The following is a 72,089-nucleotide window of genomic DNA, read 5'->3' on the forward strand; positions in this document are numbered from 1 at the left end:
TAACCAGTTCCATGATAGAGAGAACTGATTATTAATCCTGGAGCTAGATACAATTCAGGAGCTAGATACAATTCAGTTTGAAGGAAATTACTAAGAAAAGACTTCCAGTATACCGAGTTATTCATGCAGAAACTTCATGCCATAGGATAAATGGGAGAAGGATGAAAAGGTAAAGTGGGGGCATCTAATGCATCTTGATGACAGTCTGGAAGGTTCTTGCTGTGGACAAGTGTCTTTCTATTCATCCGCCTTCTAACTGGAGGGATGGAAGGAAGAACTGGGAGACTAAATATGAGTGAGAGAGCTGGTGAGTCACGAGAAGCAGCAGATATTCAGTAGAGTGAGAGAGTGGAAAGAGCAAAAGTTTACAGCTTGATATTTATTGGAATGTTCAGAACAGTCCAGGACGTAGTCATCAGGAGAATGATGTTTTAGGTCCCAAACAAAGTGATGCCTGCAGATCGATAACAAGTTCATAGCTTTGAATGGGAGGAAGAACATGGTGGAGATAGGCACAGGTACAGAGCAACGTAATCTGAACTGTTGAGCCAGCTGGATAACCTCCTGAAAACGCTAAGACAATTCCAGAAACCATGGGGAGCATGAGGGGCAGGGAGTGATTTGGTAAACAAAATTGATTAAGCTATAAAGTAAGGGTCTGGATGGCATAAGAGAGACTTAAAATAGGTCATGAATGAACTGTGCGTCTGTCTTCTCTGCAGGTGGTGGTCCTACAGTACAAGTCCTCCCAGCATGGGAGGTGTCCTCTACAACAGCTCAGAGTTACCAACTTTCACCCTGACAGGGCTCCCAGGGCTGGAGAACTCCCAACACTGGATGTTCTTGCTCCTCGGTCCCCTCTACATTGTCTCCATTGTGGGCAATGGCCTTATCCTTTTCATTGTCAAGGAGGAGCAGAGTTTGCATCAGCCGATGTACTACTTCCTGTCCCTGCTCTCAGTTAATGATCTAGGTGTGTCTTTCTCCACACTGCCCACTGTGCTAGCCACATTTTGCTTCCACTTAAGGAAGATTAGCTTTGATTCCTGCATGGCTCAGATGTTCTTTATCCACTTCTTCTCTTCGATGGAGTCTGGGGTCCTGCTGGTTATGAGTTTTGACCGCTATGTGGCCATCTGTAACCCTCTGCGCTACACCACCATGCTCACAGATTCCCGTGTTATACACATGAGCTTGTGCATAATCACCCGCGGTTTTTGCATAGTTTTCCCACTGCCTTTCCTTCTGAAGAAATTGCCCTTCTGCAAGGCCAATGTACTGTCCCATGCCTACTGCCTTCATCCAGATCTCATCCACCTTCCCTGTGGTGACACCACCATCAACAGTATTTTCGGTCTCTTCACTGTCATTTCTACCTTCGGCCTGGACTCTGCACTCATTCTCTTCTCGTATGTGCTCATCCTGAGATCTGTACTTGCCATTGCATCTCGGGAGGAATGGTTAAAGACACTCAACACGTGTGTGTCACATCTGTGTGCTGTGCTCATCTTCTATGTTCCTCTGGTTGGTGTGTCCATGACTGCCCGCTATGGTAGGCACACCCCCCGATTGGTGCACACAGTCATGTCCCTGGTTTATCTCTTTGTGCCTCCCATGCTCAACCCTGTCATCTATTCCATCAAAACCAAAGAGATTAGAAGGCAGCTTGCTCGAATGCTAGTGGGAACCAAGTTTTAAGCCAGAAATAAATGAAAAGTCCCAACCTCAAAGTATATTTACTATTGCCCCATTAATTGGAGTTTTCATAACCTTTCATAGAAGTTTGAGAACTTTTTAAACATCCTTTTAGAATGTCTGCCACCAAATGTATGATGACCTTGTGCTAATTAAGATCTGCCAATGGTTTTGGTGAGGTACACTGGGTTGCAATTTAGAAAAGCAATTGTTCAGTTTTCTTTTTTAATCACAAAATGCACATCCTGAAAATTAGTCCTTCATTTTATCACAATGTGTTTCTATTATCCATGGTTAAAGTGAATGATCCAGAAAAAATTACTAATTACAATGGGACCACTGTTATAATGGTTAGTGAGTCTTTTTCCCCAAGTCTATGTCAAAGATAGTTCCATTTTTAATTCCTTATAGACTCTTCATACTGCTTTTCATAGCAGTTGTATTATTTTGATTTCCTACAACACTGTGCAAGTGTCTGACATCCTCATCACCACCTCTGATCTTCTGTTGTTGTTTTTAGTAGCCCTTGTGCTTTCATAGCGGCTTCCCTGGTGTTTCTGCAGTAAGAATCCACATGTAATGCAGGAACAGCAAGAGATGTTGGTTCAGTTCCTGAGTGGGGAAAATCCCCTAGAGGCAGAAATGGCAACCCCCTTCAGTATACTTGCCTGGAGAATCCATTGGACCAAAGAGCCTGGTGGGCTACATTCATAGGGCCGCAAAGAGTCAGATACTACTGAAGTGACTGAGCACAGATGCAGACATGCAGGCACATGCTTTAAACACACATTTTCCTGATGAGTAGTGACACTGAGCATTTTGTTTCCTATACTTGTTTCCCTTTGTATGTTTTCTTTGGAGAAATTTCCATTCAACTTCTCAGTGCATAGTAAAATGTGATTACCAGGTGTGTTTCTGTTTTTGTTTTTGCTATGTAGGAGTTCATTACATGTTTGGGAGGTGAACCCCTTATCAGATTCTTACTTAGAAGTAAAACTGAATGAATGGACACAAAAGCATGTGCCATGGTGGAAAGAATGAAAGTGCAATTTTTCCCCCAGTAAATGTGACGTAATTCTGAATAATCTGGGTACTACAACATGATTTAAACGTTAATTTAGAACTCTTGTAAAATAGAGATCACACAACCCACCATTTCTTAAAAATAAAAAGAAGAAGAAATGAGACAGAATTAGAGTAGATTTCCCAAATGGGCTTTCCTTGTGGCTCAGCTGGTAAAGAATCTGCCTGCAATGCAAGAGAGGTTGGGAGGATGCCCTGGAGAAGAGAAAGGCTACACACTCCAGTATTCTGTCCTGGAGAATTCATACAGACTATACAGTCCATGGGTTCACAAAGAGTCAGACACGACTGAAGCGACTTTCATTTTCACCTCCCAAATGTTAAAACATGAAGAAAAAAAACATTACTAATTAAAAAGGGAGATTTGGCTGCAACAACAGTTTCTAGGATAGCATAGTTTAGAAGAATGTATAATCCACTGTAAATTAATATTTTAAAATATTTCATGAAAAGTTTTTATATCATACTGTCAAGATATTTTGTTTGTAAAAATTATAAGATATAATATTATTGTTAAACATTCATATATTTCATGGAAAAAGCATTTGGAACATGTAAAAAATTTTTAATAGTTGTTTCTGGTTAGTGAGCATTGAGAAGATTTATTATTTATTTATCTGTGTTTTCTACTTTGCCAAAGAATTTACATAAATTTTGGGAAAATCAGAGCGAGAGTGAGGGGGTAGGGAGAGAGAGAAAGAGGGAAGGAGGCGAATAAAAATACCCTGAGATGATAGAAGGTGAACCTCATGAGGGGGAAGCATGAGTGTTGGTGCCCCTGCTGACATCCTACCAAGGTGCTTTCCACATGGTCCTCTCAAGTGATAAATGGTTCTATCCTGGGAGAGCTACTCCCTTTAAGATGTGACGATGGGCTGTGACGGGCCCATGTCTCCATCTATGGGGCCTGATTCTGGGCCCCAACAGACTCAACCCTTGGTGCATAGTGGAAACACCTCAAACTTTGGGTCCATTTATCCCAATTCACCAGAAACCTCCTCTGCAGTCAAAGGATAACATAGGATAATTAGTTTAAAACAAAATGACAGTATATCTATCTGTTGCAGGCCTAATTGTCAGGCCTAATGGCCCAGGGTCTCTTTACTCAACTGGACTAACTCCACCAGTCATTTAAAGTAGCCCAAGCACAGCACAGAACACGCCCATTTTAAAAGTATAAAAAGTATAAAAGGATAACATTTCTTGATAGTTTATTATGTGACAGTCAAGGTTCAAAGGTTATTTTATTATATATTTTACTATTATCACTCATTATGCCTTATCCTCAAGCCTACCAAGTAGCTAAATTATTATTCTTGCTTTCAAGGTGAAGATGCTGAGATGCTCAGTATAGATTAATCAACCAGGATCACATAGAAATAAAGAAAGAAAGTTAAGTTGCTTAGTCGTGTCTGACTCTTTGTGACCCCATGGACTGTAGCCTACCAGGCTCCTTGTACATGGGATTTTCCAGGCAAGATTACCGGAGTGGGTTGCCATTTCCTTCTCCAGGGGATCTTTCTGACCCAGGGATCGAACCCGGGTCTCCCGCATTGTAGGCAGACGGTTTACCTTCTGAGCTGCTAGGAAAGCCCAAGCTGGTCAGTGAAGGACAGGAGGTGAACTCAGACATACTGATTCCCAAATCCAAGATGATGTGATTTCAATCAGTGGTGCAATTTGAAAAATGTTGCAATTCTTGTCCTTTATGTGTATTGACTTCTCTGGGTAAACATATGTAAACTCTACGGTCTTAGCTTGACTGGAGATCTGGGAGATACCAAGTGACAGAGAAGTCAGTCTGCTCATTCAGTGACTATTTACGGAGGACCCCTGGTGTGCCAGTCCTGTGTTAAGCTAAGAAAGAATCCATGGTGAAGGAAGCAGAGGCACGTACCGTCTGAACTCACAGTATGGCCATACAATATAGTGGTTCAGAGCACCTGTGTTCAAATGCTGTCCTGCCCCTTACATATTCTGTGACTTTGCAAAGGTTACTTAATTCACTGTGCCTCAGTTTCCTTATGTGCAAAATACAGATAATAATAATATCTGCCTTGGACACAGAGAGGACACAGCATTTCTTGTGGTATTGTCTTAGTTATAGAGCGGAAAGGCCATAAACTAACTTACAAGATATAGGTTTAAATATTCTGTCACTAACAAGCTGTATAAATTTGCAATAACTCTTTTTCTTTCTAAGTTTTAATAACCTCTTCTGTAAAATGAGGGACTAGATACAATATTCTTGCATGTCATTTCTAGTTCTGATCATTCTGTTCCTAAATATCCCTTTGAGCAAGGAACTACCAAGTCAGAGAGGGAGGAGCACTGCAGATGCTCCATATTCCCAGCAGTCCTGGGCTGCTGAGCTGATAAATGCTCAAGGGACTTCCTGGATACAGCCTTATACTGCTCAGGCCAGGGAGTTGGCAGAGGAGGCAGAGGGTATGGGCAGGGGCCCCACAACTGCCCTTCCTTCCTCTGCACCCTCCATGCACAGAGATCTTTCAGGTAGATAAAGTGAAGTGTCAGACACTCCAGACTCAGGCTCTGAGGCACTCTGACTAGCTTAGAAATTCTGAGTGTTATAATATGACAATATGAAGACAGAAAGTCTGTCCCTAGAGGAGTAAGGTTTTTAAATTTTTTTCCCGCATATTTCTGCTTTAAAGAATCACTTTATGGTTCTCTATTTTCCATTTGTTACACTTGTTCTCTGAAATCTTGCCATGGTTTCCATTTCATTTTTTCCTTTCTCTGCAGGGATTCTCCCTTATTTGGCTGTAGTTTGGATGTAGATGTTTGTAACAATAAGCATCCCCTGACTCCCCCACTGTTTTCTCAGAATAAATGAGTATGGGTGGAGGGTTATAAAAAGATATCGATCGCTTTGGAAGACACTTGGCAAGACCCTAAGTAGTGCTAAAAAAAACCTTCCAAATCAAGGGTGTCTGCATATTGAAAATAGGGGCAAACAGAATTATTTAGGAAGAGCTTGCAGATCGGAAAATCAAAAAGATTTTATGAATGTGGAATGGAGGAAAAAGAATGAATCCTGAGAAGAAAGGATAGAGGAGTCCTAATGCAGGTGGAGGAACAAAAGCAAAATAAAGGCAGGGTGAGCGGATTTAGAGCAGGCTTAGAACTCAGAGTTGCAAAGTATTTGGTCCTAAGGTTTTCACAGATTACTTTTGGATCCTCACTACCCCATTAGCAAAGTTTCTTAGCGCCCCCTCCCCTGATTTATAAACAAAGAGAATGAAAATCCTGTGGAATCAATGACTTACTGAGTGCATCCTGTACTGGGGCTTGCAGTGAGCACAGCAGGGACTGAAACAGTGTAAACTGTCAGTGCTGGTCTCTCGGAACTGGTGAGTCAGAAGGGGAGACAAATTTCATAATGCAACAGGAACAATCATAGCTCCATAATAGGAAGCGCTAATGCAGACCAGGCAGAGAAACAGGCACAAAAGGAGATGCAAATCTCCTGCTTATGAGAGTGGTGAGGAGAGGAGAGCAGTTACCTCCACTGCAGTGACCGGTCAGATTTTCATGGAGGAGGAGGGCATCAATGATCCTGGGACCTGGAAGAGGGATTGAATGGGTATGTTGACACATTCTGGGAAACTCTGGGAGCTGAGGAGCTGTAGTTAATGTTTGAATAACAGCAAATAGACCAATCTGGGTATTTGAGGTACAATAAGGAAAATATCTCTGCTTTTTAATATACTATCAAGGTTGGTCACAACTTTCCTTCCAAGGAGTAAAAGTCTTTTAATTTCATGGCTTCAATCGGCATTTGCAGTGATTTTGGAGCCCCAAAAAGTAAAGTCTGACACTGTTTCCACTGTTTTTCCATCTATTTCCCATGAAGTGATGGGACCAGATGCCATGATCTTTGTTTTCTGAATGCTGAGCTTCAAGCCAACCTTTTCACTCTCCTCTTTCACTTTCATCAAGAGGCTTTTGAGTTCCTCTTCACTTTCTGCCATAAGGGTGGTGTCATCTGCATATCTGAGGTTATTGATATTTCTCACAGCAATCTTGATTCCAGTTTGTGCTTCTTCCAGCCCAGCGTTCTTCATGATGTACTCTGCATGTAAGTTAAATAAGCAAGGTGACAATATATAGCCTTGACGTACTCCTTTTCCTATTTGGAACCAGTCTGTTGTTCCATGTCCAGTTCTGACTGTTGTTTTATTAAAAAGCAGAGACATTACTTTGCCAACAAAGGTCCGTCTAGTCAAGGCTATAGTTTTTCTTGTGGTCATGTATGGATGTGAGAGTTGGACTGTGAAGAAAGCTGATCGCTGAAGAATTGATGCTTTTGAACTGTGGTGTTGGAGAAGATTCTTGAGAGTCCCTTGTACTGCAAGGATATCCAACCAGTCCATTCTAAAGGAGATCAATCCTGGGTGTTCATTGGAAGGACTGATGCTAAAACTGAAACTCCAATACTTTGGCCATCTCATGCGACGAGTTGACTCACTGGAAGAGTCTGATGCTGGGAAAGGTTGGGGGCGGGAGGAGAAGGGGACAACAGAGAAAGAGATGGCTGGATGGCATCACCGACTCTGTGGACATGAGTTTGAGTGAACTCCGGGAGTTGGTGATGGACAGGGAGGCCTGGCGTGCTGTGATTCATGGGGTTGTGGAGAGTCAGACACGACTGAGCGACTGAACTGAACTGAAGGCAAATGTTGAGAACCAAGAACAGAAATATTGATTTAGTCCTGATCACAGGGGACCTTTATTTCTAGGCTTGTGAGTTTGGATTGAACTGTTTGGTAATGAGGGTCCATTCAAGGTTTCTAATCAAAAAAGTGCCATTTTCACATCTGCTCTCTGGACATACTATCCTAACCAGAATAGAGAATGAAATAGAGCCATGGGATTCACTAGAATAAGATTGTTATGGGATAAAAATGTGATTTCTTGGATCTGAAGTGTGAGACTACACGTAGAAACAAATGGTCAAAAGTGTTGGCAGAGGCAGTTGAGTCACTGTTTTCATTATCTTGTCCCATTTAATATAGTTGCTGTAGGAACTAAAGACCCTCTTGATAAGGGTGAAAGAGGACAATGAAAAAGCTGGTTTAAAACTAAACATTAAGAAACAAGGATCGTGGCATCTGATCCCATCACTTCATGGCAAATAGATGGGGAAAAGTGAAAACAGTGACAGATTTTATTTTCCTTGGCTCTAAAATCACTATGGATGGTGACTGCAGCCATGAAATTAAAAGATGCTTGCTCCTCAGAAGGAAAGCTATGACAAACCTAGACAAGATCTTAAAAAGCAGAGACATCAGTTTGCTAACAAAAGTCTGTCAGTCAAAGCTAAGATTTTTCCAGTAGTTACGTATGGATGTGAGAGTTGGACCGTCAAGAAGGCTGAGTGCTGAAGAACTGATGCTTTCAGATTGTGGAGAGGACTGTTGAGAGTCCCTTGGAGAGCAAGGAAATCAAACCTGTCCATCCGAAAGGAGATCAGTCCTGAATATTCATTGGACAGACTGATGCTGAAACTGAATCTCCAATACTTTGGCCACTTAATGTGAAGAGCCAACTCATTGTAAAAGAACCTGATGCTGGGAAAGACTGAAGGCAAAAGGAGAAGAGGGCGACAGAGGATGAGGTGGTTGGATGGCGTCGCCAACTCATTAGACATGAATTTCAGCAAACTCCAAGAGAATGTGAAGAACATGGGAGTCTGGCTTGCTGCATTCCACTGGGTCTCAAAGAATGGGACACGACTTAGTGACTGAACAACAGCAATAACAACAGAAAAAGAAAGAACATGGCAGTGTGATCTTTGAATTTTGCATCTCAAACTTAGTCATAATAATAACATTATTCAAAGAGATGAAAAACAAAGATAAGAGCCAATTATCTCTATAGACATGGGTAAGAGAACTGATTATTAGTCATGTGGCTTTCAGGTTCTATTTAGATCTGAAGGAAATTATTAAGACAATTCTTTAGTATATTAAGTTGTCACAGTGAAAATGAATGCCATAAAGTAGACTGAAGAATGAGTAGATGAGTGGATATAAGGGGGTCCTAGTACATTTTGATGTATGTCTGGAAGATTGTCTCTGTGGACTTACATCTTCCTGTCCATCTATCCTCTGTGTGGATAAATGCAAGAAAGAACTGGGGGACTGTGTAGAAGTAAGAAAGCTGGAGAGTCATGACAATGAGCAGATGTTACTGATCAGTAGAGGCAGTAGAGTGAGAGAGTGGAAAGAGGAAAAGTTTACAGCCTGATGAATAATTGGAATGCTCAGAATAGTCCAGGACATAGTCATCAGGAGAATGATGTCTTAGGTTTCGAACAAAGTGATGCTTGTAGACTGATAACAAGTTCATGGCTTTGAATATGAGGAAGAGCACGGTGGAGATAGGCACAGGTACAGAGCAAGGCAATGTGACCTGTTGAGCCAGCTGGATAACCTGAAAACACTGAGACAATTCCAGAAACCATGGGGAGCATGAGGGGCAAGGAGTGATTTGGTAAACAAAATTGATTAAGCTATAAAGTAAGGGTCTGGATGGCATAAGGGAGACTTAAAATAGGTCATGAATGAACTGTGTGTCTGTCTTCTCTGCAGGTGGTGGTCCTACAGTACAAGTCCTCCCAGCATGGGAGGTGTCCTCTACAATAGCTCAGAGTTGCCAACTTTCACCCTGACAGGGCTCCCAGGGCTGGAGAACTCCCAACACTGGATGTTCTTGCTCCTCGGTCCCCTCTACATTGTCTCCATTGTGGGCAATGGCCTTATCCTTTTCATTGTCAAGGGGGAGCAGAGTTTGCATCAGCCGATGTACTACTTCCTGTCCCTGCTCTCAGTTAATGATCTAGGTGTGTCTTTCTCCACACTGCCCACTGTACTAGCCACATTTTGCTTCCATTTAAGGAAGATCAGCTTTCATTCCTGCATGGCTCAAATGTTCTTTATCCACTTCTTCTCTTTCATGGAGTCTGGGGTCCTGCTGGTTATGAGTTTTGACCGTTATGTGGCCATCTGTAACCCTCTGCACTACACTACCATGCTCACAGATTCCCGTGTTGTACGCATGGGCTTGTGGGCCATCATCCGCAGTTTCTGTTTGATTTTTCCACTACCTCTCCTTCTGAAGAGGTTGCCCTTCTGCAAGGCCAATGGACTATCCCATGCCTACTGCCTTCATCCAGATCTCATCCACCTTCCCTGTGGTGACATCACCATCAACAATATTTTCGGTCTCTTCATTGTCATGTCTACCTTCGGCCTGGACTCTGCACTCATCCTCTTCTCGTATGTGCTCATCCTGAGATCTGTACTTGCCATTGCATCTCGGGAGGAACGGTTAAAGACACTCAACACGTGTGTGTCACATCTGTGTGCTGTGCTCATTTTCTATGTGCCCAAGATTGGTGTGTCCATGACTTCCCGCTATGGGAGGCACGCCCCCCGATATGTGCACACAGTCATGTCCCTTGTTTATCTCTTTGTGCCTCCCATGCTCAACCCTGTCATCTATTCTGTCAAAACCAAAGAGATTAGAAGAAGGCTTGGCAGAATGCTAGTGGGAACCAAGTTTTAAACCAGAGGCACATCGAAAGGAACTATTCATTGGTTATTTCCTGCTGCTGCTGCTAAGTCACTTCAGTCGTGTCCGACTCTGTGTGACCCCATAGACGGCAGCCCACCAGGCTCCCCCGTCCCTGGGCTTTTCCAGGCAAGAACACTGGAGTGGTTTGCCATTTCCTTCTCCAATGTGTGAAAGTGAAAAATAAAAGTGAAGTCGCTTAGTCGTGTCCGACCCTAGCAACCCCACGGACTGCAGCCTACCAGGCTCCTCCATCCATGGGATTTTCTAGGCAAGAGTACTGGAGTGGCTTGCCAGGTTATTTCCTATTACTCCACAAATTGGGGTTTTTAAGATCTGCTTTGACAACTTTTTAAACTTCCTTTTGCTTCTAAATCTACTCTTAGGATTTCTTCCACCAAATATTTGATGACACCCTGGCACTAGTTAAGACCGAAGCCAACAGGTTTTGGCAAGTTACACTGAGCTGTAATTTATCCAAAAAAAAAAAAAAAATGTAAAAAAAGTTCAATTTATTTTTTATTTTTTTTATTTTTTATTTTTTCCATCTGAAGATCTTAATATATTTATTTGAAAACTATGTTGTGTGAAAGAGAACACTAGTCATGCAGGCAGAGAAAAAGAAAGAAAAAGAAGAAAAAAGAACCTGAGCCAAACTTCCAGTTGTTGGATAACCCAGCCCGAGTTATGCCTGCTCAATTTTTCTTTTTAAATCCACAAATATGTCTCCTTAAAATAAATCCCTCATTTTGTTCTATGTTTTTCTTTTATCCATTTTTAAATTTAATTATCATAGAAAAAGTTACTTATTACAATGGGAACACTGTCACAATGGTCAAATAATTCTTTTCCCAAAGATTATATGAAATGTAGTCCTACTTTTAATTTTGTAGAATTTTTTTAATTGCAAAATTTCTATAAAATTTTAATTTTGTAGCAACTCAATACTGCTTTCTATCGCAATTGCACTGTTTTACATTCCAAAAAACTGTGTGCAAGTGACTGACATCCTTACCAACATTTGCTTTCTTTTGTTCTTATTGTTATTTTTATTATTGTTTAGTAGCCATCTTGACAGATGTGTGGTAGCATCTCATTGTGGTTTCGATATGGATTTTCGTGATGATTAATGACATTGATCATTTTATTTCATATAGCTGTTGGCCATTTGTATATCCTCTCTAGAGAAACTTCCATTTAACTCCTTAGCACATAGTCAAATGAGATTATCAGACATGATTTTGTCTTTGTTTTTAGCTACTGTAGGACCTCTATATGATTTGGGGATGAACCCCTTATCAGATACTTACTTAGAAGTAAGCTTGAATGAATGGACACAAAATTCACTACCTTGGTGAAAGATTAAACAAATATTGAATATGTTGCTTTTCCCTCCAGTTCACTTGACTTAATTCTGAATCATATGAGGAGTGCAACAACATGATTTAAAAATTAATTTAGAATCTTTGTACAATTGAGGTTCCTCTCCCTCAAAATTACTTTAAAAAAAAAGAAAAAAAATGGACAGGCATAGAGTAAACCTCCCAAATGTTAATATATGAAGAAAAAGACAAAAAAAATCTATGCTAGGCAAAAGATATATGGTTGCAACAATAGATTTCTAGTATAAGATAGCTTAGCAGAATGTAGAAACCACTGTAAAATAGTATTTCAATTTTTACAAAAATTATTTATAGCACGGTTGTGGTGTGTGTGCTCAGTCATGTCCAAGTCTTTGTGACTCCATGGACTGCATAGCCTGCCAGGCTCCTCTGTTCACGGGATTCCCCAGGCAAGGATACTGGAGTGAGTTCCCATTTCCTCCTCCAGGGAATCTTCTCGACCTAGTGATTGAGCCTGCATCTCCCATGTCTCCTGCATTAGCAAGTAGATTCTTTACCACTGAGCCGTCTGAGAAGCCCCCTATTTATAAGATACAATGAAGTATACTGTGGGTAAAGCCATAATATATACTATTACTGTTAAACATTCATACATTTGCATACAAAAAGTATTTGGAGGAAGTAATAAAAATTTGGGCTTCCGTGGTAGCTCCTGATTAGATTTCTGGGTCAGGAAGATGCTGTGGAGAAGGTATAGGCTACCCCTTCCAGTATTCTTGGGCTTTCCTGGGGGCTTAGATGGTATAGAATCTGCCTACAACGCAGGAGACCTGGATTCGATCTCTGGGTTGGGAAGATCCCCTGGAGAAGGGAACAGCTACCCAGTCCAGTATTCTGGTCTGGAGAATTCCATGGACAGAGGAGCCTGGCTCGCCACAGTCCATGGGGTTGAAAAGAGTTGGACACGACTGAGCGACTTTCACATAACAAAAATCTATTAGTAGTTGTTTCTGGCTATGAGAATTGAGAAGATTTATTATTTATCGGTGTTTTCTACTTTTCTATAAAATGTACACATTATGTTTCAGTAAAATGAGAGTGCTTGAGAGAGAGGGGAGAGACAGGAAGGCAAATAACAATAATGAGAGTTGGAGAAAGAGAGCCTCATAAGAGAGAAACCTGAGTGTTGATGCCTCTGCTCTACCAAGGTGCTTTCCAAATGCTCCTCTCTGCTCCTCTCAAGGGATAAGGAGTACTTTTCCTGGGAGACTTATTCCCTTCTAGATGTGACTATGGGCTGTGGCAGGTCCATGGTAGTATCCGTGGGAGCCTGATTCTAGGCCCCAGGAGACTTAATTCCCCTGGTACATATTGGAAACACATCATACTTTTGCTCTCTTAATCCTAATTCAGAAGTCTGTGCTATCCAGAATGTTCATGCTGCAGTCAAAGGCTAATATAACATAAGTAGTCTAAAATGAAATGACAGAATATTTATTTATCACAGGCCTAGTTGTCAGGACTAACTGCACAGGATCTCTTTCTTCACTGGACTAATTACACCAGTCACTGAAAATCACCGATACTCATTCAACCAGCTGTAAAATAATACTGAGGATAACATTTCTTCATAGCTTATTACATGACAGTCAAGGTTCAAAGTTTATTTTAGTATATATTTTACTATTAAAGCAATCATTAGGCCCTATCAGCAAGACTAGGATACAGATCAAATTATTATTCTGGTTTTAATGGTGCAGACACTGAGGTGCATAGAATAGAGTCATCATTTAGGATCACAAAGTTAGCCAGTGGAAAGGCAGGAGGTGAGTGCAGGTAATCTGACTTCTGAGTCCAAGTTCGTATGATTTTGAATCAGTGATGCTGCTTTGAAAAATGTTGCAGTTCTTGTCCTTTATGTGTATTGCCTTCTATGGTTAAACATATTCAACACCGATAGTTTGGGCTGGAGACCTACAAGATATCAAATGACAAAGAAGCCTCATATGATGATTCAGTGACTGTTTACTGAGCACCCATTAGACGCCAGGCCTCATATCAGCCATAGAAGCAATCTGTGAAGAATAAAGCAGAGTGGCACTTACCTTGTGAACTCACAGTGGGGCCTTACAGCTTAATGGTTCATAGCACCTAGATTTAAATGCTAGTTCTGCCACATATACTTTTTGTGACTTTGAAAAAGTTATTTAATTCACTGTGCCTCAGTTTCCTTATGTGGAAAATATAGATAATAGTAATATCTGTTTGATAAAGCTGTGGTGAGGTTTAGCTGAATTAAATTTGATCATCACGTAAAATGCTCAGTAAGTAAACATAAATGTTAGCACTGAGTGAGAATAGCTCAGACGGTAGAGAATCTGCCTGAAATTTAGGAGACCAGGGTTTGATCCCTGGGTTGGGAAGATCCCTTGGAGAAGGGAATGGCAACCCACTCCAGTATTCTTGCCTGGAGAATTCCATGGACAGAGGAGCCTGGAGGGAGACAGTCTATGGAATCGTGCATAGTCAGACATGACCGAGTGACTAACACACACAAAGGGAGATAAGATGCAGTGATTGCTGTTTGTGGGAGCCCAGATAAGGGGCATGTAACACAGACTTTAGATTTCTCTAGTCACTTTGGTTTAAGTTAATTAATGTAGAAAATAATGTAGAAAAATAATAATGTAGAAAATCAGATACTTTACTAAGATTCTACCTAGGGATGGAAAGAGGGTTTAGATTGGGAACAGTTTGTTTAAAAAAAATGAAGTAGTGACTCAAGTTTGATGCATTCTCTAGGACGGCACTTCGGGGCTGATAGGTAACTAGGTAAATTAACAAAAAAGCAGAGTTAAATAGATATGTGTATGTCATATGTTCTTGAACAGGTGTTTTACTAAGCAGCATGGTAATCCATTTTTCAGAAACATGGAAAGATGACTCATGGTGTTATGCTGATAGTGTAATTATGGTAAAGACATTAGGTTACTATTTGCTAATCATTAGGCTACCAGGTGGCACAGTAATAAAGAATCTCCCCACCAATGCAGAAGACTCCAATGTGATCTCTGGGTTGGGAAGATTCCGTGGAGAAGGAAATGGCAACCCACTCCAGTATTCTTGCCTGGGAAATTCCATGGACAGAGGAGCCTGATAGGCTACAGTCCATGGGGTCACAAAAGAGTTGGAAATGATTTAGCGACTAAACAGCAACAGCAAACATTGTACTGGGCATTTTGAATATATTAAAAAATAAGAAGGCAGAGACATCTTTCATGGAACATACATGTTGATGTAGGAAAGAAGCATGTAATAAATAATTTACTGTTTATTTTAAATCTATTAATCACAACCCTGCAAGGTACTAGAAAAGATCAACAGAGAATGTAATATAACCGTTATTAGGTTAGGAGGCTAGGGGGATCTTCCACACGACAATTTAAGCTAGGAGATGGTGGTAGGGATCCAGTCAAATGAATGGAAGGTGAGTAGGAAAAAGCTTCTAAGATTTTGGAAAGAGCACTTGTGAAGGCCGCAGGAAAGGAGTAGCTTTGCCCATGTGAGAAACTGGAAGATCACTTTAGTTGTAATAGAACATAAGAAAAATGTCTCAAAATAAAATTTGGAAGGAAAGTATTTATCATATCACACAGGGTCGTTTAAAGGTTGGACTTGATAGTAATGTGATGGAATTTTACTTTAATATGTTTCTGCAATTTAGAAGTGAATTGGAAGAGGGCTGAATAATGTAGGGGAATACATTAAGACAATTGTAATTATCTAGGATTGACATGTTGATCTCCTGACTAGAGAGTGGGAATGGAAATAAGTCAATTAAATAGTTATTTAGGAGGTAGAACTGAAAGAACATAATATTTCTGCAAGTAAAGTTCATAAGTCCAACACATTTATTGAGCTCACCTCTCTCTTCCCCTGAACATCTCTTATTTATCCTTCAGGATCCAATCTAACTGACCTTTTTAATAATTCCTCTCCATAGCACTCTCTCTAAACTTTTTTTCTGAAGATGATTAACACATGAAATTTGTTTAGTCTATTGTCCTAATCACTGTGAGGGCAGAGAGAAGGCTCCGCCTCTTCACTGTTATACTAAGACTTCCTTCAGTGTGGTTCTCTCTCTTAGGGATGAACTCATACTGACCAAGACAATGACACAGATTCATAATGTTATCAATTAACAATGAGAAATAGAATTACTACACAGGCAGAAATTATCTTCTTAACTTGACTAGCATACCCTACCTGGTGAGAGTCACCATAAGCATATTTGAGGTGAGCAAAGAATAAGGGGCATAACCATAAAATTCAAGGGGCACAATCATAAAACTTCCTGTTTTAATTTCAGATGGACAAGTATCCTTCTCCAACATCCCCAACCTTAACCTCTTAGTCCCTGGCAGTTAGTAGGCCAGTCTAGTCTTATAACTGCTTGATTGAAGCTGTCTTTCAAGTCCCCTTTTCCTTTGTTTTAATCTCTTCTTCCAATTTATGATTGTGCTTGTGTGAATGACTGTATGTGAGTATATTTGTTTATAATTGTGGTTTTGCATCCAGATTGGTATCTTGGCTACTCCAATAACTTTATGACTTTGGCAAGTACTGTAAAATCCCTAATTTCATTTGTAAAAAGAAAGACAAAAAATATGACTGGTAAGGATCCTGTGAATATTGAATATTAACTATATGTTAATAATAAATAAGCAATGCATACAAAAATTCTAGCAAGTTTATAGCATATAGTAGATGGACAATTAATGATAACTATTTTTCACAGTATATGTTTTCATTTAGGTCAAGTCCGTCAAATCTTAAATGTCTGGTAATCATTATTGTTTATAAGGGTATCATCTTTTTATGTCTCTTTTTGACTTCTTGTGACTGATTTATTGATTAATTATAAAAGATCTGTTTTTCTCTTTTTAAAAAATTCGAGGTATATTTCTTTGCCCGATCTTTCTCTATTCTCATACACACATTTGCATACACTGTCATACATGCATACACAAACACAGACTTTACAGACAGACACTAACAATGACCTTTAGAGATACTAAATCCTAAAGAACTTTGGTGTTCTGTATACATTGATTTTTTTTTTATGAGACCCTAAGATAAGTGTACTAAAATCCAACACATTTCCAGTTTTTTTGTGGGGAAGACATTGATGCTTTGATATTTTAAAAATTATCTAAATATAAAATACATAGCTTTTTAGCATTTTATTCCTCCATAGCTCTAATTCTGTTTGGTCTGTCTACTGAAAAATCTGCAGTATTTAGGCATAATAGAAGGTATCCTTCAGGTCTCTCTGTTGATTAAATGAGTTAATCTAAAGCAAACAAAAAACTAGTATGGCCCCCAAAACTTTGCAGGTGCTAAAGAAATATCAGTATTTCTCTTCTCCTTTCCTCAGTCCTGGTAATTGAGATTGCATGGGCAATGGGGACAGACTTTGGGGACTAAATCTGGGTAATTATTTTCAAGTCCTGACTTTATGAATGATTTCACAGTGGATGGCAACAGGCCTCTTGCCCCTGAAAGTCTTCATTTCTTCATTATGACAGTTTGGGTGTGATACAAGATCATCCAAAAGCTCTCATAATTTTAAGATCTTTTAATAAGTGTCCTGGGAATCAACTTGCCTTCACAGCGCTCAGAGCTCTCAGAGCTAATTGCTTACCCCATCTTTTCAAATTATTTTCTGGCCAATAGAAAATTGGCAAGTCATTGCAATAGTTCTTGTTTTATAATAATTTACCATGGTGATATGAAGTTTCATAGTCAATTGGATTTATACACATTTGTGTTCCAAGTTTCCAAATGAGGAATTTGGAATTTGAGCAAGCTAAATAAATTTATTAAAGATAGTCACTCAGACAGGGAAGTGGTTGTTTCTTTACCCAACTCTGGACAGACTGACAAATTGTCTGAGTTTGCAGCTACAGAGAGGTTGTCCCCAGTGCAGTATCTTCATTGTTAAACCCAGTACAGTTCCAGGCAAACCAGGATTGTCACTGTGTTTTTTGACTATGATTACTGAAGCTCTTGATGGTTATATTTATTGTTTCTTGAAATCTACTTGGGTTGTGACACAATTGGTAGGAAGATCACTAACTTGGTGACAGTCAAAGGGTCTGAGATTCAGTCTAAGTGTTTTTGACGAACTGAATGGATTCTTTCATGAAGGACAACAGAGTTATAACTCATTTTTTTTTTTTTTATGTCTGTAAGAGGGAGAAACACCAGGGCACAGAGGAGCCATCATTCAAGATCTTTCATATCCCTGCTGCTCCAGCCATCTCTTTAAGCCCCAGGACTTACTAAGCCCAGGGGACACTGAAGAGGCAGTTTCATTGCTCAGGGCAGGGAGGGTGGCTGGGAGGTCGTGTACGGAGTCCTCAGAGTTCCTCCTTAGGAGACACTTCACCTGTCCTGGTCTCACTGGAGCTGCCCTGAGGAGGTAAGCTGGGACTTCAGCCTTTCCCTCACAGAGGTCTGTAGGAACCTCGTTCATAGCATCAAAACCCTAAAGTGATTATAATACACATATCTGAAGAAAAGTTTATTTGTGATCTAATTTTAGAGATTTTCTCTGTACTCCACTTCTGCCCTATACCAATAATCCTCAACAATACCCCCTGATGCCTGAAATCCCAAAGTTTTTGTTTGGTGTGAGTGCTTCAGTGTTACTAACTTACACTTTGGTATTCTCACTGGGAAGTGGATCATGGCCAACACAAAAGGAGAGAGCCTTTGTTTGGGAAACTGGAAGAGGAAGGCAGTATGGAAAGAGGACCTGGGAACCTTGGCTCCAGATGTCCCTCTTCATCCCCTCTTTCTTGGTTGCCATTTATTCAGCACGTATCTTGCACAACAGTGCTGAATATCAAGTTTATGTGTTTTACTCTGTATTTTTTCTATAGTACAGCTGTAAACATAAGGTGTAATTAAGTAAACTAAATCCATAGCTGCTGCTGCTGCTAAGTCGCTTCAGTCGTGTGTGTGCTAAAACTGAGATTAAAAGTTTGCTGTTTTAGGTGTTAGCAGAGTTATTTAACTTTTCTAAATTTATGTTACACTTCAAAACTGGGTCATAATACACTCTTCCTGAGATAGTTTATCTATTTAATCAATATTTACTGGTTAGTATTAGAACTGGTAATCTGAATCCTTATCCAGGACTCTATGCCCAGCAACATGGATAAACATTGAGACAACTATAGGACCTTACAATTCTTTGGGGAACAAAGATACTGATCAAATGACCAAACAGATACATAATAATTCACTATAGTTCTAAAGTGTGAAAGAGTCATGAAGAAAATATGCGTGAGGATACATAATAGGGACATACAGTGATTTGTAGAGAAGTAATGAACGGTTAGAATAATAGGAAGACTGATGCTAAAGCTGAAACTGCAATACTTTGGCCACCTCATGCGACGAGTTGACTCACTGGAAAAGACTCTGATGCTGGGAAAGGTTGGGGGCGGGAGGAGAAGGGGACGACCGAGAATGAGATGGCTGGATGGCATCACCGACTCTGTGGACATGAGTTTGAGTGTACTCCAGGAGTTGGTGATGGACAGGGAGGCCTGGCGTGCTGTGATTCATGGCGTCGCAGAGAGTCGGACACGACTGAGCGACTGAAATGAACTGAACTGAACTGAACAAGTTCTCAGTTCATATACTGCTTCATGCCTAGGTAAGACTGCTTGAATTCTTACTCTAATCCTTACTTTAAGAGTGAAGGGAAGCCACTGAGAGATTTTCCGTAGAAGTGTAACATCATTTTGTTTATAGTATCAACAGATAATTTGGCTTCTTTGTAAAAATGGATTAGAGAGGATCATGACACTGAGCTGGGTGATCAGCAAGAAAGGGCTTGTAGACACCCTGGTTAAAAATGCTGAGGGATAGATCAGTGTGATTGACTGGATAGTGGATTAGCTGGAAGTGAGAGAGACAGGAGTGTCAGTATTAGTATATTTTGGAAAAGTAGTAATAGATTAATTAGATCTGGAAATGGGAGAGGGTGAAAAATTCTTCCTAGGTTTTTCTGGCTTTAGTGCATGGAAAACTGCTGATGGACTTTTATAAGAGGACCAAGTACAATGATTAACAAAAGTTCACATTGGCATATATTTATGTTGTGCTGATGAGCCATTACAGTTGATACTCCAATAGGCAATCGGATGCTTGACTCTATAGCTAAAAGAGACATCTGAGCTAGAGACATGAATTTGGGATAATCGACATACAGAGAAGAGGTAAGAAGGACATTATGAGTAGAAAATAATTTTGAACATAGTGTTAAAGAAAGCAGAGAAGTGAGTGATTACTGGAAGAATATGTGGGGGCAATAAAGTGATTTTTGTTGTTGCTGTTATTTATTTTCTTTGACTGTAAATCCTGAAACTGATCCTCAATAAGAAAGAAGTTGGTTTTGGATGGGACATAATCTAAACCTCTGATTCTCAAACTTGACTTTGCATTGGAATTTCCTGGGTAGTTTATTATTATTTTTTTTTAATGTATTGATTCTTGAATCCAACTGCTAGAGATTTGGATTGAATTGGTATTACTGGGGTCCAGACAAAGGAGTTTTTGTGAAGCTCCTCGGGTGAAACTAGCATACACACAGTTTGGGAATCCTTAATCTAAACAGAGAAAAACACATAAATATGCAAGATAGAAAAACCCAGAGCAATCAGGAATGGAGGAGCATGAGACTCTGGATCCTTGGTGAATAAGAGAGGAGCTCAAGTGACAAAGATAGGATAGGGGACTGGAGTGAGATCCTCCAGTGTAAGCAGGAGAAAAGACACAGCTCAGAGTACAGATGAAAATGTTATCCCTGCATACATGGAGATTCATGAGTAAGTGGAGAGCACTAAGATAATGCATACTGTACTTCACTTGTTGAAGAAGGTAGTGGCTAGAACTGGTAGAGAGAAAGGGCTAAATCATTCTCTGCTACTGGAGAAAGATTTTAATGTTTCTGAGAAGAATACAGAAACATGAAGAATAAGATATAGTGTTCCAAAGAGACTCAAATGATTTTTGTGGGGAAGGAACTGAAGCCCATGACCCAACTGTAGAAATGATCGGATGGCAGAAGGCCTGAGATGTGAGCAATGATCCCTAGCTTGCTTCCTCCTAATTTTTCAAGATCTGTGGTGTGCAATCTAAGTAGCTTTGTCCCTTCCATCCTGGACAGTGACCATTCTTTCCATTGTCTGACCTCACTTTACTTTGAATGTGTTTCTCCAAAAGATACTCAGTAACCCCATGGGAAGTTTTGAAACTAACATCTCGAGCGTGACCAGCTTCACCCTAACAGGCTTCCCAGAGATGGAGGGACTGGAGCATTGGTTAGCGGCCCTCCTCTTGCTGCTGTATGCTGTCTCCATCCTGGGCAACAGCCTCATTCCCTTCATCATAAAGGAGGAGCAGAGCTTGCACCAGCCAATGTACTACTTCCTGTCTCTGCTGTCTGTCAATGACCTGGGTGTGTCTTTTTCTACCTTGCCCACTATAATGGCTACCTTGTGCTTTCACACACCAGAGATTGCCTTCGATGCTTGCCTGATTCAGATGTTCTTCATCCACTTTTTCTCCTGGACAGAGTCTGGAATCTTGCTGGCCATGAGTTTTGACCGATATGTGGCCATCTGTAACCCCTTGCGTTATTCTACAGTGCTCACTGATACCCGTGTGGCTCACATGGGCATATCTATCATCATCCGCAGCTTCTGCATGGTCTTCCCACTGCCTTTCCTTCTGAAGAGGTTGCCTTTCTGTAAAGACAACATACTGACCCACTCCTACTGCTTACATCCAGACCTGATCCGCCTGCCCTGTGGAGATACCACCATCAACAGCATGTACGGCTTGCTCATTGTCATCTCTGCCTTTGGTGTAGACTCAGTGCTCATCCTCCTTTCCTATCTGCTCATTTTACACTCTGTGCTGGCCATTGCCTCCCTGGAAGAGAGACTTAAGACACTCAACACATGTGTGTCACACATCTGTGCTGTGCTTATTTTCTACGTGCCCATGGTTAGTGTGTCCATGGTTCATCGATTTGGGAAGCATGCCCCTGAGTATGTGCACAAGTTCATGTCCCTAGTATATCTCTTTGTGCCTCCAATGCTCAATCCAATTATCTATTCCATTAAGACTAAGGAGATTCGTAAGAGGCTACATAAGATACTGAAATCTAAGCACTGATTATAGAGGGACCTCCTAAAAACACAGGTACCCTAAGAGTTTGTTGTTATTGCTGATGTTTGGGTTTACAGGCTAGTCAATTGAACTGTGTCATCTCTTTCTATACATGGACCTCTGGTTGGGTACCTGTTACTAGCTGTAGGGTATTAGTTCAGTTCAGTTCATTTCAGTCGCTCAGTAGTGTCTGACCCTTTGCGACCCCATGAATCACAGCACACCAGGCCTCCCTATTCATCACCAACTCCCGGAGTTCACTCAAACTCATGTCCACTGAATCAGTGATGCCATCCAGCCATCTCATTCTCTGTCGTCCCCTTCTCCTCCTGCCCCCAATCCCTCCCAACATCAGAGTTTTTTCCAGTGAGTCAACTCTTTGCATGAGGTGGCCAAAGTATTGGAGCTTCAGCTTTAGCGTCAGTCTTTCCAATGAACACCCAGGACTGATCTCCTTTACAATAGACTGGTTGGATCTCCTTGCAGTCCAAGGGACTCTCAAGAGTCTTCTCCAACACCACAGTTTAAAAGCATCAATTCTTTGGCGCTCAACTTTCTTCACAGTCCAACTCTCACATCCATACATGACCACTGGAAAAACCATAGCCTTGACTAGACGGACCTTTGCTGACAAAGTAATGTCTCTGCTTTTTAATATGATATCTAGGTTGGTCAAAACTTTCCTTCCAAGGAATAAGCATCTTTTAATTTCATGGCTGCAATCAGCATCTGCAGTGATTTTGGAGCCCAAAAAAATAAAGTCTGACACTGTTTCCCCTGTTTCCTCATCTATTTACCATGAAGTGATGGGACCAGATGCCATGATCTTAGTTTTCTGAATGTTGACCTTCAAGCCAACTTTTTCACTCTCCTCTTTCACTTTCATCAAGAGGCTTTTGAGTTCCTCTTCACTTTCTGCCATAAGGGTGGTGTCATCTGCATATCTGAGGTTTTTGATATTTCTCCCAGCAATCTTGATTCCAGCTTGTGCTTCTTCCAGCCCAGCTGTAGGGTATAGCCTGGCTATAATTCATAACTAAAAACATTATGCTACTTTGTAATTAACCAAATTACAGGTTGCCAAAATGACTTCTCTCACACTCAGTAAGGAAGAGGGTCTTAAACTAGACACTTCCATTTATCCAAGTATACTAATATCAACTAAATTTTTAAGTAAATCTCAAAAACCCAAAGCTTAATGCATTCATACGAAACATTATAACTGGGGGTTATTTTACTCAAGATCATAAGTATCATTCAATGCTTTTTATAGAAATAATAGTTTTGAGCATCTTTTAGCTTTAAAAATAAAAGATACACATTCAGTTCAGTTCAGTTCAGTCGCTCAGTCGTGTCCAACTCTCCGCGACCCCATGAATGACAGCACACCAGGCCTCCCTGTCCATCACCAACTCCCGGAGTTCACTCAAAATCATGTCCACAGAGTCGGTGATGCCATCCAGCCATCTCATTCTCTGTCGTCCCCTTCTCCTCCCACCTCCAAACTTTCCCAGCATCAGAGTCTTTTCCAGTGAGTCAACTTGTAGCATGAGGTGGCCAAAGTATTGCAGTTTCAGCTTTAGCATCAGTCCTTCCAATGAACACCCAGGATTGATCTCCTTTAGAATGGACTGGTTGGATCTCCTTGCAGTCCAACGGACTCTCAAGAGTCTTCTCCAGCACCACAGTTCAAAAGCATCGATTCTTCGGCAATCAGCTTTCTTCACAGTCCAACTCTCACATCCATACATGACTACAGGAAAACCCATAGCCTTGACTAGACGGACCTTTGTTGGCAAAGATACACAATAACTGTGACTAATTTTACACTTCTGAAATAAGAGTATTCATGAGACTGATAAAATGGAACATACATGATTGTCACTGTGACACTGCAATATAAACCATGTAAGACCAGAAATTCCAAAGTTTAAAAGCAGGAGAAAAGTTTCGTGGAAAAAAAATCATATGCTGCCATCTGTTGGGCATTGCTGAGGGAAGGATCAACTCTCTTCTAGGGAGCTAGTTAGCACTCTGAATGGAAGGGAAATAGATACTAGTGATTGATGGTAGGATGAATCTACTTCAACAGCATAGATAGTTGCGCTTACCATCTGCTGCAATATGGATTTTCATGGCCTATACTCGTCACCCAAGCTCAGAGACATCTGTACATCTAGAACAACAGGGAGATTTCCTGGTGGCTCAGAGATAAAGAATCTATGTGCCAAGGCCTGCCAATGCAGGAGATGCAGGTTTGCTCCCTGGGTCAGGAAGTTCCCCTGGAGAAGGAAATGGCAAACTACTCCAGTATTCTTGCCTGGGAAATCCCATGGACAGAGGAGCCTGGCAGGCTACAGTCCATGGGATTGCAGAGTTGGACATGACTTAGCAACCAAAAACAAGAGCAGAGGAGAGCTAGCTGAAGAATATTAAGAAATTCAGAGCATAATTCCTGGAGAGTAACAATCATGAAGGCAGAGAAATCCTGTGCAAATTTATGCAAAGCATGTACAAAGTCACAGCAGCTTGCAGACACTTGGCAGAGGTAAGTAAATTAGTGTGAGGATTCCTCCACTAGGCGGTGGACAGACTACAGCATAATTCAATCTTTCTAGATGATTTGAGATTCAGATAGTAGTGAAAAATGTTATATATTCACACATACACACATATATGTATATATATGTATACATGTATATATGTGTGTTTGTGTGTTAAGTTGCTTTCAGTCAGTTCAGTCACTCAGTTGTGTCTGACTCTTTGCGACTCCATGAATCACAGCACGCCAGGCCTCCCTGTCTATCACCAACTCCTGGAGTCTACCCAAACCTATGTCCATTGAGTCGGTGATGCCATCCAACCATCTCATCCTCTGTCGTCCCCTTCTCCTCCCACCCTCAATCTTTCCCAGCATCAGGGTCTTTTCCAATGAGTCACCTCTTCGCATCAGGTGGCCAAAGTATTGGAGTTTCAGCTTCAACATCAGTGAGTTTCAGCTTCAACATCAGTCCTTCCAATGAACACCCAGGACTGATCTCCTTTAGGATGGACTGGTTGGATCTCCATGTCCAACTCTTTGCATTCCCGTGGACTGTAGTCCACCAGGCTCCTTTGTCCATGGGATTCTCCAGGCAAGAATACTGAAGCGCTTGTCATTTCCTCCTCCAGGAGATCTTCCCAGCCCAGGGATCAAGCCAATGTCTCTTACACATCCTGCATTGGCAACTTCTTTACCTCTAGCACCACCTGGTGCTAGTATATATATATACTAGCTAGTATATATATATACGTATTTAAACAAGGAATATTTTCCATGTTTTTTTCTCATAGGGTCATGAAATACTTTTTCTAAAATAAAACCAGAGAGGATGGGTGACATGATAATGCCATAAACATAGAAGCAATATAGAATTTAATCTCTCCCAAACACTTCCTGGCTGTCAAATCAAACAGACATTAGAAAAAAACAAAGCAGAGTAAAATGTGAATTAATATCTTCAACAATGTTAGGTGTCAGGGAAATCTCAAGTATCCTTGAATAAGGTCAGTGTAGCCAAACCACAAGATTAGAAAATGTGTGGTGGGGGTCAGTGCAGTGAAGGTGACTAACAAACCCTACTCCAGTATGGAATGAAAACCCCTATAAAACCACAAACACACCACAATAAGCTAGGACAACACTGAAACCTTGGCAGATGGCTTTGACATTGACTAGTAAAACTGGGGATAGTCCTGCCAAGGTCCACGAACTTGTGCACTTGACAGAATCAAGCAATACCGCAGTGCATGCTATGTCACTCTAGTCACATTTGACCCTTTTCAACCCCATGGACTCTAGCCCACCAGGCTTCTATGTCTGTGGAATTCTCCAGGCAAGAATACTGGAGTGGGTTGCCATTTCCTCCTTCAGGAGATCTTCTTGACCCAGGGATTGAATCTGTATTTCATCATGTCTCCTGTACTGACAGGCTGGTACTTAACCACTAGCACTACCTGGGAAGCCAAAATAAACCAAAACCTAACCAGCCCGAAAGTCACACTAACATGACTTCCCGGTTCCAGTGACCTCTCTCTGAAGTGCCTTATAAACAGTTTCCCTTCACAGGGAGAATACCCCAAATTGGAGCCAAAACCCCCTAGATGGGAGTCAAAGCTCCCCAGATTGGACAAGGTCAAAAAAGGCCCCAGTGGACCTGATGCCAACCTGTTCTGGAGAAAAGTTTATTTGAGCATTTGATTTACAAAGGAGAGTAGTATCTATTAAAGAGCCAATCAACTGTTCCCCACTGTCAAAGTTACTGGAGCTCCTGTAGCATAGTGGTTGATAGCATTTAAGAATCTCAGAAATGTTCAGCAAATAAAGTCTTTCCAAAATGATATTACCTTAGCATGAAGGGAACCACATACCCACAGAAAGATCATTGAGTAAGGAACAAAGAAGGTTGTGATAACAGGTGGAAAGGCTATAAAGAAAGCATATATAAGAAAGTGCTGCTACAGCTACACAAACCTTCAAAGCTGAGTTCCCCTGGGAAGGAAGGTCTGTTGAATTCTGAGGCTGGAACAGAGGGAAGGAGTCAAATGTCTTCTGGAAACAGACTTAGCTCTGAGTCACAGAAGTGCTACTTCAAAAAGAGAGATGCTACTCTGAGCTGTTCCCATAAGAGAAGTGTTAGAGACATGAAGCTGGAAAAGCTACCCTGTGCTCCCCTCTCAATCCAGAGAATCCTTTTCCCAGTCGTCCTGGAGAATCATCTTTCTTTGTATAAGCTAACTCTATACACAGTTCAGTTCAGTTGCTCAGTCGTGTCCGACTCTTTGCTGCTCCATGGACTATAGCATGCCAGGCTTCCCTGCCCATTGCCAATTCCTGAAGCTTGCTCAAACTAGTGTCCATCGAGTCGGTGATGCCATCTAGCCATCTCATCCTCTGTCATCCCCTTCTCCTTCCTTCAATCTTTCCCAGCATCAGGGTCTTTTCCAATGAGTCAGCTCTTCTCATCAGGTGGCCAAAGTACTGGAGTTTCAGCTTCAGCCTCAGTCCTTCCAGTGAACATTCCAGACTGATTTCCTTTAGGATGGACTTGTGGGATCTCCTTGCTGTCCAAGGGACTCTCAAGAATTTTATCCAACAACACAGTTCAAAAGCATCAATTCTTCAGCACTCAGCTTTCTTTACAGCCCAACTCTCACATCCATATATGACTACTGGAAAAACCATAGCTTTGACTATACAGACCTTTTTGGATAACTCCATACACAGTTCTGAGCAAAATGAAAGGAAAAACAAAACAAGGACGAAGATTAACCCATGGCCCCTGAGATTCCCATACTTACAATGGAGATCTTCCTTCTTTAAAGAAAAATATTTATATCGGAGTGTTTTTTTTTTTTTTTTTGACAACATTCAGAAAACTTAAGATCGTGGCAAATGATCCCTTCACTTCATGGCAAATAGATAGGGAGACAATGAAATCAGTGACAGATTTTATTTTCTTGGAAGCCAAAAATACTGCAGATGGTGACTGCAGCCATGAAATTAAAAGATGCTTGCTCTTTGGAAGAAAAGCTATGATAAACCTAGACAGCATATTAAAAAGCAGAAACATTACTTTGGCAAAAAACGTCTGCATAGTTAAAGTTCTGGTTTTTCCAGTAGTCGTATATGGATATGAGAGTTGGACCGTAAAGAAGGCTGAGGGCTGAAGAATTGATGTTTTTTAACTGTGGTGTTGGAGAAGACTCTTGAGAGTCCCTTGGACTGCAAGGAAATCCAACCAGTCAGCCCTAAAGGGGAGAAGGCAATGGCACCCCACTCCAGTACTCTTGCCTGGAAAAACCCATGGACGGAGGAGCCTGGTAGGCTGCAGTCCATGGGGTCTCACTTTCATGCATTGGAGAAGGAAATGGCAACCCGCTCCAGTGTTCTTGCCTGGAGAATCCCAGGGACGGGGGAGCCTGGTGGGCTTCCGTCTATGGGGTCGTACAGAGTTGGACACGACTGAAGCGAATTGGCAGCAGCAGCAGCAGCCCTAAAGGAAATCAGTCCTGAATATTCATTGGAAGCACTTATGCTGAAGCTGAAGCTCCAATACTTTGGACACCTGATGGGAAGAATTGTCTCATCGGAAAAGGCCCTGATGCTGGGAAAGATTGAAGGCAAGAGGAGAAGGAGCTGACAGGGGATGAAATGGTTGGATGGCATCACCAATTCGATGGACATGAGTTTGAGCAAGCTCCAGGAGATGGCGAAGGATAGGGAAGCCTGGCATGCTGCAGTCCATGGGGTTGCAAAGAGTAGGACACGACTGAGTGATTAAACAGCAACAACATCCTAATGCTTTATATCTATTAATTCACCTGACTATTAGAAACTGCATTGATTTCAGTATTTTTTGTTTCTTTTTAAAATACACTTCCCAATCTCAACTAAAAAATTGAACAATCAGAGAATAAGGCATGAGAATAGGAAGAGTGGGTACTATGTAACTATGAACGTTTGTCTCATCTTTTGTACGGTGATTTCTTCTTTATTCATTGAACACACCCACATGGAGTGACTTCTCTGGGTCTCGCTCTGGGCTAAGCACCAGGGATGTGGGGCTGGATTGTGCTTGATAACAAAAAAAACTTGAGACACTGGGAGATGTGTCCTTGCCTGTGTCTCATCAGTTGCATACTAATGGGCTAAGTTCTGAACAAATAAAGGATCAGTGAGTAAAATGGAGATAGAAATTTCTTTCTGTGTTACAGAAGCACTCAATTTCCAGTCTTGGTTGGATAAGAACCATTGGGACACGTACACACACACACACACATACACATAACCTGCTTATAGTGACTATAGATTATAGAGGCATTTGTTTATGAGACATAAGATTAAAAGGTCTTGTTTTCTTAATAAAGAAAAAAAATCCATTATATATATGTATTTATGTAAGTATGTATATGTGTTTATGTTTTACTGCTGTATAATAAATATTGACCAATTCCCTAAACAGCAGACTTGTAGGTAAAGGTTTTTTCTCTGAGATAAATTGTATTTGTTCAAACTGTTAAAATAAGTGTTCAGTTCGGTTCAGTCACTCAGTCATGTATGACTCTTTGTGACGCCATGGACTGTAGCACACCAGGCTTCCCTGTCCATTACCAACTCCCAGAGCTTGCTCAAACTAGTGTCCATCGAGTTGGTGATGCCATCCAACCATCTCATCCTCTGTCATCCTCTTCTCCTCCTGCCTTCCATCTTTCCCAGCATCAGGGTCTTTTCCAAGGAGTCAGTTCTTTGCATCAGGTGCCAAAGTATTGGAGTTTCGGCCTCAGCATCAGTCTTTCCAATGAATATTCAGGACTGGTTTCCTTTAGGATTGACTGGTTTGATCTCCTTTCAGTTGAAGGGACTCTCAAGAGTTTTCTCAAACACTCATAGTTAAAAAGCATCAATTCTTTGGCACTCAGCTTTCTTCATAGTCCAACTCTCACATCCATGCATGACTACTGGAAAAACCGTGGCTTTGACTAGATGGACCTTTGTTGGCAAAGTAATATTTCTGCTTTTTAATATGCAGTCTAGGTTGATTATAGCTTTTCTTCTGAGGAGCACACGTCTTTTAATTTCATGGCTGCAGTCACCATCTGCAGTGATTTTGGAGACCTCCAAAATAAAGTCTGCCACTGTTACCATCATTTTCCCATCTGTTTGCCATGAAGTGATGGGACCAGATGCCATGATCTTAGTTTCCTGAATGTTAAGTTTTATGCCAACTTTTTCATTCTCCTCTTTCACTTTCAACATGAGGCTCTACAGTTCTTCTTCGTTTCCTGCCATAAGGGTCATGTCATCTGCATATCTGAGGTTATTGTTATTTCTTCTGGCAATCTTGATTCCAGCTTGTGTTTCCTCCAGCCCAGCATACTCTGCATATAAGTTAAATAAGCAGGGTGACAATATACAAACTTGTACTCTTTCCCGATTTGGAACCAGTCTGTTGTTCCATGTCCAGTTCTAACTGTTGCTTCTTGACCTGCATACAGATTTCTCAGGAGGCAGGTCAGGTTGTCTGATATTCCCATCTCTTTGCTATCTAAACAAATTATAAATCCTGAACCTGTTTATAATATTTTTGTATAAACTAAATGTTGAAAGGGTTCTTTAAGAAATTATAATGAAAGCTTGTTAGAATGAGTTTAAAAATAATAACCAATTGTCCAGTTTATACCTGAGTTCTGTTTTATAAATCTGTTTTCCACTAATAAACAAAATCTGTCTTTTCCTACAAAACTTGTAAAAACATTCTTGCAGTTACTGAGTTTCTACATGTTGAATGGTATTTCCTATTAAATGTAGCCGTTAATCTATATATCTACCTGAGTATTTGACATGAGCAATATTTCCAATCTACTGTCTATAACCAAGTTATAAAAAGGTTTGGAGATAATTGTTTAACAGGAATGTCTTTGAGTTTCAGGTTTATTTATTTGTCTCTTCCACATTTAGTCAAATTTTGCTTATAAAATTGCTGACTTAAATTTTTGTGTAAGTATATACAATAGATTTTGTTTTCACACAATTTCATATCAAATACAGAAGTCACTTAGCACTCTATCAATTCTAATCTGTAATATTTACAGAAGAATTTAACTCAGTCAGAGACATTGGACAGGTTTGACTGTAGAGACTAATAATTAAACTTGACTCTATTCCGTTGCTGCCTAGAATATGTCTTTCATGTAAACACACAGACTGTCACCCTGGAAGTTTGCCTCTCCCGGTTAATAATATGGGATATTTGCCTTAGTCATCATAAACATCGCCTTGGCACAGTTCACATGAACACTGACCACATTTCCACCAGTAACACTTCTCCTTCACACTGCAACCATTCAAACATGGTGAAGCTTTGTAAGAGGGTATTTAAAAAGGGTTATGTAGTTATATCCCAGGAGACTTTGACATCACCCTTCCCTCTCTTTCTGGGTAGGTTTCTCACACAGACTGTTATGAGTAAATCATGTAATCCCTGAGCCCTCAAAACTAACACCATGCTCACCACATTGTAGGTTTCAATAATTATTGTAGATTGGATGAATAAATGAATGAACTATTATGTTTGGTATGAGCAAAAAGGCAAAGCTTGTAAGAAAAAATCTTGCCGCAGAATTATTTTCATTTTCCCCCAAATCACCACAATTTTATTAGACTTCACATTGAGCAAAGGACAGTGACTAAATATCTCTGCTAGGGGGAATGGAAGTTGAGAATCACTTTAGGGAGACATTCTCCTGAGCAATGTGACTGGCAATAAATGCTGAAAGATCAAATTTTTTAATAAACACTTCTGGATTTTTTGGCATTTCTATTAGCTGAGATTTGTTTGTCATCTAAATTTTTAATAGAGTCTGCTACACATCAGTGATTTGGGTGGTAGATACATGACTCCAGAAATTTATAGAAAGTTTTGGCTGGCAGTCATACTTTCCACTTGAAGATATTGGAGCCTTTTAAAACTCAGTGAAATATGAAATGTTTAGATAATTCACTTGATTCATGAGTTATTTATGTTCAAAACAAACATATTAATTAAATTAATCATTTAATGGATAATTTACTTCCATTTTACTACCTATATTTGATAAACATGTTTTCCATGGGAAATGGAACAGAAAAAGGAAAATATTTTATATTATAAATATGAACACAAACCACATACACCCAATTCTAGTATGAGAAATCCATGGAATCAAATCTTATTTTCTGACATTCATGTAGAGTTACTACCTGTTTAGCACTCCTCCACTTTTCCAGCAGAGGGCAATCCCTTGACAGTGACTTCTGATTAACTGCTTGAGGTCAGGGAGATGATAATTCACAAAATAATGGCTGACTCTATAAGCTGTTTGCTGTTTCTATGAAACCCAAAAGGTTTTAGAAGCACATAGTTGACACAGCTGTCTGGAGGACATCTGAATGCCTGTGTTTAAGTGGACAACCACCTCCAAATAGATCCTTCCTTACTGGAAAATTAAACACAACAATAATGAATCCTGAGCCCACATTGCATCAGCATAATTAGAAAATATATCCAGTTTATAATGAAATATTAGATAGTCTCCTGTTGAGGAAATGTCCTTGTAGAAACTTCTAACTATTATGAGGAAGACAGACCCTCTGAACCTTTGATCTTGTTTATTTGTAAAACAGCTTCTGGGAGGAGAGCATGTCTCATCTAACTGAAGTGAAATTGTGCTACACAGCAGTCTCTTCCTAGCAGAGCATGGGTGGAGATGGCATTGATGAGATTAGGCAGGACCTCTCTGCGGTACCCAGGAGGTGAGTTTAATGGTGAGTCATGCCCAGGGCCCAATCCATGGCTCTCTTTTCACCACACTATGCTTTCTGAATGTTCTCCTGTTCCTAGGAGAAAAGGCAAGTTCTCCTGTTCCTAGACTCATAAAGAAATTAATTCCGTACAAGCTCACGCAATGTAGATTTTTTTTTTCAGTTCTGTATGCAGATTTCTGTACATGGAACAACAGACTGGTTCCAAATAGGAAAAGGAGTACATCAAGGTTGTATATTGTCACCCTGCTTATTTAACTTATATGCAGAGTACATCATGAGGAACATTGGGCTGGAAGAAGCACAGGCTGGAATCAAGATTGCTGGGAGAAATATCAATAACCTCAGATATGCAGATGACACCACCCTTATGGCAGAAAGTGAAGAGGAACTCAAAAGCCTCTTGATGAAAGTGAAAGAGGAGAGTGAAAAGGTTGGCTTGAAGCTCAACATTCAGAAAACAAAGATCATGGCATCTGGTCCCATCACTTCATGGGAAATAGATGGGGAAACAGTGGAAACAGTGTCAGACTTTATTTTTTTGGGCTCCAAAATCACTGCTGATGCTGACTGCAGCCATGAAAGTAAAAGACGCTTACTCCTTGGAAGGAAAGTTATGACCAACCTAGATAGTATATTACAAAGCAGAGACATTACCTTGCCAACAAAGGTCCGTCTAGTCAAGGCTATGGTTTTTCCCGTGGTCGTGTATGGATGTGAGAGTTGGACTGTGAAGAAAGCTGATCGCCAAAGAATTGATGCTTTTGAACTGTGGTGTTGGAGAAGACTCTTGAGAGTCCCTTGGACTGCAAGGAGATCCAACCAGTCCATCCTAAAGGAGATCAATCCTGGGTGTTCATTAGAAGGACTGATGCTAAAGCTGAAACTGCAATACTTTGGCCACCTCATGCGATGAGTTGACTCACTGGAAAAGACTCTGATGCTGGGAAGGATTGGGGGTGGGAGGAGACGGGGACGACAGAGAATGAGATGGCTGAATGGCATCACCGACTCTGTGGTCATGAGTTTGAGTGAACTCTGGGAGTTGGTGAAGGACAGGGAGGCCTGGCGTGCTGTGATCCATGGAGTCGCAAAGAGTCGGACACGACTGAGCGACTGAACTGAACTGATGCAGTTTTAGTCAAGCTAACTTTATATCTATGAGACTATATGAGGCACAGAGATCAAGGATCTTATCCTACTATAACTCTTATTCTTGTCTCTTCTCTCTTTTTGTGTTTATGTAAACCACCCAGCCCTGGCCCTGGAGGATAAGTATCCATGACAAGGCAATACAAAAATATGACCTTTATCACTCAGAAAATTTTTCCACAAACTTCAAAATAACACCTCACCAGTTTTGCTGCCTCATATTCAGTATATAATTTTCTTAGAGGAAGACTTAACAGGGCCCAAATAAAAAGAGTATAAGAATTCATTTTCTCTTTTCTATTTGGCTGGAATCCAAGTAATTTCAATAGGAAAAAAAAAGCTGAATTAAGAGAAAATCTTGTTTAAGAAAAAGAGATGAAAGGGAATTTCTACATAAGGCAAACAGCAGGGCTTATTGTAGGTCTTCTCAGGATGGAAGTTGAGGTTGTGGTCATATGCTATTCTTATGGTGGCACCATCCTCATAAGAGGAGATGAAGCCTAAAAATGTAATTTTCCTTATACCCTGCAAACAAGATTCTAGCTGAGCTATTTCAAACCCTAAAAGATGATGCTGGTAAAGTGCTACACTCAATATGCCAGCAAAGTTAGAAAACTCAGCAGTGGCCTCAGGACTGGAAAAGGTCAGTTTGCATTCCAGTCCCAAAGAAGGGCAATGCCAAAGAATGTTCAAACTACTATACAGTTGTGCTTATTTCACATGCTAGCAAGGTAACACTCAAAATCCTTCAAGCTATGCTTCAGCAGTCCGTAAACCAAGAAATTCCAGATGTACAAGCTATAGTTAAAAAACGCAGAGGAACTAGAGATCAAATTGCCAACATCCATTGGATCATAGAAAAAGCAAGAGAATTCCAGAAAAAAACATCTACTTCTGCTTCATTGACTATGCTAAGCCTTTGATTGTGTGGATCACAACAAAATGTGGAACATTCTTAAAGAGATGGGAATACCAGACCACCTTATATGCCTTCTGAGAAACCTGTATGCAGGTCAAGAAGCAACAGTTAGAACAATGGACTGATTTAAAATTGGGAAAGGAATATATCAAGGCTGTATATTGTTACCATGCTTATTTAACTTATTTGCAGAGTACATCACGTGAAGTGCCAGGCTGGATGAAACACAAGCTGGAATCAAGATTTCCTGGAGAAATATCAACAATCTCAGATACATGGATGATACCACCCTAATGGCAGAAAGCGAAGAGGAACTAAAGAGCTTCTTGTTGAGGGTGAAAGAGGAGAGTGCAAAAGCTGGCTTAAAACTCAGCATTCAAAAAGCTAAGATCATGGCAAATAGAAGGGAAAAATGGAAGCAATGGCAGACTTTATTTTCTTGGACTCCAAAATCACTGAGAACAATGACTGCAGCCATGAAAATAAAAGATAGATGCTTGCTCCTTGGAAGAAAAGCTATAACAAAGCTAGACAGCATGTTAAAAACCAGAGACACGTGATGCTTTCAAACTGTGGTGTTGGAGAAGACTCTTGAGAGTCCCTTTGACTGCAAGGAGATCAAACCAGTCAATCCTAAAGGAAATCAACCTTGAATATTCATTTAAAAGACTGATGCTGAAGCTGAAGCCCCAGTACTGTGGCCACCTGATGAAAAGAACCAACTCACTGGAAAAGATCCTGATGCTGGGAAAGACTGAGGGCAGGAGGAGAAGGAGACGACAGAGAATGAGATGGTTGGATGGCATCATTGACTCAAGGGACATGAGTCTGAGCAAATTCCAGTATATGGTTAAGGACAGGGAAGCCTGGCGTGCTGCAGTCCATGGGGTAGCATAGAGTCAGACACAACTTTGTGAACACAGCTGTGTTCACACAGCTGTTGTGAACAACAGCTGAAGAAAAGAACATTTCTCATTGCTGATGAAGGACAGAGGAGCAAATAAAGTGGAGAGGAACCCCAGGCTCTTTCAGGAGGTTGCATTCCCTGTTACTTGTCATTTCCCTTAGTCCACCAGTGGGTTTCAAATTTAGGCGTGTGGTCAAAGGATGTCTTCATCTCTCTGCCTGGAGTGAGACTAAGGGAATGTTTGCTGCATTTTCATGTTTAGTGATTTCTCTAAACCCTGTCTTTGGATCTATATATAGTTACTTAAAGGGCTTCCCTGGCAGCTCAGCTGGTCAAGAATCTGCCTGCAATGCAGGAGACTCTGGGTTCGATCCCTGGTTTGGGAAGATTCCCTGGAGTAAGGCATGGCAACCCACTCCAGTATTCATGCCTGGAGAATCCCATGGACAGAGGTGCTTGATGGGCTACAGTCCATGGGGTCACAAAGAGTCAGACATGACTAAGCACAGCACAGCACAGCTATTTAAAACTAAACTCTCAAGGCATTGTGGATTACCATTATCATTATTATTTGATGTTGAAATAAAGAACTTCCTTTACAAATCAGAAAGGTCATAATTTAAGTTGAATGATGACCATAATCTGACTCTGAACCACTCAATACCATTTTATTTTCCAAAAAATTATTTTCCATTTTAAATCATACTGCTGCTGCTGCTAAGTCACTTCAGTCGTGTCCGACTCTGTGTGACCCCATAGATGGAAGCCCACCAGGCTCCCCCTTCTCTGGGATTCTCCAGGCAAGAACACTAGAGTGGGTTGCCATTTCCTTCTCCAATGTGTGAAAATGGAAAGTGAAAAGTGAAAGTGAAGTCGCTCAGTCGTGTCCGACCCTTAGCGACCCCACGGACTGCAGCCTACCAGGCTCCTCCATCCATGGGATTTTCTAGGCAAGAGTACTGGAGTGGCTTGCCATTGCCTTCTCTTAAATCATACTACACTATATTATTCAATCATGCTCCTAAAATAATTCATTTAGTGGAAAAGGGCACAGATATTATGAGTCTTGTACTTATGGACATTTTTGGAGACCTGGAATTTATTACATTCTCTCAATTCAGAAATATTTTTCTCTCCCTGGAACCTAATACACTTCACCTCTCAAGACTGTACAGAGGGGAAAAAAAAAGGTTCTAATAACTGTATGGAATGCTGCTTTGAGGTCTCTAGTCCAGTTTCCTTGGTGAGTAGATTAGTCTCTGTTGGGCATCCCCTTAAATATGGTACAAGTGTATGTCCAACTTAGTCTATAAGCACTAAAATGAGGCTAACAAATTTTCTATTATACCTTATCTCCCCTGTATCAAGGAAAGAATAGGTTAAAAAAAACTGTATGAGAGAAGTTTCAAAAATATTTTCTAGTGTATAACTCATAAAAACTCTATTCTGCCTATGCTAGGAATTTTGGAGCTAGAAATTCTAGAAGAAATCATTTCTGATATATCATTGTGTGAAGAAATGTATATAACCTTTAAAAGATTGTGAATCACTATGCTGTACAACTGAAACTTAAATAATATGGTAAATCAAATATATTTCAATTTAAAAAATCCAAGAAGGTAAGAGAAATGAAAATTATACACTTAGTAAAATTAAAAAAAAAAATTAAACATTACTTTCCTTGTTGGGGAGGGTGATTGAATGGTAGACAGATAAAATAAGCAGAGAGGAATCTGGGGTTTCTTTTTGAAGTCAATCTTTATCATTTTTCCTGGGTCATGCACATACATCTTATGGCAAGTTCTGAAAATATATCAAACCTCATTTTGTGAAGTTAAAACAACTCATGATTATTTGAGGATGACAATGGTGGTGAAAGTTGCAATGTTAATAGTGATGCCAATTAGAGAGGCAGTATTTGTATGGTTGAGTAAAAATACTGGAGACAAACCAGTATTGAAGTTCATCTGGATCCCATATTATCTGTGTTACTCTGAACAATTTACTTAATTCTATATATCTCATAAGATTGTCACAAAGATTAAATGAATTTCTACAAAAATAATTTAGAACAAAACCTGGAACTTTTTAGGACTCAATATATTAATTAGAATTATATTAATAATATGTATCATTATAGAAAATGATTTCTAGCTTAGATCAATCCCCTTTGTAAAGTTTTGTCTAATCATTCAATTGCCTCTAATATTTATGTTTCTATGGACACCATTAATGTTTGTTGACTGTACTATTCATTTGTTTTGTGTTATTTGCTGCTCCATTCTTGATCTTATACTTTCCCCCCAGTACACACATCTATCATATTCTTGATGATAATGCTGATGATGTTGATGACACCATGATGACAATCTATGACTACAATAAGCATCAGATTTTAAAACCAAACGTGGAAGTCACATTTTGATTCGGTGAAACATGCGAATGATGGCTCGGCGGATCTCCTTTGTCTTGGCGCTATAGATGAGAGGGTTGAGCACAGGAGGCACAAAGAGGTAGATGTTGGACAAAAGGACATGTATGTAGCGTGGGACATGCTTCCCAAAGCGGTGCACTGTGGAGACTCCAATCATTGGTACATAAAATGCAAGTACAGCCAAGATATGTGACACACACGTGTTGAGAGCTTTGAGGCGTTCCTCACGGGAAGCGATGGCCATGACTGAGCGCAGAATGAGCACGTAGGAGAGGAAGATAAATAACAAGTCCATGCCAAACGTGGAAATGAGAACAAAGAGTCCATAGATGCTGTTGATAGTGATGTCAGCACAGGCCAGCTTCATCATGTCTGGGTGGAGGCAGTAGGAGTGGGAAAGGACATTGGACCTGCAGATAGGCAGCCTCTGGATGAGGAAGGGAAGAGGAAAAAGGGTGATGAAGCTCCGAGAAGTCACTGCTAACCCCATTCCAGCGATGACTTCATTAGTGAGCACAGTGGCATAGCGCAAGGGATCACAAATGGCCACATAGCGGTCAAAGCTCATGGCCAGCAGAATTCCTGACTCCATCATGGAGAAGGAGTGAATGAGGAACATCTGGATTAGGCAGGCATCAAAATCAATGGTGCGGGCATTGAGGCAGAAGGTTCCGAGAACAGTAGGCAGTGTGGCCAAGGACATGGCCAAGTCACTGAAAGACAGCATGGACAGGAAGTAGTACATGGGCTGATGCAGGCTGGGCTCCGCTGTCACAGCCTGCAGGATGACGGTGTTGCCCCCAAGAGCCACAGCATACATCACACAGAGGGGTCCCGCCAGCCAGAATTGAGAGCTCTCCAGGCCAGGGATACCAGTCAGAAGGAAAAAGGCAGGGTGAGTGATATTGAACAACCCCATGGCAGGAGGAAACCAGAGAGCTTTTCAGGGTCAGACCTTCTGATTTAGTGATTTCTGAGAGTTGGACTTACTGGAAGAGGAGGAACCAGGGAGTAAAAGACAGAGCAGATGGTGTCTACACAGTTAAACTGATGCATTCATGAAATCACTTGTTTTGGAAAAATACAGGCAAACTTCTTTTCTTCAAACTTTGTGATCATCAAGGCATAGGCTGGGCTACTGTTTCTCTCTGTTTTATTGAATAAGGAAGATACTGACAAATGTTTAAATATATCAATTAGTTTGTTATGTTTATACCAAACCTATATAGCTTTATCCACAATTTTCATGTGCTTTAAAAGAATCATTGAATGAAATTATGTTAACCAAAATTCACAGATAGTTGTTATAAAAGAACAGTGAGGGTTTGAGTTATCAGTAGCTTTTTGAAGTGTTGACATTTTCCCTTGAAAATGCTGTTTAATTCAGACATGTCACTGAGTAATGAAAACATTCCCCAGAGCTAGTGTGAACTATAATCTGTGTTATCTGAGAGAGGGGAAGAGGCAGTGAGACCTGGATGAAAATGATTGCCTCTTTATAGGAGGCGGAATTGCTGCAAAAGATCAACAAAGAAACCGTTTATTTGTGCAAAGGCACCAAGAAGTTCCTGTTTTTGGAAAAGTAATAAATTCTTCCCTAAATCTGCTACAGGTGTAGTGTCATTCAGTCTTTGGGAAAGCATTGTTCCAAACAGAAATTTTCCACACCCTTAGTCATATGTACTCTCAAAGTATGCTTATTCTCGTAGACATATTCCTGTACTTTCAAAACAGTCTCATAGTGGATCCCATTCATACTCTTTATAAAAATACACCTCTCTTTCTCTCACCAACTTACTCTTATTATACTGATATATATTTGATACTCCCTCTTGATCTTTATAATTTTTAATGCACGTACCCTCTCAGGCTCATTCCTTCAGCCCATGTTGACATACATGCAGTATTAATACCTGAATAACATTCAGGTGTATATGTAGATTTGTGTACTCATACAACAAATGCTTTGACCTACCTGCTCATATACGTCTTCTTACCCTCTGGTGTTCATCCCCTAATCCACCTAGACTCTCTTTTTACCCTCACACATTTCATTTACTCACAATTTTTCTTGCAGTAACATTTACATATTACTTACCCAATTCCTAGAGACTAACCCACAACTACTTCTCTGTAACAGTAATTATTTTTTAAATTTGTCTTCATTCTCATGTTTTCGAAACTCTTCCAGGTTCATTATTTCATGACAGATGAAGAAAGAAAGTTAGAAACCTTTTCACCTGGTGGGCATGTTTCAGGCTTCTAAGGCATCCTCCTTTGGGGGAGGAGCTCCAGAAATGTGTGCTACTATTTTCCCTTTACCTACCTCTCTAGCCCCTAAAAAAGCAAGGCCAAAAAGAAATGGCAGTGTCCTTTCTGATGGGAATGGAGGAGAAAGGGAGCCCTAGGTACCTGAAAGCCACAGAGATGCTGGGATAGTTTTTAATGCAGTATTAACACCTTGGGAAAAACTCCTGAATTTTCTCTGGCAGGCTAGAACTCAGACCTTCCTGTGGTTCCCAGAAAGTTAGGGGCCACTTCTCTATGAGATTGGTTACATCCCTCTGGTCTTAGGGCTCAGTTCATGCATGCCCATCTCCCCTTCAGATCTGTGATTCCTTGGGATATGGGACTGACTAAATTTCTCCTTATCTTTTTTCTGTCCTATGATGATAATTCTCATGCTTCATATGCAGCCCTTTAGAAGGTAATCAGAAAGAAAGTCAAGAACTGAGCTAATGCAAAGAAAGAAAAGGAGAAGAAAACGGGCTTATTTTGTGTAGGACAGAGACAAAGCCATTCTGGGTCTGGCTATCCTAGCTCTAGCGTTTATGAGAAAAAGGCTTCCTGACCATCCCAGGATCCCATTGTTTACTATATCCAGCAGTCACTGAATTTGCAGGTGAAGACAAAAAATGTAATGAGAGAAAAACCAATATTTATGGAGCATATGCTATGTGCCAGATACTCTACAAGGAAATTTACAACTATTTACTCATTAATTCTTGGCAGAAGTGGAAACTAAGGCTCACGGATGATGATGGACAGGGAAGCCTGATGTGCTAGTCCATGGGGTCTCAAACAATTGGACATGACTGAGCGACTGAACTGACTGACTGAAGGCTCAGTGAGGTGAGCTTGACTCACAGAGTATGCAAGTAGCTGATAAAACCTCAAGTAAAGATATGTAAGACTAATATTGTACTCTGCATATAAGTTAAAAAGCAGGATGACAATATACAGCTTTGACACACTCCTTGATGTACTTGTGTATATTGTCACCCTGCTTATTTCACTTGTGTGTGAAATGCCGGGATAGATGAAGCAGAAGCTGCAACCAAGATTGCGAGGAGAAATATCAATAACCTCAGATGTGCAGATGACACCACCATTATGTCAGAAAGCAAAGAGGAACTAAAGAGCCTCTTGATGAAAGTAAAAAGCTGGCTTAAAACTCAACATTCAAAAAACAAAAGATCATGGCATCTGGTCCCATCACTTCATGGCAAATAGATGGGGAAACTGTGACAGACTTTATTTTCTTGGGCTCCAAAATCACTGCTGATGGTGACTGCAGCCATGAAATTAAAAGATGCTTGCTCCTTGGAAGAAAAGTATGACCAACCTAGACAGCGTATTAAAAAGCAGAGACATTACTTTGCAGACAAAAGTCAGTCTAGTCAAAGCTGTGGCTTTCCAAGTAGTCATGTTTTGATGTGACAAATTGAAAGTGAAAGTTGCTCAGTCATGACCGACTCTTTGCATCCCCATGGACTATACAGTCCATGGAATTCTCCAGGCCGGAATACTGGAGTGGGTAGCCTTTCCCCTCTCCCGAGGATCTTCCCAAGCCAGGGATTGAACCCAGGTCTCCCACATTGCAGGTGGATTCTTCACCAGCTGAGCTGCAAGGAGAGTCCAAGAATACTGGAGTGGCCTATAAAGAAAGCTGAGCACTGGAGAATTGATGCTTTTGAACTGTGATGTTGGAGAAGATTCTTGAGAGTCCCTTTAACTGCAAGGAGATCAAATCAGTCAGTCCTAAAGGAAATCAGTCCTGAATATTCATTGGAAGGACTGAAGCTGAAGCTGAAACTCCAATACTTTGGTCACCTGATGTGAAGAATTGACTCATTGGAAAAGACCCTGATACCGGGAAAGACTGAAGGCAGGAGGGGACAAGAGAGGATGAGGGGGTTGGATGGCATCACCGATTCAATGGACATGAGTTTGAGCAAACTCTGGGAGTTGGTGATAAACAGGGAAGCCTGGCATGCTACAATCCATGGGGTCACAAAGAGTCAGACACTATTGAGTGACTGAATTGAACTGAATATCGCACTGATGCCTTTGAGGCATTATGGAGTGTTGGGGAGGAAACTGGAAAAGAAAACGGAGGCACATATTTCTGGGTGGAGATTTCTCAGATACCCTTGAAGAGAGAGAGAGAGAGTTTCAAAAGACAGTGATACAAAAAAACAAAAACAAGCACACCCTGTATTCAGTGCTGGACAGTTTTTTTTGCTCTTGGAACCCAGAATCTTTTCTTCAACGGAAGATTTATAGGAACCAGAATGGTTTAGGGAAACAGGTCTTGGGCTGAGCATCAGGAGTCCTGTGATTTTACCATGCTCTGGCATGCCCTGGCTGTGTGAGACTGAGAAAAATTTCTTTTTCTCTCTAGACCTCTGTGTTTTCTTCTTTATATCAATTTTTGTGGACATTTTATAGTATCCTTTATGGCTCTATTGTTCTTTGGGATTGTAGAGCTGTATAGAGAGTTTTATAAAGACCATCATTTTTCATCTATGTGATGGATAATAACAAGTCAGAAATGCTTGTCTATTCATGGCTCATGAAAAGTTTACCATTAACTGATTTTTCTTACTCTTTAATCTCCTTGGTGATTTTACATATTGTGTCTCAGAATTCATAAGAGAAAAATAAAGTTAGACCATGTGTGCTGGCTCAGCTGTCATCTGAGTAGTAGAACTGATAATGACCACTTCACTCCTGTTTTTCTGAACCTTTCTTGTGCCAAGTCCTGCTTTCCTTCCTCAACTTGCAACAATGTTAGTGAACCATGCAAACATTAATCCCAAGGAAACTGACTCTGAAAAGTGACAATCTGGAGAACTACAGTGAATCACCCAGAGTTACACAATCAGTTAGAGGCAGTGCCAGGGCAAGAACCTCAAGCCCAGGGACATTTCCACCTGCTCTGCTCACCCAGCTAAGACGCTGCCTTCTGATACCGTCCCCTCAGCCTCTCCCTCTTCCCCTCAGCCTATCCCTTTCCCAGCTTAACCCTTTCTTGGGGCGAGGTTGAACCATGTCAGGACAGTCAGCTAGCTCACGCCATTGTTGTCGTGTTAGCCACTCAGTTGTGTCTGACTCTTCGCAACTCAATGGACTTGTAGCCCACCAGGCTCCTCTGTTTATGAGATTCTTTAGGCAAGAATACTGGAGTAGGTAGCCATTCCGTTCTCCATGCTATTTTTCTGACCCACAGATTGAACCCGGGTCTCCCCCCTACTTGGGTTCAGAACTCACCAGAAGACAGGCAGATGAGAGACACCCACAGAACAACATATCCTTCTATCTACTAAAGTGCATTCATGCTTGCCTCTTTTATATCTCACTATAAGCCCCGAGAGAGAGAGCGGTGATACTGACTTTTTGTCTGAAAACTCACCAGGAAGGTTTTATTCTCTTGAGGTCTTTAATGACTACTGAGAATAAAGTATATACTCTTTTAGCTGAAAAATAACTCAACAACCTGCCGTACTGATTCTTACCCACTCCAAGACACCATCCACTGAAGGCTGGATAGGCGTGTAAGACAGGAGCTCATTACCCTCTAAAAAATTCCAGGATTATGTGATATGCTGACCAAGCCCAATAAAGAAGGTATAATCAAAAATGATTAAAATTGCTTTTCTTTACAACCAGGAGATTAACACCAGACTATAATCATTTAACGAATGAAGTCAGGTGACTTGGGGTATACCAGGCTTTATCTAATGAAAGTTCTTGACTTATAATTCTTATTTTACTAATAACTGCTAGCTATGGCTATATTATTTTCTATGTCACTTGTTTCACTGAGCCTGTGATATAATGCTGAACTGACAGTTCCATATGAGATCAATAATTGTAATAATGTGACTCTGGGTATGGGAAAAAGCAACAAGAGGAAATATTTTCCTGGACGAGGAGGCTAGTAAGACAGTGGTCCAGAGACTTTTGCTACTTGAAAGGCCTGGTCCAATTTTAGCACACTGAGTGGCCCATCACTTCCCTAGACCTGGGAATGACCCTTCCCAGCACCGCGGGACACAATGGCCATGAAATGGTGTCACATGGTCAGATATGTGGCTATGAAGGGACCCTGCTGACTGGAAGTTGGTACTTGCCAGCTGCCTCTACAAAGATTACATCATGACCATTGCAAGCTGCTGACCTTCAACACCCCCTGAAAGAAGTTCAGAGTGAAAATCAGGAATGAGGCACTCTGTGCTCTGAAAAAAAAAACCCAAAAACTGGCAGAACAGGCCTTCAGATAGTTAGATCCTTTCAGAAAAAGGTTTTATGAGTTCCAATTCTTGCATCTTCTCATACCTAGAAAAACACTGACGTCATTAATGGTGAAATCTGCTTTGGCTATTAAAAAAAAAAATTTTTTTTTTTTTACAATTAAAAGTCAAAATAGAGTAGCTATGGTTCAGATATCCTGGGAAATAACTATTTCCCAGATATCCTGAAAAATGATATTATGGGTGTGATTTCAGATTAGACGCTGTGACCTAATGTAGAACTTATTGCTCCTGTAATGCATTTTTGCTTCTGTACTTTGCTTGCTGCTCATAAAACCAAAGTTACTCCATTTTAAGATAAGGTTGTTTTTAAGTAAAGATTCCTAAAATTGTTTTTGAAAAAATAAAAAAATAAAAATTTAAAAAAATGAATTAAAATATAAAAAAAATTGCTTTTCTTTTCTTCTTAAATTTATTGAAAATGCTAGTTCTTCCTTTACTCCTAGATGAAAAACAAGTTCCTTAATATTTCTGGTCACATTCAGATGATAATATTTCCTCTAGTGAGTATCTGGACAACCCAGACTCATGTATAGCATCCCTATAGCTCAGATGGTAAAGAATCTGCCTGCAATGTGGGAGACTGGGGTTCAATGCCTGGGCGGGGAAGAGCCCCTGAAGAAGAGAATAGTTACCCATCTAGTATTCTTGCCTGGAAAAGTTCATGGACAGAGAAGCCTAGTGGGCTACAGTCCATGGGGTCGCAGAGAGTCAGAGACCACTAAGCGAATAACAGACTCAAGTGACAGTCGAATCTTCCAGTGTTCAGAATTACAGTCTTTTATTTTCTGCAGCCATGAAATTAAAAGACGCTTGCTCCTTGGAAGGAAAGTTATGACCAACCTTGATAGTATATTAAAAAGCAGAGACATTACTTTGCCAACCAAGGTCCGTCTAGTCAAGGCAATGGTTTTTCCCGTGGTCATGTATGGATGTGAGAGTTGGACTGTGAAGAAGGCTGATCGCCGAAGAATCGATGCTTTTGAACTGTGGTGTTGGAGAAGACTCTTGAGAGTCCCTTATACTGCAAGGAGATCCAACCCGTCCATTCTAAAGGAGATCAATCCTGGATGTTCATTGGAGGGACTGATGCTAAAGCTGAAACTCCAATACTTTGGCCACCTCATGCGATGAGTTGACTCACTGGAAAAGACTCTGATGCTGGGAAAGGTTGGGGGCGGGAGGAGAAGGGGACGACAGAGAATGAGATGGCTGGATGGCATCACCGACTCTGTGGACATGAGTTTGAGTGTACTCCGGGAGTTGGTGATGGACAGGGAGGCCTGGCGTGCTGTGATTCATGGGGTCGCGGAGAGTCGGACACGACTGAGCGACTGAACTGAACTGAACTGAACTGATCCTTCCCTTGCTAACAATGGTACCTGACGTCTCACCCAGAAAGGAGCCAGAAGGGAAATGGCAAGATTCATAATTCATCATGATTCAGTTAGCTGGTATCATGCTTCCTAGGTTTGTTAAATACTTAAAATAATACTTAAAGCTGATTCTTTCATTGGGTGCTTTCATTATTTATTTGAAGAAATTTCTCTCCATCTTTTACCTCTCCACTTGACTTTGATCTTGCAGAGATAGCAGTGAGCAGTCTTGAATATTAGTTCCCTGCGGAGAAATTGGACCTGGGTGGCCTGGATGAAAAACAGGAATCCTAGCTGCTAGTCCACCAGCAGCTGGAGACTAGAAACAAAGTTTCCCTGGTTCTTGCCTCTTGTGAGAAAAGAATTTCTCAAGGAAGCAAAAGCTGCAAAAATAAGTACAAAGTTTATTATCAGAGATATAGCATAACATTTGGGAGAGCACACAGAGACATAGTTTGCTTAGTAAACCCGAGGCGAATTCATGTCAATATATGGCAAAACCAACCAATATAATATTGTAAAATAATTTGCCTCCAATAAAAAATAAATTACTTAAAAAAAAACAAAAACAATAAAGCGACAAGCCTAAAAATTAAAAAAAAAAAAAAAAAAGACAAAATCAAGCCAAAAATACACACCCAGAGAGAAAGGATGTGAGTGTCCTCCATAATGAGGAAGATAGAGATGATTTAAATCACTTACATAGGGCAGTTCTCCCCAGTCTTTGTTTAAAAATGAAAGTGTTAATCGCTCGGCGTGTCCAACTCTCTGCGACCCCATGAACTGTAGTCCACCAGGCTCCTCTGTCCATGGAATTCTCCAGGCAAGAATACTGGAATGGGTATCCATTCCATTCTCCGGGGGATATTCCTGACCCAGGGATTGAACCTGGGTCTGCTGCACTGCTGCTGCTGCTGCTGCGTCACTTCAGTCGTGTCCGACTCTGTGTGACCCCTAGACAGAAGCCCACCAGGCTCCCCCCTCCCTGGGATTCTCCAGGCAAGAACACTGGAGTGGGTTGCCATTTCCTTCTCCAATGTGTGAACGTGAAAAGTGAGAGTGAAGTCGCTCAGTCGTGTCCGACCCTTAGCGACCCCACGCACTGCAGCCCACCAGGCTCCTCCGTCCATGGGGTTTTCCAGGCAGGAGGACTGGAGTAGGGTGCCACTGCCTTCTCCAAGTCTTAGTCTATCTTTGCCCAATTATCTTGTTTTCTTTTTCACACCTGTCCTGCCCTAAGACCCTCCCCAATATGCTTGTGCAACTTTTTCCTAATATGGATTCTACCACACAGACCAGGGGGAGTCTTGGCATCACGTATCATGGGGCAGCAACCCCTACTTTCTGTACCTGTGTTGCTGTCAGGGAAGTTTCCTTGATCTCAGGAAACTTCCACATGTTATCTCTTTACTCCAGCAAAGCTCAGCTTTTGCCACTAGCTTCCTCCTTGGAATCTCTGAGGGAAAACAAAGTTTCAATTGTATTCCAATTGACAAACACCAGTTTTCCAGCCCAGGGGTCCATCTATTTCCTACATTAATTTTAACTATTATATTTTTATGTGATTGCTTTTGACTCCATCACGACCCAGATCCCCTTACATTCTTCTGGTCAGGATCTACAACCACACCATGCCAGCTCTCTCTAACATGTAGCCACCCAGGAAATGGGCAGCCTTCCTGTGTGAAACAAATGTCCTACCTCAAAACAGCAATAGTCTCCTACTCAATCCTGCTATCAGAACAGCAAGGTAACTTTCATTGCTTCATTTAAATTTCCAGGGGTAGTAAGGAACTGACCGGCTGTGTCTCTTTCTCCCCACAACTCAGGGGACCTATGATTTCTGAGTAGAAACCTTGAGGAAACTCTCCTTTCATTAAAGAACAGTGGGATGCACCTCTGTATTCCTTTTTCTTGTATGAGGGGTGGGGGATGGGAGACTTAGCTCTTTCTGATAAGTCTCTTCAGAAACCTTTATTTAAATCCTCTAATTCATAACTCATTTAAATCTTTGGTTAGGGCAGAGCTTCTTAGCCTCAGCAGTGCTAACAGCTGAATACAAATGTGCTGATCTGAGTTCTGAATAAGTAAGGCATCACTGAACAAAATAGTGATAGTAATTTCTTTCAGTGTTTGAAAGTACTCACTTTCTAGCTCCTGCTTGGTTAGGGACCTATGGGGCATGTACAGGTGTGTACACACACAGCCTGTTTATAGTGACCATAGAGTATAGAGACATTTGTTAAGGAGGTTGAAAATGATAAGTCCTTATTTTCTTAATAGAGAAAAAAATAATCCATTATATATGAGTATGTATGTAAATCTGTGTATGTATTGCTTTGCTTTAATTTTGCTGTTTAGTCACTCAGTTGTGTCTGACTCTTATGACCCCATGGACTATAGCCCCTCAAGCTTCTCTGTCCATGGGATTTCCCAGCCAAGCATACTGGATTGGTTGCCATTTCATTCACCAATGTATATGTATTATTTCTGACTAATAAATATTGACCAATTTCCTAATGAACAGACTCGTGGGGAGAAAGAAGTGTTTTTTTTTGAGATAAGTTGTATTTGTTTAAGCTATTAAAATAAGCATTTAAGTAAGCTACTGATATCTAAGTAAATTATAAACTATAAAATTGTTTATGATATTTATTGGAAATTAAAAGACACTTATTCCTTGGAAGAAAAGCTATGACAAACCTAGACAGCCTATTAAAAAACAGAGACATCACTTTGCTGACAAAGATCCACGTAATCAGAGCTATGTTTTTTCCACTGGTCATGTACAGATGGGAGAGTTGGACCATAAAGAAGGCTGTGTGCTGAAGAATTGATACGTTTGAACTGTAATGCTGGAGAATACTCTTGAGAGTGCCTTGGACAGCAAGGAGATCAAACCAGTCAATCTTAAAGGAAATCAACCCTGAATATCCATTGGAAGGACTGATGCTGAAGCTGAAACTCCAATAGTCTGGCCACCTGGTGTGATGAACTGACTCATTGGAAAAGACCCTAATGCTGTGAGAGACAGAGGGCAGGAGGAGAAGGGGATGACAGAGGGTAAGATGGTTGGATGGCATAACCCACTGAAAGGACACAAGTTTGAGCAAACTCTAGCAGATTGTGAAAGACAGGGAGGCCTGGTGTGCTTCAGTCCATGGGGTCACAAAGAGCTGGACATGACTTAGCAACTGAACAATGAACAGAAAATCTTTTTCTAGAGTCCACATTTAAGCAATGTCATTTGATATTTATCTTTCCCAGTCTGGCATACCTCAAGAAGTTGTAATGTTAATAGTGATGTCAGTTAGAGAGGCAGTATTTGCAGTGGTTGGGTACAAACACTGGAGACAGACTCGTATTGAATCTCACTTGGATCATTATGTGAGTTACTTTGAACCATTTATTTCATTCTCTATACTTCATAAGATTGTTAGAAAGATTAAATGAATTAATGCAAAAATAATTCAGAACGGAATCTGGCACTTTTCGGAAACAGATACTACAATTATTATTATATTAGCAATATTTATTATTATAAAAAATGATTCCTAGCTTTATCTTCCTCTGCAAAGTTTTGTCTAATCACTCAATTGACTCTAACAGTTATCTTTCTATGAATGAGATTGATTTTTGTTAGATGTATTGTTACATATTTGTTCTGTCCTATAAGTTTTGAATCTCCATTCCTGATCTTTTACTTCCCCCCGCAGTAAATCTACCTTTGTGATGATAATTATGATGTTTAGGATAACAACATCAACAATGATGATAATAATGACACTGTGGATGATAGTCTAGGACTACAATGATCATTATATTTTAAGGCCAAACGTGGAAGTCACATTTTGATGCGGTGAAACATGTGAGCGATGGCTCGGCGGATCTCCTTTGTCTTGGCGCTATAGATGAGAGGGTTGAGCACAGGAGGCACAAAGAGGTAGATGTTGGACAAAAGGACATGTGTGAATCCTGGCACATTTTTCCCAAAGCGATGCACCATAGAGACCCCAATCATTGGTAGGTAAAATGCAAGTACAGCCAAGATATGTGACACACACGTGTTGAGAGCTTTGAGGCGTTCCTCACGGGAAGCGATGGCCATGACTGAGTGCAGAATGAGCACATAGGAGAGGAAGATAAATAACAAGTCCATGCCGATTGTGGAAACAACAACAAAGAGTCCATAGACGATATTGATTGTGATGTCAGCACAGGCCAGCTTCATCATGTCTGGGTGGAGGCAGTAGGAGTGGGAAAGGACATTGGACCTGCAGATAGGCAGCCTCTGGATGAGGAAGGGAAGAGGAAAAATGGTGATGAAGCTCCGAGAAGTCACTGCTAAACCCATTCCAGCGATGACTTCATTAGTGAGCACAGTGGCATAGCGCAAGGGATCACAAATGGCCACATAGCGGTCAAAGCTCATGGCCAGCAGAATTCCTGACTCCATCACGGAGAAGGAGTGAATGAGGAACATCTGGATTAAGCAGGCATCAAAATCAATGGTGCGGGCATTGAGGCAGAAGGTTCTGAGAACAGTAGGCAGTGTGGCCAAGGACATGGCCAAGTCACTGAAAGACAGCATGGACAGGAAGTAGTACATGGGCTGATGCAGGCTGGGCTCCGCTGTCATAGCCTGCAGGATGACGGTGTTGCCCCCAAGAGCCACAGCATACATCACACAGAGGGGTCCCGCCAGCCAGAATTGAGAGCTCTCCAGGCCAGGGATACCAGTCAGAAGGAAAAAGGCAGGGTGAGTGATATTGAACAACCCCATGGCAGGAGGAAACCAGAGAGCTTTTCAGGGTCAGACCTTCTGATTTAGTGATTTCTGAGAGTTGGACTTACTGGAAGAGGAGGAACCAGGGAGTAAAAGACAGAGCAGATGGTGTCTACACAGTTTAAACTGATGCATTCATGAAATCACTTGTTTTGGAAAAATACAGGCAAACTTCTTTTCTTCAAACTTTGTGATCATCAAGGCATAGGCTGGGCTAAATATTTGTTCTGTTTTATCAAAGAAAGACAGTATTGAAAAATGCTTACATGTGTCAATTAGTTACAAAGAAAATGTTCACACTATGGTATCTACAATTTTAATAACATCTTTGAATGGAAATAGGTTAATTAAACTTCGTAGAGAACTATTACAAAGGACATTGGGAGTCTGACTCATCAGTAACTGTATAAGTATTTAAAATTTTCCTTCACAGTGTTTGATTCAGACATGTCACTAATTAATGATAGCAAACCCCAGAGCTGGTCCCATCACTTCATGGGAAATAGATGGGGAAACAGTGGAAACAGTGTAAGACTTTATTTTTTGGGGCTCCAAAATCACTGCAGATGCTGACTGCAGCCAGGAAATTAAAAGATGCTTACTCCTTGGAAGGAAAGTTATGACCAACCTAGATAGCATATTGAAAAGCAGAGACATTACTTTGCCAACAAAAGTCCGTCTAGTCAAGGCTATGGTTTTTCCCGTGGTCATGTATGGATGTGAGAGTTGGACTGTGAAGAAAGCTGATCGCTGAAGAATTGATGCCTTTGAACTGTGGTGCTGGAGAAGACTCTTGAGAGTCCCTTGGACTGCAAGGAGATCCAACCAGTCCATTCTAAAGGAGATCAATCCTGGGTGTTCATTGGAAGGACTGATGCTAAAGCTGAAACTCCAATACTTTGGTCACCTCATGCGACGAGTTGACTCACTGGAAAAGAGTCTGATGCTAGCAGGGATTGGGGATGGGAGGAGACGGGGACGACCGAGAATGAGATGGCTGGATGGCATCACTGACTTGATGGACATGAGTTTGAGTGAACTTCAAGAGTTGGTGATGGACAGGGAGGCCTGGCGTGCTGTGATTCATGGGGTCGCAAAGAGTCGGACACGACTGAGCGACTGAAGTGAAGTGAACTGAACTGAGGGAGGAGAAGGGCCAGTGGGACTTCGATGAAATTGACTGCCAGTGGATATCAGCATTTTACTGGCAGTGTTGCCGCAAAAAAGCAACAAAGAAACCTTTTATTTTTGCAAAGGTGTGACATTGTTCCTATCTGGGGAAAATTTATGAATTCTCCTCTAAATCTGGTATAGGTATGCTAACATTCAGGTTGTCTAAAGACCATAGTTTTTTCTTTATTTTTTAATCGAAATATAACTGATGTAAGGACCACAGTTTTAAATCTATGTCATAGTCATCCATGTTCAGAGATGCTCATCTGTTTGTGGCTACAGTTTATGACTAACTGATTTCTTTTTCTCTGGGGGACTTTTGTCTACTTTTTTATATATCCTGAGAACATTTATATATCTTTTTCTCAGAATTAATAAAATGAGAACAAAGTTAGATCATGTGTCCTGCCTTATCTGTTAGTCTGAGTCGTGGAATTGGCAGTGACCACTTCGCTCCTATTTTTCTGAACCTTTCTTGTGTCCAAGTCCTGCTTTCCTTCCTCAACTTGCAGCAATGTTAGTGAATCACAGAAACATTGATCTCAAGGAATCTGACTCTGGAAAGTGACAGTCTAGAGAAGTACGGTGGATCACTCAGAGCCACATAAGCAGTTGGTGGCTGTTCCAGGATTAGAACCCCAGGGCAAAGGCCAGTCCCACTTATTCTGTTCACTCAGCCAAGATACTGCGTCCACTCAGTGCCTCTCTCTTCTTCACCCTACCCTTTTCCCAGTGTAACCCTTTCCTGGGGCAGGGTTAAACCCTTTCAGGACAGTCAGCTAGTTCACCCCTACTGGGTTTCAGAACTCACCAGAGAACAGAATGACGAGACATCCATGGAACAACACGTTCCCTCTATCTGCTCGAGTGCATTCATTCCTGCCTGTTTTATATCTCACTCTAAGCCCCAGGAGGAGAGCAGTGGTGCTCACTTTGTGCCTGAAAACTCGTTAGGAAGATTTTATTCTCCTGGGGACTTTCTTGACTACAGACAATAAGCACTTTTAGCTGAAAAAGAACTCTGCCATCTGCCACACCAGTTCTCTCCCCAGTGCAAGACACTGCTTGGTGAAGGCTGAGCAGGCATGTAAAACGAGCTCATTATCTTTAAAGAAATCCCAGAATTACATGATATATTTACTTAGCCCAACAAATAAGGTATAATCAGAAAATAACTAAGTTTTCTTATCCTGTTGAATTTATTGAAAATGCTTAGTTATTTTTTAAAATAAATTTTTATTGGACTATAATTGATGTACAATGTGTGTTAGTTTCGACTGCACAGACAAGTGAATCAGTTATATATATATATATATATATATATATATATATATATATATATGTATCCTCTTCTTTGAATTCCCTTCCCATTTAGGTCACCACAGAGCACTGAGTAGGGGTCCCTGAGCTATACAGTAGGTTCTCATTAGTTATCTATTTATACAAAGTATCAATAGTTCTTTGCCTTCACCTTTGTAGAACCATATATTCTTCTGATCAGAACTGACAACACCATGACAACTCTCTCTGACATGTAGCCACCCAGGAAATGGTTAACCTTCTTGTGCATAACTAATGCCCTACCTCAAAATACAATAGTCTTCTATTCAATCCTGCTATCTGAAGACCGAGATGGCTTTTATCACACTACTTAAATTTTCAAGTGTAATTAAAAACCAGTCTGCTATGTCTCTTTTCCCCTACAACTCAGAGGACACATGCTCCTGAGTAGAATCCTTGAGGAAACTCTCTTTTTATTCAAGAACAGTGGGATGTACCTCCATATCCCTTTCTCTTGCATGTAGGATGTGGGATGGAAGACAGCTCTTTCCAATGATTCTCTTCAGAAATCGTTCTTTAGATCCTTAGGGCAGAGTTTCTCAACCTCAGCAGTGTTAGCAATTTGTTCTGAATAATTCTTTGTTGTGATGTGATGTCTTGTGGACTGTAAGAATTCTAGCAGTGTCACTGGTCTTTACCTAACAGATGCTCTACTCCCATTATGATAATAAAAAATGCCACCAGGCATTGAGAAGTGTGCCATGCAGTACAAAAGAATCTTTGGTTGAGAACCACTGAATTTTGCAAAGGAGTGTATAAGTAAGCTAACTGGTTCTATGAAAATCAAAATTTCCCATGGCTGTTCATTAAAAATATAATTACCATTATCTTCACATATCAACCAGTCTAAGATACAGAGGATCCATATTAAAATTCTGTTTCATGTACAAATCATCTCAAATTCTTAGCGCATTAGAATTTCTCATCTCAAAAGTGTGGTCTGTGCGTGAATTAGGAAAGAATTTCCAGACACGAGGTAGAATGAGAGGTGAATAGAGCTTATTAGAGAGAGAGATGCTGTTAGAATAGTGGGCCAACTCAAAGGGACCCCTTTCAAGGGCTACTAGCCAATTTTTATAGCCTCAAGACAAAATTCCTGCAGAACAGTGGCATTAGGTGCTGGGGCTACAGTCTGTGGGGTCGCTAAGGGTCGGAAACGACTGAGCGACTTCACTTTCCCTTTTCACTTTCACATATTGGAGAAGGAAATGGCAACCCACTCCAGTGTTCTTGCCTGGAGAATCCCAGTGATGGGGGAGCCTGGTGGACTTCCGTCTATGCGGTCACACAGAGTCGGACACGACTGAAGTGACTTAGCAGCAGCAGCAGCAGCAGCAGCAGCAGGATGCTATAGGGTGGTATTTTACCTAATATGGGGGTCAGAGAGTTGGCTGGGGTAAGTCAGGGCACTTGGTAACAGTTGCTATGGGGCTTGGTCAGTTCTGGAGAATTTTGTCCTGTGACTTTGGTAAAGGGTTCCACATCTGTGGCCTTACTACAAGGTTCCCCACTTGTGACTTAGGTGTAGGGCTCAACGATGATCTCTCAGCTCAAATCCTTATTACATTTCTTTCTTTCTTTCTTTTTTAACTGAACCTCTTCCAGATTCTCAAACAAATATGCCTTTTCGTGACCTTGTGCTTCTGTATTTGGTCTTTTTCATGTCCTCTGCTGGGAATTTTTGTCAACTTTAAAACATTTCCTAGTGAATCCTACAGCTGTAAGAACCTTTCCTAGTTATTTAATTATTTTCCTAATTTCTTGTGCTATTTTGTGATTGTTTGTGAATTTGACATTTCCCTATTTCCGATTTTATCAAATGTTACTGAAACTTGACATAAATCACGCATTTTGTGTCTTACTCATTACATTATCCTCAATACCTATCTCAGTGCCTGAGGCTTTTTTGACCCTTCAGTTCAGTTCAGTTCAGTTCAGTTCAGTCGCTCAGTCTTGTCCGACTCTTTGCGACCCCATGAAGCACAGCATGCCAGGCCTCCCTGTCCATCACCAACTCCCGGAGTTCATTCAAACCCATGGCCATCGAGTCGGTGATGCCATCCAGCCATCTCATTCTCTGTCGTCCCCTTCTCCTCCCATCCCCAATTCTTCCCAGCATCAGAGTCTTTTCCAATGAGTCAACTCTTCGCATGAGGTGGCCAAAGTATTGGAGTTTCAGCTTCAGCATCAGTCCTTCCAATGAACACCCAGGACTGATCTCCTTTAGAATGGACTGGTTGGATCTCCTTGCAGCCCAAGGGTCTCTCAAGAGTCTTATGCAGCACCATAGTTCAAAAGAATCAATTCTTCGGCGATCAGCTTTCTTCACAGTCCAACTCTCAAGAAAGAATGAATAGAGAAAATTATTTTCAGCTTCATAGTCACAGCTTCATGTCTTATCCAGAGTCTGGCTTGACTTCACATGATGTAGGCATTTAGAAATTGATTTTGGAATGGAATCAGTCCATGACAGTATACATAATCACAGAAATAGCTAAAGGTTTTCTCACAAATAAGCAGTTTTAACATGTAACCTAAGATAGAGTCATCCACATTCAGTGCCATTCATGAGTTTTCAAAATTTCTCTAAAAGGAAGTTGATGGAAATTTCTAAGGTGAGGATATAATATGGAATGCACAACTAACCATTTTCAGGATACTGAGTGGTATTTGGCCTCTTTTAACCCAGAGTTTGACTCTTCTTCTGGTACCAGTTATTTCCTCCCAATACTGCCTACTTCTTAACCTTACCAGGAATGTTTTAGGTATTGTCAATGAATTTATTCACAATTTCCTCAGACTATCATCACAAAACTCAATATGGGGACTATAAAAAAGGAAGGAGTCTAGTTACTCTTGTTTCCCCACAGTATATATTGGGTACTCAATTTATTTGTTAAAATATAAAATTAATTAGCCAAATACCATTTTTAAGTAGAAAGTATATGCTTCAGTTCAGTTCAGTCGCTCAGTCGTGTCCGACTCTTTGCGACCCCATGAACCACAGCACGCCAGACCTCCCTGTCCATCACCAACTCCCGGAGTTCACTCAAACTCATGGCCATCGAGTCGGTGATGCCATCCAGCCATCTCATTCTCTGTCATCCCCTTCTCCTCCCATCCCCAATTCTTCCCAGCATCAGAGTCTTTTCCAGTGAGTCAACTCGTCTCATGAGGTGGCCAAAGTATTGGAGTTTCAGCTTTAGCATCAGTCCTTCCAATGAACACCCAGGATTGATCTCCTTTATTTTTTTATTTTATTTTATTATTTTTTTTTGAATTAATTTATTTTTTATTGGAGGCAAATTATTTTACAATATTATATTGGTTGGTTTTGCCATTCATTGAAATGAATTCGCCCCGGGTTTACATAAGTTCCCCCTCCTGAACCCCCCTCCCACCTCCCTCCTCCCTTTATCCTCCCTCTGGGTCATCCCTGCATGCCAGCCCCGAGCATCCTATAACATGCATTGACCCTGAACTAGTGATTCATTTCACATATGACAACATACGTGTTTCAATGACATTCTCCCAAATCATCCCACCCTCACCCTCTCCCACAGAGTCCCAAAGACTGATCTATACATCTGTGTCTCTTTTGCTGTCTCGTATACAGGGTTATCATTTGCATCTTTCTAAATTCCATATATATGCGTTAGTATGCTGTATTGGTGTTTTTCTTTCTGACTTACTTCACTCTGTATAATAGGCTCCAGTTTCATCCACCTCATTAGAACTGATTCAAATGTATTCTTTTGAATGGCTGAATAATACTCCATTGTGTATATGTACCAAAGCTTTCTTATCCATTCGTCTGCTTCCATGTCCTGGCTATTATAAACAGTGCTGCAATGAACATTGGAGTACATGTGTCTCTTTCAATTCTGGTTTCCTCAGTGTGTATGCCCAGGAGTGCGATTGCTGGATCATATGGCAGTTCTATTTCCAGTTTTTTGAGGAATCTCCACACTGTTCTCCATAGTGGCTGTACTAGTTTGCATTCCCACCAACAGTGTAAGAGGGTTCCTTTCTCTCCACATCCTCTCCAGCATTTATTGCATGTAGACTTTTGGATAGCAGCCATTCTGACAGGTGTGAAATGGTATCTCATTGTGGTTTTGATTTGCATCTCTCTGATTATGAGGGATGTTGAGCATTTTTTCATGTGTTTGTTAGCCATCTGTATGTCTTCTTTGGAGAAATGTCTGTTTAGTTCTTTGGCCCATTTTTTGATTGGGTCATTTATTTTTCTGGAATTGAGCTGCAGGAGCTGCTTGTATATTTTGGATTAATCCTTTATCAGTTGCTTCATTTGCTATTATTTTCTCCCATTCTGAAGGCTGTCTTTTCACCTTGCTTATAGTTTTCTTTGCTGTGCAGAAGCTTTTGATCTCCTTTAGAATGGACTGGTTGGATCTCCTTGCAGTCCAGGGTACTCTCAAGTGTATTCTCCAGCACCACAGTTCGAAAGCATCAATTCTTCGGTGCTCAGCTTTCTTCACAGTCCAACTCTCACATCCATACATGACCACAGGAAAAACCATAGCCTTGATTAGGCGGCCCTTGGTTGGCAAAGTAATGTCTCTGCTTTTTAATATGCTATCTAGGTTGGTCATAACTTTCCTTCCAAGGAGTAAGCATCTATTAATTTCCTGGCTGCAATCAGCATCTGCAGTGATTTTGGAGCCCCCCAAAATAAAGTCTGACACTGTTTCCACTGTTTTTCCATCTATTTCCCATGAAGTGATGGGACCAGATGCTATGATCTTTGTTTTCTGAATGTTGAGCTTCAAGCCAACCTTTTCACTCTCCTCTTTCACTTTCATCAAGAGGCCTTTGAGTTCCTCTTCACTTTCTGCCATAAGGGTGGTGTCATCTGCATATCTGAGTTTATTGATATTTCTCCCAGCAATCTTGATTCCAGCTTGTGCTTCCAGCCCAGCATTCCTCATGATGTACTCTGCATATAAGTTAAATAAGCAGGGTGACAATATACAACCTTGACGTACTCCTTTTCCTATTTGGAACCAAGAGACTTGATTAAATTTTCAGATTATGATATATGAGTCCTGTATCTATATTAATTATCAATTGATATGTAACAAATTATCAAAGAAAAAAAAAAACCTCAGTAGCTTAACACTTACTAACTCATTAAGTTATGAACTTTGTGTCTTACTTATGAAGGACCAGTGATTGGCTCAGTTGAGTGGTTCCAGCAAAGATTCTCTCATGAGGTACAGTTAAACTGCTGGTTAGGGCTCCAGTTCATGAAGAATTGACTAGGTCTGGAGGACCCTCCCCAAAGTTAACATGGGTGTTGGCAGGAGGCTTCAGTACCTGGTTGCTTAACCTTTCCACAGGACTCTTTGTGATACACTTTCCTCCAGAATGAGACAAGATGGATGGTGCAATCTTTCACCTCTAATCTGAAAGATGGATGATGCGATGTTATGCTGCTGCTGCTGCTAAGTTGCTTCAGTCATGTCCGACTCTGTGCGATCCCATAGACGGCAGCCCACCAGGCTCCTCCGTCCCTGGGCCTCTCCAGGCAAGAATACTGGAGTGGGTTGCCATTTCCTTCTCCAAAGCATGCATACATGCTAAGTTGCTTCAGACATGTTTGACTCTGTGTGACCCCATGGACAGCAGCCCACCAGGCTCCTCTGTTCACGGAATTCTCTAGGCAAGAATACTGGGGTGGGTACCTCCTCATTAAAAAAAAAAATCTAGTCTTTGTTTCACACATGATCATTTAATTCTTATTTTATTACTTATAAGTGACCCTAAGTCCACCCATACACAATGGGACAATATTGCACAGGGGCATGCCTACCTGTATACTGCTTCCCAGGTGGCTCAGCGGGTAGGGGGGTTCAAGATGGGGAACAAATATACACCCGGGGCAGATTCATGTCAATGTATGGCAAAACCAATACAATAATGTAAAGCAATTAGCCTCCAATTAAAATAAATTAATTAAAAATAAATAAATAAATAAAAAACAAACAACAACAACAACAAAAAGAATCTGCCTACAATGGAGGAGCCGCAGGAGACATGGATTCGATCCTGGTCTGAGTTGGAAAAATCTCCTGGAGGAGGAAATGACAACCCACTCCAATATTCTTGCCTGGATAATCCCATGGACAGAGAAGCCTGGTGGGCTACAGTTCATGGGGTCACAAAGAGTTGGACATGACTGAGCACACACACACATATATGCATATCTGTAGCTGGGGATCTTTGGGGCCAGCAGAAAATTAATGTTAAAGCATGTGTTGATGATTATAAGAATACTTTCTAGGATTTAAGATATTTCCCTCAAAGCAAAAAAGAAAAGAATACAGGAAAGTTCCATGGATTCAGTTCAGTTCAGTCGCTCAATCGTGTCTGACTCTCCGCGACCCCATGAATCACAGCACGCCAGGCCTCCCTGTCCATCACCAACTCCCGGAGTTCACTCAAACTCATGTCCACAGAGTCGGTGATGCCATCCAGCCATCTCATTCTCTGTCATCCCCTTCTCCTCCTGCCCCCAACCTTTCCAGATTAACTGGTTGTAAATAACTTGGCGTTCAAATAACTACCATCTTCCCATAATTTTTCTCTTTTTGTTTCTCATTCTTTTTCTCTTCTTTCTGCTTTTGATTCTACTCCCCTTTCTTCCAGATATTTCTCTTATCAATTAATTTTTTTTTTTTTTCTGACTGCTCAGTGCAGTTTGTGGGATCTTAATTCCTTCACAGGGGATGGAAACTCAGTCTCCAGCAGTAGAAGTGCAGAGTCCTAAACACTGGACATCTAGGGAATTCTCCTCTTATTTCTTCTTATTTCCTCATGTTTTCTTCTTTCCCAGCTCTCTTCTTTTTCCTATGTTCTGGTCCATTTATCCTTCTTTATATTCTTCCACAGCAACAGCTGTGGTAGAATTGGTACTTTCAGCTTGACATCATCAGCCCCAGGCTTCAGCTCATGCTGTTCTGTATCTCCTTCACACTGCAGAAAACAAAGCAAAACAAACCCAAATAAACAAAAGAAAACAAAACTCTACTTCTACATTGCCCAAGTCATTTGAAACCATCTCTGTTTATTCAGTCAATATAGAGAGAGCTTTTACTAAGTGCCAAAGGGCTTCTCGGGAGATGTGGGTTCTATCCCTGGGTCAGGAAGGTCCCCTGGAGGAGGATGGCAACCCACTCCAGTATTCTTGCCTGGAGAATCTCATGGACAGAAGATCCCAGGGGGCTACAGTCCATAGGGTTGCAAAGAGTTGGACACGACTGAAGCAACTTAGCACGCACACACGCATGTATAGCTTAACATGTCAGCATTAGCAAGCCTTAGAATATGACAATATATTCTTGGTCTTAATTTTATTTTCTTCAATCCTCTCTTTCTTCTCTGAAATTCCTTGTTATTGTCTATCATCTCTATAAACACTATCCAAATGGGCCTTGGCTGTTTTGTTCACAGTTGTGTCTACATCATTTTAAATACTGTAGGACACCTGTTGGGTTTTAAATAAGCATCTGTTGACTAAATGAACTTCCACTCCTTGTTCTTTTAGATGAAAAGAGCAGTGAAAGACACATTGTATATGTGTCTCTTGCTTAAACTTCTTTTAAATTTTAGGGTCTTTTCTGTTCAAATGTTTCTAATTACTTGCATAATGTATGTTCTGCTGCTGCTGATGTTAAGTCGCTTTAGTCATGTCCGACTCTGTGTGACCCCATAGACGGCAGCCCACCAGGCTCCCCCGTCCCTGGGATTCTCCAGGCAAGAACACTGGAGTGGGTTGCCATTTCCTTCTCCAATGCATGAAAGGGAAAAGTGAAAGTAAAGTCGCTCAGTAGTGTCCGACTCTTAGCGATCCCATGGATTGCAGCCTTCCAGGCTCTTCTGCCCATGAGATTTTCCAGGCATGAGTACTGGAGTGGGTTGCCATTGCCTTCTCCAAATGTATGCTCAGGTACTCCCATAATATTCCTTACTTTCTTGGTAACTGTCCTTTCACATGGATAGTGATGAACCCACTTGTTCCATTTCCAACTGGACAATAAGCTCTCTTAGAGAAAGATCCCACCTGTTTTGATATTGCTACATCTCCAGGTCCTAGGAATGCAGGGAAGTGCTTGGGATGTAGCATATAGTGATGTCTATTGAATTCATGTGTTAGTTGTGATCTAACCCAGGAAACAAAAACTGTGGTCTAGTTATGGTCCAGTCAGAATATAAGGACCACATCAGTTCCTTTAATTAAGAAAAATTAATATAAAACTTCTTAACCAATTATTAAATAATGCCTAAGATCAAAAGAGATTATGATGGTGTCACTGGAGTTGATAATTTTAGGACCTGAAGAACAAGGTCAGAGTTGTAAAATTATTAATTCTTACAATCTTGAGGGAATAGTGGTGAAGAGCTGAAACTCAGACCCTTGAGAAGAAGGTACTGTTTAAGTGATGCTGGGATCTCGAGTTCAGACAAGAAGCCTTATATAAATAAGATTTACTCCTCTGAGATGAGGGACAGGGAACTTCTCTGGCTTGTTCAGAGGTCTTTAAAAGGTCACATAAGACCCTTTCTGGGGTTTTGTTGTTGTTTAGTCACTAAGTTGGAGAAGGCAATGGCAAGCCACTCCAGTACTCTTGCCTGGAAAATCCCATGGATGGAGGAGCCTGGTAGGCTGTAGTCCATGGGGTCGCTAAGGGTCGGACACGACTGAGTGACTTCACTTTCACACACTGGAGAAGGAAATGGCAACCCACTCCAGTATTCTTGCCTGGAGAATCCCAGGGACGGGGGAGCCTGGTGGGCTTCCGTCTAGGGGGTCACACAGAGTCGGACACGACTGAAGTGACTGAGCAGCAGCAGCAGCAGCAGCAGTCACTAAGTCATGTCTGGTTCTTTGTGACTCCATGGACTATAGCCTACCAGGATGCTTGTGGCTGGTTCACTGGGATAACCCAGAGGGATGGGATGGGAAAGAAGGTGGGAGTGGGGTTCAAGATGGGAAACACACATACACCCAGGGCAGATTCATGTCGATATATGGCAAAACCGGTACAATAATGTAAGTAATTAGCCTCCAATTAAAATAAATTAATTAAAAAAAAAAAAAATAAAGATATGTATGACCCTGTGGAAAAAAAAAGAACAAAAACTCCCCAAAGTTATTAGAAGGAAATAAATCATAAAGATCCAAGCAGAAATAAATGGAAAAGAAATGAAAGAAACAATAATAAAGATTAATAAAAGCTGGTTCTTTGAGAAGATAAACAAAATTGACCAAACTTTAGCCAGACTTATCATGAAAAAAAGAAGAATCAACTCAACAAAATTAGAAACAAAAAAGGAGAGGTTACAACAGACAATGCAGAAATTCAAAGGATTATAAGAGATTATTATGAAGAGCTATATGGCAATAAAATAGATAACCTGGAAGAAATGGACAGATTCTTAGAAAAGTTCAATCTTCTAAGACTGAACCAGGAAGAAATAGAAATTATGAAGAATCCAAATACAAGCACTGAAATTGAAGCTGTGATGAAAAATCTCCCAGAAAAGAAAGCCCAGGACGAGATGGCTTCACAGGAGAATTCTTTTTTTTATTTTTTATTTTTTTTAAGTAATTTATTTTTTATTGGAGGCAAATTATTTTACAATATTATATTGGTTGGTTTTGCCATATATTGACATGAATTCGCCCTGGGTTTACATAAGTTCCCCCTCCTGAACCCCCCTCCCACCTCCCTCCTCCCTTTATCCTCCCTCTGGGTCATCCCCGCACGCCAGCCCCGAGCATCCTATAACATGCATCGACCCTGAACTAGTGATTCGTTTCACATATGAAAACATACGTGTTAGAGAAGATCTAATGCCTATCCTTCTAAAACTCTTTCAAAAAACTGAGTGGAGAAACACTTCCAAACTCATTCTTCGAGGCCACCATCACCCTGATATCAAAACCAGACAAAGACAGCACAAAAAAAGAAAACTACAGGCCAATATCACTGATAAACATAGATGCGAAAATCCTCAACAAAATTTTAGCAAACAGAATTCAGCAACACATCAAAAAGCTCATACACCATGATCAAGTTGAGCTTATTCCAGGGATGCAAGGATTCTTCAATACATGCAAATCAATCAATGTGATACACCATATTAACAAATTGAAAGATAAACCTCATATGATAATCTCAATAGATATAGAAAAAGCCTTTGACAAAATTCAGCACCCATTTATGATTAAAACTCTTCAAAAAATGGGCATAAAAGGAACTTACCTCAACACAGTAAAGGCCATATATGATAAACCTATAGCAAACATTATTCTCAATGGTGAAAAACTGAAAGCATTCCCCCTAGGATCAGAAACAATACAAGGGTGTCCACTTTTGCCACTATTATTTGTTCAACATAGTTCTGGAAGACCTAATTACAGCAATCAGAGAAGACAAGGAAATAAAAGGAATCCAGAACAGAAAAGAAGAAGTAAATCTCTCACTGTTTGAGATGACATGATACTGTACATAGAAAACCCAAAAATAGTATCAGAAAATTATTAGAGCTAATCAGTGAATTTTGCAAAGTTTCAGGATACAAAATCAATACACAGAAATCACTTGCATTTCTATATGTTAACAATGAAAAATCAGAAAGAGAAATTAAAGAATCAATCCCATTCACCATCACAACAAAAAGAAATAAATATCTAGGAATAAACTTACCTAAGGAGGAAAAAAAACTGTATACAGAAAATTATAAGACACTAATGAAAGAAATCAAAGACAATATAAATAGATGGAGAGATATTCCATGTTCCTGGATACGAAGAATCAATATTGTGAAAAATGACTATACTACCAAACACAATCTACAGATTCAATGAGATCCCTGTCAAATTACCGATGACATTTTTCACAGAACTAGAACAAAAACTTTCATAATTCATATGGAAACACAAAAGACCTCGAATAGCCAAAGCAGTCTCAATAAATAATAATGGAGCTGGAGGAACCAACCTTCCTGACTTCAGATTATACTACAAAGCTACAGTCACCAAAACCATATGGTACTGGCACAAAAACAGAAATGTAGACCAATGGAATAAGACAGGAAGCCCAGAAATAAATCCATGCACCTATAGGTACTTTATTTCTGCTTTATTATATGCTGTCTAGGTTGGTCATCGGAGAAGGCAATGGCAAGCCACTCCAGTACTCTTGCCTAGAAAATTCCATGGATGGAGGAGCCTGGTAGGCTGCAGTCCTTGGGGTCGCTAAGGGTTGGACACGACTGAGCGACTTCACTTTCACTTTTCACTTTCACACATTGGAGAAGGAAATGGCAACCCACTCCAGTGTTCTTGCCTGAAGAATCCCAGGGATGGAGGAAGCCTGGTGGGCTTCCATCTATGGGGTCGCACAGAGTCGGACACGACTGAAGTGACTTAGCAGCAGCAGCAGGTTGGTCATAGCTTTCCTTCCAAGGAGCAAGCATCTTTTAATTTCATGGCTGTAGTCACCATTTGCAGTGATTTTGGAGCTCAAGAAAATAAAGTCTGTCACTGTTTCCATTGTTTACCCATGTATTTGCCATGAAGTGATGATACTGGACGCCATGATTTGCTGACATAAGAGTCTGGTCTATCCTTCAAGTAATAAACGGAGCCCTGTGATGTGGAGAAGAATCACAGAGAGTGAGAGGTGAATCCTTGGTCTAGCATAGAGGCAGAATTCATCCACTCACCTCAGTCTTGTTATATCACTAGAATTGTAAAATACATGATCTCCTGTGGACTTTCACCTTCATAGTGAGAACAACATAAGGTATCAAGTCACTGTAGTCTGTGAAAAATCACAGTTGGACTTAGTTTTTAGAAATAGAGTTTCTATTGTATATAATAATCTTCTCTCTCAAAGTCAGATAGCCAGATTATCTTGGAGTTACTTCAAAACTGGCACACATTCAAAACATATCCTATAACCTGACTCAAGTAAAACTGATGATTCTTTATTCATAATGTTGTTCATTTCTGCCATGAAAGCAGCAATCATAGTGTTATAGCTGTTCCTGTGTGGTTCTGTAGCCTTGATTGCAGAGAAACCAGTGTAGGGGAAGAATCAGATACCCCTAGGATGGAGTACAGGTATGATCCAGAGTGCTGATTTGTTCACCATAAGCAGCTGACCTTGGGATAAAACGAGCTGCAGCTGAGAAATTTGATTCTTGTCTTTAATCAAATGAAAAGGTATCAATTATGTTGCTGCTGCTAAGTCGCTTCAGTTGTGTCCGACTCTGTGCGACCCCATAGACGGCAGCCCACCAGGCTCCCCCATCCTTGGGATTCTCCAGGCAAGAACACTGGAGTGGGTTGCCATTTCCTTCTCCAATGCATAAAAGTGAAAAGTGAAAGGTGAAAGTGAAGTCGCTCAGTCGTGTCCGACTCTTAGCGACCCCATGTGCTGCAGCCTACCAGGCTCCTCCATCCATGGGATTTTCCAAGCAAGAGTACTAGAGTGGGATGCCATTGCCTTCTCCGATCAATTATGTTAAATACATAAAATTGATCTCATAGTTATATAGAAGATGTTCAGCGTTGGTTTAAAATAGGTCTTGAGATCATTTATATCAGATTGAATTTTCATTGCAGTTGAATGGGTTTTGTGCTTGCTGAAGAATGGTCTATGTCCAGAACAACATTGTGTGTGTGTGTGTACACAGATATGTGATCAGTGACTAGAGCACTGGAGAATTGTAGGAACATATTTGGTTCTATCTGTATATATATGGACCTGAATGGGGCAATGGAAATGTTAGTAAATAAATGGCTGAATGTGCCTAAGGGTGTGTCTGTGGGGAGGAAGGGACTCAGAATGTCTATGATGCATCTTTGTATGCATAAGTAGGTGTGCATTCCTTGACCAAGGAAGGATTGACATAGTAAAGGATAACATAGTAACGGATATAGATGGAGACATTAGCGCTGTTGAGGCTGAGAAGCTTCTCCTGGGAGCAGTCCTCCTATGGCCAGTCCATTACTCATTGACATCACCCTCTCCATTATTTTCACTCTCCCTCCTCCCATCACAAACAAGCTTAGTGGTTTGATATATTTATGAGTCACAGAAGACTGGGCTGATGCTGCTCAGCCTGTGGGATCCACAGACCACTGCCTCCAGTTACAGGGAAGAGTTGTCTACTATCCAGTGAGTGCCATCTCCTTCAGATTGCTCATCAGGGCTCCTTATTGAGAACTTATCCCAAACTTTAACACTCTTAGTGAGTCCAGGCAGACTCAGACCCTCATAATCTCTAGACATTAGATAACTAGCTTCTCTTCCAAAGCCAGTGATTACAAACCCTGATGCCAGGTTGCCATCTGAATGAAAATCCTAGTACCAAACCACACATGTTTAGATTAAGGGACTGATTCATCAAATCTAGATTTTGTGTTGATGGTATCCATATTTTTCCCCCTGCAATTTGACTTATTGTGTCCTATACCTAACTCTTGGGTGTGCAGCTGGTGAAAATCAAGAACCAAAGAACCTGAAGTCTTTGAACAATGAAGTCTTCAATTTTAGCTGGATTTTCATTATTGAGTATGCCATGGGAACATAATTGATTAGCATATTACTGTGAGTCTGTTAATGCATTAATAGCACTGTGTGTGTGCACATGTGTACTTATATGTATACCTTCAGGTGGGTATAAACATGGGAGGATATCTGTAACATACCATATAATATCAATGAGGAACTGTTAGTCATTAAATTTTGTGATTGTGCTAGTGTTATTTGAGCAAGGGACTATGCAATAGTTTCTATCTGTGTGATGTGAAATAGTGCCTGTGACTACCTGGGTGTTTAAGTGTGCACAGGAGTGTATGCATTGGTACCTTTATGTGACTGTGTATAAGTATACATGCTCATATACATGCTGTGCAAAAGAAGTACATTGCTTGTATCTGCCTATGTTTTTTTTAAATATATATTTATGCCTAGATCAGTTATATTTAGCAAGACTTAACTGACACCCCTTTGGTCAAAACAAAGACCTGGGTGGTGACAGATCATGTTTTCCTTGGGGCAGACATTTTCAAAGTTACCTTCCATAGTGAGGAAAATCTGAAACCTTGGTGAAATATGCCCTTCTGGACTACATAAATTTGCATACTGGGGATTAAGGACAGTACGGGTAAACCTGTCTTGTGAAGAGTCCTTCTGTTTGTTGATCCTCTAAGAATTTTCCCATTTCTCCAAGATCTAGAAATAATCTTGGAATGAAGATGATAAAAAAAGTAGATACAAGAGAGGTTGTATCTCAGGTGATTTCTTAGAGACATCAACTTTTAAACCTAGGTGAGGAGGAAGAGAAAAGTTTACAGGGGAAGTAAGAAAAAGAAATCCTATTTATTAAAGGTTTCCTTTGAATTCTCAGTTGAAAAGGAGGGAAACCAAATGAATATAATTCCTTCTTATGGCCCATGTTCTTTCATGATTATTACTGATACAAGGGCATCTCCAGCCTCTCGTCACCATCTACTTTTACTGATTTTACTGAGAGGGGTAGGAAGACGATGGAAACTAGAAAAGTCAAAGAAATATGGGACTTAACTATTTCTAAATTTCAAAGCGGTTTTATCTTATTTTTAAATTTTAAATATAGATTTTCTAGCTTTATTGAACTATTACTGACATATAACATATATAAACTTAACTTACACAATGTGAGGATTTGTTAAGCAAATGTATTGTAAAATAATCACCATAATGAGGTTAGTTAGTGCCTCTATTTCCTTACATAATTATCAGGGTTTTTTTTTTATGCGGTGATAATATTTAAGATCTACTTTCTTAAAGGCTTTAGTATGTATATTGGTAGTAGTGGTTTTGTCACTAAGTCATGTCTGACTCTTGTGACCCCATGGACTGTAGCCCACCAGGCTCCTCTGTTCATGGGATTTCCCAGTCAAGAATACTGAAGTGGGGGAATCTTCCAGACCCAGGATCAAACTCCTGTCTCTTGCATTGCAGAAGTATCCTTTTATGCCTGAGCTACCAGGGAATCCTAAGTACACATATTACAGAATTATTAATTATAGTCAATGTGCATTTTGACTGGAAGTCTGCACCTTTTAATCAGCATCTCCCCATCTTTCTTCCAACCCTGTTGCACACACCTGGAAACCACTGTTCTACTCTTTACAGAGTGAAGCTTTAATTTTGAGCTATCTGTTCCAGAGAAATATAGTTACAGAGATATTTTGGATAAAAACTGGAAAGAAGTCCTTTATGACATGGTTTCTTAATTTTTACTATTCTGACTACTGATTTCTTTTCCAGGAGTTAGGCTGGAAAAGGACAAAGACAGAGAAAGGGGAATCAGCAAGGAAGGTAGAGATGAAAATGCCAAGGAAGGAGGAAAATTAGGGAGATGCCTCTGAAGTAAGAAGGCAGTTCTAAAAGGATGAGTTACCAACAATGTTAACTCTCACAGGAAAGTCAAATAGATTAAGAAAGAGAATGTTTTCATTAGATTTGGTGACAAAGAGGTCACTAATAACCACACAGAAATTAGTTTCAATTGGGAGGGTTCAGTGTGGAAGCCACAATACAGTAAATCAAGCACTGATAAGGCAAGGTCATTAAGAACAAATTCTTGAATCTGGGGATCTCAGAATGGATTGGGAAAACAGACATACAAACAAGCTCTCCTTCCTCGGCATCTAGAGAGACAGGGCTTCAAGAAGTTTGACTATGAATTGAGAAAGAATAGCAGCATGAAAGCTAGAGAAGGAAAGTTATGTTTCTATGATGGGATAATCTTGTATGTGCTTATTGCTTGATGGGAAAGAGAAAATGAGAGGTTGGAGATACAGTACAACAGGAAGAGGTCTCTGAGTGAAATGGCAAGAAACTCAGTACTACAGGTGGAGGGCCTGGGCTTGGGGAAGAGACATCTTTTTCTCAGAAACCAAGAGCTAGCTGAGAGCAAGTTAAAGTTTTTGGTAGTGGTAAATAATCTCACCCTGTCTCCTCTTTCTTCCCCAATAAAACACTTGCTTCTTTGGTTTTATCCAGCTGCACACCCAGTTTGGTAATAGAATTTATCAGTGGTTATGGTGTACCATGTGAATGTGAAAGAGAGGCAAAGAGAAGCTAAAGATACCAGTCTTAGAGGGAGGGTAGGTCAGGAAAGCAGTGAGGAAGGATAGAGCTAATAGATAAATAGAAGAAGAGGAAAGAATGGCTAAAACTTTGAAAGCAAGATCATGGGGTGAGAAGGTAAGATTATTGGTAGGTGGAAGGCCATGTTCAGAAGCTAAAAAAAAATAAATAGAATTTAAGACTTCAAGGTGATAAGGAGGTTGACGTAAAATCTGAGTAAAGTTTTCTAGCTGTAGAGGTTTCATCTTTGCTACCTACAAAAAGGTTCCCAGAGACAAGGACAGTGTTTCCTTTTCCCTGTACATCTTAATTTCTAATTTTTTCCTCAAAATTTCCAGTATATGGTTTCTAAGGTGACATGGTGAAGTGACGGAATACTGGAGTTTTAAGTGAGTTTAGGAAACTTTCGGAGAAGGAAATGGCAACCCACTCCAGTGTTCTTGCCTGGAGAATCCTGGTGGGCTGCCGTCTATGGGGTCGCACAGAGTCGGACACGACTGAAGCAACTTAGCAGCAGCAGCAGGAAACTTTCTCATATACTCTCCTGTCCTGTCTCCTTGCTCTTGCTCACTTGTTCATCATAACTTCATGGAATTTATAACATGGTCGTGAGAGGGAACTGGGCTCTGGTGAGTCAGAGATGAGTAGAACTCAGTTGTTATCCTCAAAGAGCTCATAGGCTAATGGAGGAAGTAGGACCAGAAGCCAACACTTTCAATCTCTGACCTTTTATGTTGGAGACAGGATGTCTGAGAAAGAGTGAAGAACATTCCCACACACCCTCTTGGGCATATCCCCCATCTGTGTTCTTACATCTGCCTGCCATGTTGGGCCTCAATGGCACCCCCTTCCAACCAGCCACACTCCAGCTAACAGGCATCCCTGGGATGCAGACAGGTCAAGTCTGGGTTGCTCTGGTTTTCTGCATCCTCTACCTGATTTCCATCATAGGCAACCTCACCATCCTTGCTTTGGTGATTCGAGAGTCTGCTCTGCACCAGCCCATGTACTACTTCCTCTCTATGCTCTCGCTCAATGACCTGGGAGTGTCCTTCTCTACACTTCCCACCGTGCTTGCTACCTTCTGCTTCAACTATCGTCATATTGACTTTGATGCCTGCTTGGTTCAGATGTTCTTCATCCATACTTTCTCTTTCATGGAATCAGGCATACTGCTGGCCATGAGCTTTGATCGTTTTGTGGCTATTTGCGACCCACTACGCTATGCAACTGTGCTCACCAACAACCGCATCTTGGCTATGGGCCTAGGCATCCTTGCCAAAAGTTTCACCACTCTCTTCCCTTTCCCCTTTCTGGTGAAACGACTGCCCTTCTGCAAAGGCAATGTTTTACATCACTCGTACTGCCTCCATCCAGATCTCATGAAAGTGGCATGTGGAGATATCCACGTTAATAACATCTATGGGCTCTTTGTGGTTATTTTCACCTACGGCATAGACTCAACTTTTATCCTGCTTTCTTATACATTGATCCTGAGAGCCGTGCTGGCAATTGCATCCCGGGAGCAGCGCTTCAAGGCGCTCAACACCTGCATGTCCCACATCTGTGCAGTACTGGCTTTTTATGTGCCCATAATTGCTGTCTCCATGATCCACCGCTTCTGGAAAAGTGCCCCACTTGTTGTTCATGTTATGATGTCCAATGTCTACCTGTTTATACCCCCCATGCTCAACCCCATCATCTACAGTGTGAAGACAAAGGAGATACGTAGAGGGATCCGTCAAGTCTTCTGTAAGTCTTGGGGCTGAGGAATGCTGCAGACCCTGAGAGAACCATTTGGATGAAGTACTGGGACGTTTTCTGATTTTAGAGATGTTAAAGCAAGGAAAAGAACCAGGATCTTGATAGCTGTGAATATGGAGCTAATAAAAGAATATCGGACTCAATAAAATGACATTTGTATTGAACACTGACTCTATGAAAATCTTTGTGCTAGTTGCTAGCAATGTTATAATGATGAATAAGACGTATTCTTAAGAGATAGATGTATCAAGGGAAAAACATAAAAAATAAAGATGCCCTGAAATATATTTGACATATGTGAAAATATTGGAAGCTCTACAGCTCTGAACACAATTCTACTATGACCAAGAGTGAGGAAATGATACACTGAGGCCAAAATTCAGTGGAAGTTTGGTGTTTCGTGGGGTGGAAAAGGGCCCTTTCCCTGTGGCACTAGTAATAAAGAACCTGCCCACCAATGAAGGAGATGTGGGTTCAATCTTTAGGTCATGAAGGTCTCCTGGAGGAGGGCATGACAATCCACTCCAGTATTCTTGTCTGCAGAACCCCGTGGACAGAGAAGCCTGTTGGGCTACAGTCCATAGGGTCACACATATTTGAACACGACTGAAACAACTTACCATGCATGGGGGAGAAGGGGCCCATTGGTTTGAGGAATCAAAAAAGTTTGTTTCTATGTTTGTGAGGTGGACTATGAAGGAAGAGAAGGGTTATGGTAGTTGGTCAGGGTGGCAGAAAGACAGGAAAGTAACGATCTTGGCATTAACAAACTGCTTGACAAAAAATATTTAGGTAGGCATATTTAGACCTTTACTACTCCAAGTGTGGTCCAGTGAACAACAGCATTGTTATTTCTTTTGGTTTGTTAATGAAACAATCTTAGACCCTGAACAAGACCTACTGAATTCAAATTGTTTTTAATAAGACCTTGGGGTGATTAAAGGTTGAGAGACAAGGTGTTTCTCTTTTTTAACCCCCCTAAGGTTATGGTATCAAATGTGCAACAAAAATAACAAAGAACATGAATAATAAGAGTCTGAAAAGCTAGTCCTCAAAGTGTGATTCCCAGACTAGTGTCATCAGCGTTGTTTGGGAAATTGTTAGGTATACAAATACTCAGGCTTTCCCTCAGATACCCTGATCAGAA

General features: G+C 40.8%; 6 protein-coding genes across 6 annotated transcripts; 4 read left to right on the forward strand and 2 right to left on the reverse strand.

The window, feature by feature from the left end:
• The first annotated feature begins 753 nt into the window (after nt 1-753).
• LOC129553894 (olfactory receptor 51I2-like) lies at nt 754-1,698 on the forward strand. Its single transcript, XM_055422586.2, has one exon. The coding sequence runs from the start codon at nt 754-756 to the stop codon at nt 1,696-1,698; it is 945 nt and encodes a 314-aa protein (XP_055278561.2).
• Nucleotides 1,699-9,426: 7,728 nt separating this feature from the next.
• Nucleotides 9,427-10,371, forward strand: LOC129553906 (olfactory receptor 51I2-like). Its single transcript, XM_055422591.2, has one exon. It carries the CDS (start codon nt 9,427-9,429, stop codon nt 10,369-10,371), a length of 945 nt encoding a protein of 314 aa, XP_055278566.2.
• A 10,664-nt stretch (nt 10,372-21,035) lies between these two features.
• Nucleotides 21,036-21,977, forward strand: LOC129553908 (olfactory receptor 51I2-like). Its single transcript, XM_088843471.1, has one exon. It carries the CDS (start codon nt 21,036-21,038, stop codon nt 21,975-21,977), a length of 942 nt encoding a protein of 313 aa, XP_088699597.1.
• Nucleotides 21,978-37,705: 15,728 nt separating this feature from the next.
• On the reverse strand, nt 37,706-38,644 carry LOC129553909 (olfactory receptor 51I2). The gene has a single exon (XM_055422592.2). The coding sequence runs from the start codon at nt 38,642-38,644 to the stop codon at nt 37,706-37,708; it is 939 nt and encodes a 312-aa protein (XP_055278567.2).
• A 10,897-nt stretch (nt 38,645-49,541) lies between these two features.
• LOC129553910 (olfactory receptor 51I2-like) lies at nt 49,542-50,480 on the reverse strand. The gene has a single exon (XM_055422593.2). The coding sequence runs from the start codon at nt 50,478-50,480 to the stop codon at nt 49,542-49,544; it is 939 nt and encodes a 312-aa protein (XP_055278568.2).
• Nucleotides 50,481-70,002: 19,522 nt separating this feature from the next.
• Nucleotides 70,003-70,947, forward strand: LOC129553911 (olfactory receptor 51I1). Its single transcript, XM_055422594.2, has one exon. The coding sequence runs from the start codon at nt 70,003-70,005 to the stop codon at nt 70,945-70,947; it is 945 nt and encodes a 314-aa protein (XP_055278569.2).
• Nucleotides 70,948-72,089: the final 1,142 nt, after the last annotated feature.

The sequence above is a fragment of the Moschus berezovskii genome, chromosome 14 (assembly GCF_049115385.1).
Source record: "Moschus berezovskii isolate FMDL1 chromosome 14, NW_MosBer_1.0, whole genome shotgun sequence".
Taxonomy (NCBI): domain Eukaryota; kingdom Metazoa; phylum Chordata; class Mammalia; order Artiodactyla; family Moschidae; genus Moschus; species Moschus berezovskii.

Coding starts and splice junctions, on each gene's coding strand:
- LOC129553910 (XM_055422593.2), bottom strand. CDS start 50,480: ATGGGGTTGTTCAATATCACTCACCCTGCCTTTTTCCTTCTGACTGGT.
- LOC129553906 (XM_055422591.2), top strand. CDS start 9,427: ATGGGAGGTGTCCTCTACAATAGCTCAGAGTTGCCAACTTTCACCCTG.
- LOC129553909 (XM_055422592.2), bottom strand. CDS start 38,644: ATGGGGTTGTTCAATATCACTCACCCTGCCTTTTTCCTTCTGACTGGT.
- LOC129553894 (XM_055422586.2), top strand. CDS start 754: ATGGGAGGTGTCCTCTACAACAGCTCAGAGTTACCAACTTTCACCCTG.
- LOC129553911 (XM_055422594.2), top strand. CDS start 70,003: ATGTTGGGCCTCAATGGCACCCCCTTCCAACCAGCCACACTCCAGCTA.
- LOC129553908 (XM_088843471.1), top strand. CDS start 21,036: ATGGGAAGTTTTGAAACTAACATCTCGAGCGTGACCAGCTTCACCCTA.